This window comes from Heteronotia binoei, chromosome 7 (genome assembly GCF_032191835.1).
Source record: "Heteronotia binoei isolate CCM8104 ecotype False Entrance Well chromosome 7, APGP_CSIRO_Hbin_v1, whole genome shotgun sequence".
Taxonomy (NCBI): Eukaryota; Metazoa; Chordata; class Lepidosauria; order Squamata; family Gekkonidae; genus Heteronotia; species Heteronotia binoei.
In genome coordinates, this window is record NC_083229.1 from 58,381,750 (window position 1) to 58,434,510 (window position 52,761).

Genomic DNA, 52,761 nt, shown 5'->3' on the forward strand with positions numbered 1-52,761 from the left:
GTCTTGGCAGTTAGTTATGCAGTTATTGACACATTATGTCTTAAGATGTTTCTTCTTTGGGAACATATTAGAAAGCATCTGAGTGGGCTGAATGGTTAAATGTTTTAAGTGTTAAGCTAGTTCAAGAAAGCTGTTTCCAGCTAGCTGAGTCAGAGAAGCTACAGGCAGGCTGTTGCTTAACTCTGCATGATGTTGAGCACCAAAAAGTGTGTGGTCTCTCTACTTAGAACACATTTTTAGGGTACATCAAGAGCTAATGCACTAAGGTAGCTTCGAAACTTATGTTTCCAGTGTTGTGAATATCTGTTTAGGGACATTGTGCCTATCCCAAGTATGAGCTACATCCTGTCCCTATCCCTCGAGTTCTCAGTTGCTTACAGCTTCCTATTTCAGAAGGGCTTAGCCAAGCTAGTCCTGAAGGAGGAATGTTGGAGATCTACAATTTTTCTTCCCCTACCACTTCTCAGGTATCACCTCACTCATATACCCAAACCTAAGCATACATTAGCATCCCTTTGAAAAACTCTGTACTCAGGAACTGCATTAACAAACCTTATGTGATAAGATAAGATAAATTATATGATGGTGTTCTCAAGTAGTTTGCAGAATAAAGTACACCTTTACCATCGATTGACACCATTGATCTTGAAGCTTTTTGAGTTTATGTTAATGTTATAACACATTCTGGTAGCTGGAGTTCTGTATTTTAATCAGTTTTAAACTTGATTGTGCTATTTAGGTTTGGGTTTTCTTAAGCCTTGGAAGCAAGTCTTTTATTTTTTTCCCTTTTTAAAAATTAAGAATATAAAAATTGCAATTATCATTGGGCTTGCAACAAAAACATTAAAAACCTAAAAGTAAAATTTTCATATTCTGAAGTACCAACAATACAACTACAAAAAATACTAGGTTAACAACAGCACAATATAAGAAATAAAACATCTAAAATATATTCTTAAATAAAGCAGGAAGTCAACATAACGTTATCAGATGCAAATTCTAAAACTGGGAACCAGGCCAATTAAAAATCTGATGAAGGAGGACCAAAATCACCCTGTACCACTTAAGATGACAATTTATCCATCAAGCAGAAATCAAACACTTTGTCAAACCAACTGGCGATTGTGGCTGGATCTGAACATTTCCTAAACTTAGCTATTACCATTCTTCTTGTAGCACATAGTTTTACTATTTACTATTAATTCCTTTGATTCAAAAGGAATTGTTTTCAATTCTTTGTTCCATAAATTGAGCAGCAAAAAAAAATTATTCTCAGTGGAATTGTATAACCAGTAATTTGTTTTTGTACTTGTACCCTAAACTGTTAGATAACCCTACACTTACACCAGCAGTGTTTGTATGTACCTACGGTTCCACAATTCTGCCAACAATTCTTTTTTGAAAGTGAGGGAGAATTAAGGACAGAAGCTAAAAAAAGGAGTCAGTTCGCATGTGAGACAATTGGCAGGGTTATTTGGGAAATGTGTGATGTGTTATATTAACAAGACTGTAAGCCTATTATGGCTGAGGCTAGCCAGGACTTGGAAGCTGAGTAAGGTCAGTCCTGGCTAGTATTTGGATGGGAGACCTCCAAGGAATACCAGAGTCATGATGCAGAGGCAGGCGATGGCAAAATCACCTTTGAACGGCTCTTGCCTTGAAAACCCCATGGGGTTGCCATAAGTCAGCTGTGCAAAAAAAAAGAGCTCACTGTGCACCACTAGAAGGGGTATTTCAATTTGTGTGTTTATAAAACTTTTGAACAAGATACTCAAAATAAATACAAGATGGTAGAAGTGTTTTTTTCATTCTATCTGCTAGACTACTTTTGAGAGGAAGGGAAGATGATTGTAAGCTGCTCTGAGTGAAGGGTTGGGAATAAATCTCTTGTGTGAAAGTTTATGTTGCAGCATGATGACTTTAATTCTTTCTAGGATACTTTAGCTAAAGTAGTTGAGGAGAGCAAGATACTGATAATGGGTGCAATTTGTAATGTATTGTGCTACTGCATGGTTACTTCTCTACAGTGGCTGGAAACAAGCCTTTTTGTTCTGTTTTAATTGTCTTATAATATAGTTCTTAACTGCTGGCAGGCTCTGGCAGGAACCTTTGACATTTATAAATTTTAGAATATGACCTTATAAAGATGGGGAAAAACCCTCTTGGAACTTTCAAAGTTACTTCAATATCTTTGTAAGTATTGCATTATTAATAGTGCTTCACAACTTTAGGTCACAATTGAAACAGTTCACTATGTCTCTTTGACTGGTGGGCAGCCCCCGTCCCCTCCCCCAGGTTATACAACGTGGGCCATACCATGAATGTGTGGTAGAAGGGGAGATGAAATCCTTAAGCCTGCTGTAGTCCTCTATCATATCCCATGTGATTTTGTAATTCATTATCCTAGTGTTTTTAAAACAGACCACAGATGTTCCTGTGAATTAACTGGGGCTATTTATCTCTCCTTGCCAAAAATCCTCCCCCAGCTACTAGATCCCCTTTGACTTCAGAGGTTCCTATAAATTAAACTTTGTATCCTGTGCCAGTTCCTCCTTTAAATCAAAGCCTCGACAGCTGCATTCTCTTAATCTGACAGGGTGAAAAAAACTCCCAGACTACATAACACGCAGCTCCACCCTGCGATTGCTTCAGGGAACATTGTCCTCTGACCTTTCTAAAAGAGCTGGTATTTACTATGGGGCTTTTATATTTTCATCTTCAGAAGTTACTTTTAAGGTATATCCCGAATAGTTAACATTCCTAGTACAGAGCATGAAATATTGACACTTTAGAAATGTGATCTTGGTTTGTCCTCTAGAGGCAGAGGAGGGTGGTTCTTTGCTGTTGTCCTGGGCTCTGGCCCCTGCTGCTTGAGGTGAGTCATCCAGATCATCCTGCTATTTCCTGAAACTTGGGTTGGAGCCACAGCTCACAGCTGGATAATCGTACAGAGCTGACCTCAGAAGTAACCCAGTTCCTTAGGGGTCAGTGACTGGTGGGGGGGGGCGGACAGGACTAATAAGGAATTTGATTAAATTTGAGTAGCAGTTCAGGCTGTAAGCAACTAAGCTTTGGATCCAGTGATCTGTCCATCCAATGATTGCGAATCCTATTTATTTACTTATAATCTTCCTTTTTCCCAGGTAGGGATCTGAAGCTGCTTGTATTGTTCTTTTGTCCATTTTCTCCTCACAATAACCCAGTGAGGGAGGTTGGGCCGAGAGGGTGTGACTGACTCAAGGTCACTCAGCAGCTTCCATGGCAGAATGGAGCTTTGAACCTTGATGATCCAGATCCCTACTGGCTCCTCTCCACTTTTGTCCTTTCTCAGCACTCCCTTCTGACCCTAAGAAAGCTGGGATTCACTATCACAAAAGCAGTGTGGAGTACTAGCCAGGAGGCATTGGTGGGTTGCAGTGAGGAAGGGGGAAGAGGGTGAAACTGGTCTCTTTCACCAGCACAGCATGCTGAAGGACAATTTTATTCCCTTTCCCCTTTTCACTACAACTCTCTGACTAACAGGGTTATTATTCCACATGGTTTCTGTGCCTCTGGGTTTCAACATTCCTGGGATCAGAAAGGGAAAACAGAAGTTCCACTGGTGTCAATGCCTTCTATTGACAGATTGCTGGTCCTGTTTATTTCTTGAAGCAAGATATTTTGTAAATGCAGTGACAGCAGAGAAGCCAGGGCACTGTACATTAACTTTCTCAGTATGGCAATCTCCAATTTCAAGTATGTACCTGCTGTTAACTTCAGTGGAAAAAAAGTCATGAAGTTTTAGAAAGCCAGCAAGTGGTATTTAGGGGGGTGCTATACAGAGTGTACCATATATATTTTAAAATTATATATCCTGCCCTCCCACTATGAGAACCCAAAGCAACTTGGAACATTACTCTGTCCATCCCATTTTCTAACAACAACCCTGGTAGGTATTTGTTTGTTTATTTTAACACATTTGTATCTTGCTCTCCCCTGACTGGCTCAGGGCAGCTAACAACAATTAAAACAACATAGTTCTAAAATAAAATTGCAATAAAATAATTAAAAAACACTTCATACAATTTTGTACAATTTAAAAACCATTCCATTCAGTTTCATTCCCTTGAATCAAGATGGCGTGGTTAGTTCTTATTGAGAAATACATATAATGATGTTGTTAGGTGTTGTTTAGTGCTCTACATTTATATTGGATGAGTTCAAATTCTGTCTTGCAGTTCTGTCTTGCAGGCCCTGCAGAATTGTGGCAAGTCCCGCAGGGCCCTGATGTTTTCGGGGAGGGCATTCCACAGGGTGGGGGTTGCCACTGAAAAGGCTCTAGCTCTAGTGGTGGTCAGCCAAGCTTCTTTTGGCCCAGGGATCATGAGAAGATTTTGTGAACTTGACCAGAGCGCTCTGAGGCTCATATGGGGAAAGGTGGTCCTGGAGGTAAAGAAGTCCCAGGCCATATAGGGCTCTAGAGGTCATAACCAGCACCTTGAAGCAAACCCGGAATGCCACAGGCAACCAGTGAAATTATTTCAGCACAGGTTGAATGTGCTCCCGTAACAACCTGGCTGCTGCATTTTGCACCAGTTGCAGCTTCCAAATTTATGTCAAGGGCAGCCCCACATAGAGGGCATTACAGTATATTCTCGAGGTGACTGTCGCATGGATCACTGTTGCTAAGTCACCATGTTCTAGGTATGGGACCAGGTAAGTTAGGCTGAGAAAATGTGACTGGCCTAAAGTCACTCAGTGATCTTCCATGGCAGAATGTGGATTCATACCTGGGTCTCCCAAGGATCTCAGCCCGACACTGTCTGCTACACCACACCAACTCCGTGTATGGTTATTTACTTGGTGTATTTAATGCATGGAGCTTTTTGACTTTCAGGGAGCAAGTTTGAGGTTAAGATTGCTGGCATGTAGAAGCTGAGATGAGACCTGCAGGAATCTGCTGGATTTGCTCTGCTCCCATGCTTGCAGAGATTGAAGGATGGGGAGGTAGGAGTGTGTCACAGGGGAGAATATCTTTTGAAAATATTATGGTTGGTCATGGAGCAGGGTGGTGATCTTTGGACTTTGGTCTGACCGCATCCCCAAATCCATCATGGTGACTTACTGCCAAAATGATGGTGAGTTCTTGTGGTGGACTTGGGGATGCCATCATGTCTACTTTGAGTGTAACTGGAAACCTAAAGCAAAATGTACATGTTGTTGCACTGATAGGAAATGGTGATGAGACTGCTTTGCCTGGGGAGGAGCTAGCCATAGTATTTTGAGTATTCTAGTTACCAGCATCTGAGTAACATGTCACTGAACTTGGTTTCTTCTCTGCACATAGGTATTTAAGGCCTGTGATGCAGCCCAAGGACTCTCACCCTTTGCCTCCTAGCTTGAGTATCACAGACAAAGCTGGGCTGAGGATCAGCTGATGAACACAGAAGACCCCTTTAAGAACAGGAAGCTTTCCCCCTCTTCTTGTTTGTTGTCATGTTTTGTTTTTTCTCTGCATTGTTAGCTACTTTGAACCCCTGTTAAATAATTTTTAGAAGGGTTTTCAGCATCAACCAGTTGTTGGTTTAGTTCTGTTAATTTACTTGTTTGAAGCAACTGATTAATGCTCTCTTGAACTTTCTCTGACCATCTAACTCAGGGGTGGCCAACGGTAGCTCTCCAGATGTTTTTTTGCCTACAACTCCCATCAGCCCCAGCCATTGGCCATGCTGGCTGGGGCTGATGGGAATTGTAGGCAAAAAAACATCTGGAGAGCTACTGTTGGCCACACTAGATCTAACTCTTGGAGGGGCAGGCATATCAACAGGAACCAGAGATGAATGGCTAACAGCCTCCAATTTTAGTAATGTAATCAATGGGAAATGGTCACTGTCCAAGCTCTCACCCACTAAAAAATCCACAATAAATTTTCTTAGATTGGGGGAAACAATAATATAGTCAACAACACTACTGCCTACTCAGGAACTAAATGTGTACTCCCCCAGCAAGTCATGTGGTATAGACCCATTTAGAATAGACCTATTAGAAGGGATACAAAAGTGTGCCAGGAATACTCCCGCTGCATTAACATGGGGGTCTTTGGAGTTCCTTGGAAAAATCAGGAATTCAGGGTGGGAATCATGTAGGTCAAGACCCAGGGATTTACATAACACGTATTTATCTTTGCCTATTCTAGCATTAAAATCACCCATAATTATAAATTCAGCAGAGGGGTATTCCTGCTCAAGGTTCTCAATATACATGCTGAAACTGTTCTATTGTGCTAAAAGGTCCCCTCTATTTAGTCAAGGGGGTAGATATACATTAACCACTATTAACATTAGGGCCGACAGTTTAAGCAGAAGCGCCTGGGCCAGTGAAGAGCAGGGGGTCAGAGAAATAGTTTCTGCTTTAATCTGATAAGAGATTAAGCAGCATAGGCCTGCTCTACAGCGGCCCATTTGCTTAAGCTTAACTGCTGGCATGGAATAGGACTTATAACCTTCAAACTGTATTTCACTCTGAGCCCAAGTTTCCTGGCATAATATAATTTTGAAATGTTTGAGGAAAGTTCGAAAGTCTGTCCTAGTCACCTTTTTTTCCAGCCTGCAATATTCTAGGATAAGATCTTTAGGATTGGTTCTTGGTGACCTTTGGATAGTCAATTGGACTTTGAAATCTTATTGCGAACTCTCCCGTGATCAAGGAACACTGCCATTTTTTGTGGAGTTTCTGGATGTCGTTATTGGGAGAGGAGCCTCTGAGGGTGGATGTAATAAATCATCAGAGTCGGAAATGATTTGGAGCTCTGTTGAAGATGGTGGGGTATGATCAGTATCATGGGAGGATGGATAGGTTCCAAAGACACGACATGGGAAATTAACTTGTCCATCTTCTTCGTGGTCTCTGTGCATCACACCAATGGGAGAGGTGCCGGCGCCGACCCTGATGGGTAAACTTCAAAAGCTGCGGATTTCCGCGCCTCCGTCCCAGCGCGCATGCGCAGCCCCCCCCCTGCGCATGCTCGCCAGGACGGGAGCGGACATCCCGCCAGTTCTCTTCTGACCGCCGCGTTGATCGGTTGATCTTTTTGCTACGGTCGGTGAACTTCGTTGGACTTTGTCCTAAATTGTTAGAAATAGTTAGTGTTAGCTGTTAGTGTTTGTTAGTTTAGTTAGATAGAGTTAGGCTTGTTTGTCCAGAGCGTGGGGTGAGTTTTTCCGCCCTTCGGGGCACCCCCTCTTGCGCTCTCAGGCCTTCCACCCGTTTTTCCTACTCCTCGTATGGAAAAGCGGTGGGGTTTCTTCCGTTGCCGCTCGAAGTGCGGAAGCAAAATCGCGCCGCCGGACAGCCATTCTCTGTGCCTGCTGTGCTTGGGAGAGCAGCACAAGCCGGACTCTTGCATTCATTGCGCCAAGTTCTCGAAGCAAACGCGGAAGAACAGGGCGGCGCGGCTGGCGGCAGCACTCATGGAGAAAGCACTATCACCACGTGCGCTCTCCATCGATCAAGGGCAACCTTCGGCTGAACTGTCGACACCGAAATCGGTCGATGCCGAAAAAGGTCCCTCCGACGCCGATCGCCCTCGCAAGCGCTCGGGCTTGGCAGCTGCATCGGAGTCCTCGGTGCCGGCAAAGAAGCACAAGGAGGACAAGGGGTCACATGCTGAAAAGTCGAAAAAGCATAAGAAGACCGACAAGCCTAAGCACAAGCCTGCTTCGCAATCTTCGCCTGCATCGCTTTCCAAGTCTTCGACGCCGGTCATCCCACTGCTGAAGCTCTTTGCCTCACCCGTTCGTCGGTCGAGCCCGCCACCGCTTACCTTGATGTCGACTCAGCTGGTCATCTCCGACATTGATTCAACACAGCGCGTCGATGCCAACAGAAGCCCATCGGGCCGGCTCACGCCGAGGCAAGGGACCCCTCGTTCCCGTAGCCCTCCCCGGGATCGACATCAGGACTTGCACCAGGATCGGTCTTCGAGCAGCCGCTCTCCTCGCTACCAGAAGAAAGATCCATCTCCTCATCGGCCAGTGTCGCAGATTCCTTGGGATCAGCGGCAATGGCAGTACCTCTATGGTGCTTACTCGATACAACCCCCGTTCCCTTGGTTGCCACCACGGCAGATGGACTGGGATCAGGCTTCAGAGTCTTCCTATCAATCCCGGATGTCCTGTAGAACCTCTCGACATGCGCCTTCCGCCACGGTGTCGAAACAGCCCGAGGTCAAGCATCTGGATCGGCATCGAGAGCCGGAGCGGCATGCCTCCCCGGAGAAGCCAAAGACGACACCGATGGTTCGGACGTACTGCCTCGGCGTCAGCCATCTGAGCAGTCGGAATCGCCTGAAGCATCTCCCAGGTCATTGCGGGAGTCGTCACCAGAAGAACAAGGGGCCTCCTCTACAGGTGAACCTTCTCCACCAGAAAAGACCACGGAGGATCATCCCATCTCTCCCTCCGAAGACCTTAAGTCCTATGGGGACTTGATTAGAAGGATGCTGCAGGCGCTGTCCTTACCAACAGTTCAGCCTCAGCCCGTGGTCATGGACAGTGTTTTTGATATTGTCCAAAGGGACACCTCGACGGCAGTTGCTCTGCCCATCACCAATGTGATGCTTCATATGGCAAAATCGTCCTGGGACAAGCCTGCGTCCACGCCGGTATCTTCGCGCCGGCTGGACCACATGTATCGCCTGCAAGAAAATACAGCGGAGTTCCTGTATATGCACCCTACGCCCAACTCAGTTGTGGTATCATCTTCGTCCAAAGCAAAGAAGACGCATTCAACTCCCCCTGATAAGGAGGGGCGGAAGTTGGACGCTATGGGGCGGCGATTATACTCCGCTGGGTCGCTTGGGGTGAAAATTGCGAACTATTCGGCATGTATGGGCAGGTATCAATATACCCTGTGGGATCAGATCTCGCCAGTCCTGAACACTCTGCTGGAACAGAGTAGATCGATCCTGAAGAAGTTGCAGAAGGAGGGGATGGCCCTTGCAAAGCAGCAGCTGAATTCCGCAAAGCATTCAGGTGATGCTTGTGCCAAAACTCTCACGACGGCCATCTCCCTTCGTAGGCATTCATGGCTACGCTCCACCGCCCTGCAACCAGATACACAGGTGTATATTGAAGATCTCCCGTTCAATGGCACGGGCCTCTTTAGCGCCACCATGGACTCGGTCCTCCAGGAGATGGACAAGAGTATAAAGACATCCAGGAACCTGGGAGTCTCCACCTCTCGTCCTCAGGCGAAGTGGCAGTGGCCGCAACAGTGGCAGAAGAAGCCTTATGCCAAGTCTCCTGAGAGGCAGTGGCGTCCTAAGTCAGCGACCACCTTTTCACAGCCTCAGTACCAGCCAAAACAAAAGTACTCGCTGTCCTCTGCGCAGGCTCCAAGGCAGAAGGATGCAAAGCAGCACAAACAGGGCCTTTGACTCCCCACTCCCTGCTCGTCCCCATGGGGACACGGACTCTATCCGCCTGTCTCGCTTTCTTCCAGCCTGGTCCGGTATCACCTCAGACCAGTGGGTCGTATCTGTAATCCAATGGGGGTACGAGATAGAATTTTTCCAGCATCCCCCTACCCCGACTTTCGCCTACACTGCACCCTCCCCATCTCTTCTGGAAGAGGTTCAGTCCTTTCTCCTCAAGTAGGCCATCGAGGAGGTCCTGAAGGATCAAGGTGGCCGTAGGTTCTACTCCCACTATTTTGCTGTCCCGAAGAAGGACGGGGGCCTACGCCCGATCATGGACCTTTGGGGTCTCAACGAATTCATCTGTTACAACAAGTTTCGGATGACCTCCCTGCCCTGCATCCTCCCGCTGCTGGATCATGGGGAATGGATGGCTACTTTAGACCTGAAAGACGCTTACTTTCATGTTTCCATTCACCCCCGGCACCGCAAGTTCCTGCGCTTTATGATCGGCAATGCCCACTTCCAGTACAGGGCCCTGCCCTTTGGTCTGTCGACGACCCCGAGAGTGTTTACAAAAACGATGGTCGTCATTGCCGCCCACCTAAGGCTCCAAGGGATCTCCCTATTCCCGTACATAGACGACTGGCTGATAGTGGCGGGGTCAAGGAAGGCTCTGCTTCAGCACATAGACGTCACTCTCGCTCTGTTGTCAGACCTGGGGCTCCAGGTCAACTGGAAAAAGTCGTACCTCCAACCATCGCAGAGGGTGCCGTTCATCGGCGCGGTGCTGGACACTGTAGCTTGCAAGGCGTTTCTCCCAGTGGATCGAGTGGAGGCCATTGTTCAGGCAGTCCGCTCCCTACAACGCAATCCATCGGTTCCTGCACGCCGGATTCAGCGCCTGCTGGGGCTCATGGCAGCCACCGCTTCGGTCGTGCCGAATGCGAGGCTTCGCATGCGGCCACTCCAGCTGTGGTTCCTCCAGGAGTTCCGGTGCAACTTCGACTCCCCAAATCGGTACCTGACTGTTCCTCCAGAAGTGTTAGCGGATCTCAATTGGTGGGGGCAGGACAGCAACTTGACGGGAGGGGCGCCCTTCCACAGACCACAGCCGTCCGTGACAATCACAACAGATGCGTCCCTTTGGGGATGGGGCGTGCATGCGCTGGGCCTGTGCATCGGAGATCGGTGGCCGGCCCATCAATCTCTTCAGCACATCAATTACCTGGAACTGTTGGCCATTTTCCACGCCGTTCAGTCGTTCCAGACGCTCATCAGGGGACGGGCGGTGGCAGTCCTTACCGACAATACAACCGCCATGGCCTACATAAATCGTCAAGGGGGCACAGTGTCCCGCAGACTCTGCCGGTTGGCAATGATGATTTGGGAGGCGTGCATAGCCCTAGGGATATCGCTGCTTGCAACCCACCTTCCAGGTGTTCAGAACTCCCGGGCGGACTTTCTCAGCAGGGAGGGAGCATCGCTCCACGAATGGGAACTCAACTGGAAGTTCCTAGAGCCCGTGTTTCGTCTGTGGGGAGCGCCCACACTGGACGTCTTTGCAACTCGGGACAACAGAAAATGCGAGTTGTTCTGCACCAGGGGCGGTGTGGATCCGATGTCCCTCGGGGACGGGCTCCTGGTCCCTTGGGTGCACCACAAGGTGTATCTCTTCCCCCCTTTGCCGCTGATCACCAGGGTGGTGCAGAAGCTCCTCCGGGAGAAGCCGGTGGGCGTCTTGGTGACGCCGTGGTGGCCGAGGCAGCAATGGTTCCCGTTAGTCCTCTGTCTTGCCCGTGGGATGTTCCACCACTTCCCGCAGGTTCTGGACCTGCTGCTGTTGCATCAGGGGCGGTTGGTGCACCACGATGTGCCCCACCTGAAGTTAACAGCCTGGTGTCTGGACGCTAGCAGTTATCGGAAAGAGCTCGGTTCGTGATTTTGAGCAGCCGGAAGCCTTCGACTCGACGTTCGTACGCCTACAAGTGGTCGAAGTTCGTTCAGTCATCTACGAGCAGGGGGCTGGAGCCGCGGGCGGCGGGCCTCTCTGTAGTCTTTGACTTCTTGCTGTCCCTGCTGGACCGCGACTTGGCGGCTTCCTCGGTGAGGATGTACCTGGCGGCCATCTCGAGTGAGCATGTGCAGATCGACGGGCATTCGGTCTTCGCCCACCCGGAGACTAAGAGGTTCCTCAAGGGAATCGCCCGTTTGTACCCGTCGGTGCGGGTGCCCACGCCATCCTGGGACTTACCTTTGGTGCTCAAGGCCCTGATGGGCAAACCGTTTGAACGTATGGCTACCTGTTCGCACCAGCTGCTGGCGTGGAAGACAGCGTTCCTGGTTGCAGTGACGTCAGCGAGGCGAGTGGGCGAGCTGATGGCGTTGAGGTGTGACAAGCCTTATCTTTGTTTCTCCCCGGAAGGGGTGGTGCTCCTACCCAAGGTGGTCTCTGCATTTCACCTGAATGCAGAGATCGACTTACCCATGTTCTTCCCGAACCCGTCGTTGGAGGTCGAGTGGCAGCAGCACGCCCTCGACATGAAACGGGCATTGGCGTTCTACTTACACCGTACGAACCCCTTCCGACAAGATTCCCGGCTCTTTGTCTCTTACGTGGCTCCTTCTTTGGGTCAGAGGATCTCTTCCCAGAGACTGTCTAAATGGATTACTGGCACTATTAGACTGTGCTATCTTCTCCGTAAGACGCCGCTTCCCAGACCAGTGCGGGCCCACTCTACACGAGCGGTGGCAACCTCGGCGTTCATGAAAGGTGTTCCGCTGCAGGACATTTGCAAGGCTGCCACCTGGGCATCGGCACATACCTTCGTGTTGCACTATGCGCTGGATATGAGGCGGCGCCAGGACTTGGCGGTGGGCCGTGCTGTACTGCAGACTGTCTCTTGTTGATGGACCGTTGCGCTCTCCTCCAGGTATGTCCTTTGCTTGCTAGTCTCCCATTGGTATGATGCACAGAGACCACGAAGAAGATAAACAGGTTTCCTACCTGTAACTGATGATCTTCGAGTGGTCATCTGTGCAGTCAGACTACCCGCCCTCCTTCCCCTCCGCTGCTGGTCCATCGGGTGTGGGCTAACGCAGCGGTCAGAAGGAACTGGCGGGATGTCCGCTCTCATCCTGGCGAGCATGCGCAGTGGGGGGGGGGTCTGCGCATGCGCGCTAGGACGGAGGCGCGGAAATCCGCAGCTTTTGAAGTTTACCGATCAGGTTCGGCGCCGGCGCCTCTCCCATTGGTGTGACTGCACAGATGACCACTCGAAGATCATCAGTTACAGGTAGGAAACCTGTTTTTCTGTACGAGGAACCAGCAAAATCAGAGTTGAGCTGGGCTCAGTAGTTAATGCACAGTTGTCATTCATTCCAATCTGAGAACTGTCCTGCAGGACTGAATCACAATTCTGATGCGAGCTTGCTTGCATTACCAACTCCTTAAGCAGCCGTCCACCTGACTCCTGATTAGAAAGCGCTACAGTGGTGATAGAGCAGTCTGCCTCCATGCTCTCATACAGTGTAGCATCTGCAAAATTGGAACGTCTATTGTGCTCTGATCTGCACTTGAGCAGCTGGGTTTTCAATAGCTCTAATCTATCTATGACCCATTGCTGTTCCCTCTCAGGGAGTTCCACAAATGCACCTTGGATTCCCTCTTCCATTGGAGCCACATCTGATAGCAGATCTGATAAATAAGGCTCAGATTTATTGTTTGCAGAGACTTGGCGAACAGCAGAGCCTTTCTGATTGACTGCACTCGTTGCAGCCCTTGTGTGCTTCTTAGGGCTGGTGACTTTCTTCATATTTCACTTCTGGGCAGAGAGGGGCCAGAGTAGTGTTCATATAAACACAGGTTGGGAAAAAAAATCCCTTTGGACATCAAGTGCCCTTTATTTGGACATCAAGTGCCCTTCTGAGGCCCTCCAAATTTATAGCAATACAACCTCTGCCATAATTAATTTTTATAAACAACAATCGTCTGCTAAACCCAGTTCCCCTGTTTGGAGGTCAGACCCATGGTATAATAAGGAATGCCAAAAACTGAAACACCAGCTGTGCACGGTATATCGCACTTATCGTAACAGCCTTGCTGCCAATAACCCTTTGAGCTACTTTGAACTGAAAAATAAGCTCAGAGATACAGTGGTCCATAAGAAAAGACAATTATGCATTAAGAACTGGGATTTACTTATTAGTGCCTCTACTGCCTCTAACAGTCAGCTTTTCTGGTCATTAGTTACTGGCGCTTTTGACATGAAGAGTCATTGTTTTAGACATTCCATCCCACCTGAGGTCTGGATAGACCACTTCCAGCACTTTTTTAAAAAAATTTTTAACTTTTATTTACTCCAAAACATATTAATTACATAAAGAGAAAAGAAACTAATAGAGGTAGATTGTGGTATACAGCAAAACATACATCATCAATCATCTTAGATTACCTGTAACAATATCATTAAACAGTTAATATTTTCATATATTCTTCCATACAAATCATACTTTTTCAAGCCAATTATAAAATTTTTCCCATTTCTTTATGGCATCACGTTTCGATATTCCTCTTATCATATTTGACAAAATATCCATTTCTGCGACATTTAATATTTTTTGGATTAATTCATCCTGTTGTGGGACACCTTTCTGTCTCCATACTTTTGCAAAGAGAATTCTAGCCGCTGTCAGGATATAAACTGTAATGTACGTGGGATTTCATTTCGGACACACGAAAGTAGCATTATCTCTGGTTTAAATTGTATATTCACATTTAATATCTCTGTTAATAATCTGTGCACATCAACCCAATATTTTTTAGTTAATTCACAAAACCACCATAAGTGAAAAAATGAACCTATCAGTAACCCGCACTTCCAACATTTTGGGGAGAGAGATGGATTAATTTTACTTAATTGAACCGGTGTAATGTACCACCTATGGAAAAGTTTAAAAAAATTTTCTCTGAAATTGACCGGTTTAATAATCTTATAATTATTTTTCCAGAGAATAGCCCATTGCTCTAAAGTAATGTTTTTCTTTAAATTTTTTGCCCATTTTATCATAACTTCTTTGACCGTTTCATCCTCCAACTTCATTTGTAACAAATAATTATATACCTTTTTAATTACTTTATGTGGTCCAGACATTAATATTCTATCGAAATCAAAATTGTGCTTAGTAAAACCTAACAGTTTGTCCCTATTATATTTTGTAGTTATCTGTACCATTACCCACCAATCTACATTAAATCCCAACGCTTTCAACTCCTCTTTCTTTTTCAGTTTATCGTTATCGTCCAGTAAATCTGTATATCTAATCACACTTGATGTCTTCCACAGCTGGGGTTGGACAGAGGCTTCTTCAGGCGAAATCCATCTGGGGTTTTTTTCCCCATATATTTTACCTTTAATCTTAATCCATCCTTCATAAAGACATTTCCGGATCAGATGGTTTCTAAAATAATTTTGAGGTTTTTCTAAATACCAAAGATTGGCGTGCCAACCAGCCTGTAAATCTGATCCTTCCAGCGCTAAAATGCGCTTATCCTCTAGAGTTACCCAATCTTTTAGCCATAAAATCGTACAAGCTAGGTGGTAGATTTCTAAATCGGGAAGCGCTAAACCTCCATTTTGTTTTACGTCTGTTAAAATCTTCCACCTAACTCTAGGTTTCTTTCCCTGCCAAATAAATGATCTTATCTGACGGTTAATTTTAACAAAAAAAGGTTTTCTAACAGCAAAATTTACCATTTGTAATAGGAACAAAACCTTTGGGAGAATACTCATTTTAATTAAAGCTGCCCTCCCCATGAAGGATAATCCTAAATTACTTCATTTTTTTAACAGTGATTCCGTCTCTTTAAGAAGCGGGATATAGTTATTTTCATATATAGTACTACACCTATTAGTTATTGTTATACCTAAATATTTTATTTTTTTTCCAATTTAAAATCCGTCCTTTTTTCAATATCTTGGATTTCCTGCGAGGTCATATTTTTCGTCAGAATTTTTGATTTTTGTTTATTCACCTTTAGTCCGGCTACCTCACCATATTCGCCTAACTCCTTTAGAACCTCTTCTACTGATTCTAGAGGGTCTTGAACAATTAAGACCATATCATCCGCATAGGCCAATATTTTGTATTCTTCTCCTTTGTCTTTACTCCTCTTATTTTCACATTTTTCCGTATCGCATCATTTAAAACTTCCAACAATAAGATAAATAACAGAGGGGATAACGGGCAGCCTTGTCTCGTACCTTTCTCCAGTATTATCTCTTCCGTTAAGTCATTGTTGACAATTATCTTGGCTGACTGTTTTTCATAAATAGCTTGGATGTTCTTTATAAAATCCTTCCCGAAATCCATTTTCTTAAGGATTTCAAACAAAAAGTTCCAATCTAGGTTGTCAAATGCATTTTCCGCATCGATAAAAAAAAAAGCAGCTTGCTTATCCCGATTGATTTCATAGTATTCCATAACATTTAGAAGTATGCGAATATTTGATCTCATATATCTTTTCGATAGAAAGCCTGTTTGGTCTGGGTGAATTAAGGTATTTAATATCCTTTTTAATCTGTTTGCCAAAATTGAGGAATATAATTTGTAGTCCACATTCAGTAAAGATATTGGGCGGTAAGATTTAATGTCATCCGGTTCCCCACCCATTTGTGGGATGAGAGTAACGTTGCTATGTCTCCAGGATTCAGGTAAATTTGCAGAATGCCAAACCTCTTCAATTAAGCTTTTAAAATGATTTATAAGAGTATCTTTAAAAGTGATATAATACTCCGCGGGTATACCGTCTGGACCAGCCGCCTTGTTTCTCTTTAAATTGGTCCACGCTTTTTCTATCTCAAACATAGCAATCGGATCGTTTAACATCTTTTTCTTTTCTTCCGATAATTTTGTCAGTAATTTATTAGTTAAATATTCCTCTTGCTTTCCCTTAATTATCTCCCCCTTTCTATATAAATTTGTGTAAAAATCTCTTATAATTATCTTTAGATCTTCAAGTCGCGATTTGTGTTTTCCCTCTTTATCTTTTAAAACCTTTATTATCTTTTTTTCCTTTTCTTTCCTAATTTTATAGGCTAACCATTTACCTGGTTTATTTGCTTTCTCGAAATGCTGTTGCCTAGAATACATTATTTTCCTGTCCATTTCCTCTAGCACAACTAAGTGGAGCTTATGTTGCAAGTTTCTGATTTCATCTTTAATTTTCTTTTGTGAAGGATCAACCTTTAATTGGTTTTCTTTCTGTGTAATTAACTCCGTCAATTCTGCCAAAGCTTTGGTATCTTCTCGTCTCTTGTTTGCTGTAAAATTAATAACTAAACCTCTAAAATAAGCCTTACTTGTTTCCCACACTGTCGTGTATGACATCTCTTCCTGTATATTTGCTTGGGAAAAAAAAGTCAGCTCTTCTTTTATATATTCAACAAACTTCTTGTTTTTAGTCAAGCCAGAATACATTCTCCAACCTGTTTTCCTTCTACTACACCCCATCTCAAGAAGGATAGGACAGTGATCCGCTATGGTCGATGGTAGAATTTCTACCTCCTGCACTAATTTCATCAGACCTATTGATATCCACATCTCTCTCTCAGCACTTATTTTTTGACCCTCTGTCTATTGTATCAGATCAGCAAGAACAAATCCCTCCCAATCTACCTGAATGGCCCCTTGTTAGTCCTAATGAGATCAATCATCTAATCAATCAGTTGAAGGCAGGGAAGGCTCCAGGCCCAGACGGTCTCCCACCAGAGCTATTTACAAACAATCCTGACTGGTGGGCTTCTCCTCTGGTGACTCTCTTCACAGTCATCGATAAAACAGGGACCATGCCTGAATCATGGACAAAATCCATAGTGGTCCCAATTTACAAGAAGGGTGACCCGCAAGCACCAGAGAACTACCGCCCAATTAGTTTGCTTGAAAGAGCAGGCAAATTATATGCAAGACACCTCTTGGGAAAACTTACTTCATGGATGCAAGAGCAAAATCTCCCAAGTAGAGAACAGATTGGATTTTGCTTTGGCAAGTCTACACTGGACCACTGCATAACACTTAACCATCTGATAGAGAAATACAGTGGTACAGGGGGGAGAAGGCTGTTTGTGGCCTTCCTTGATTTAAAAGGGGCATTTGACTCTATTCCCAGGGACCTTCTCTGGAATAAACTGGACATCATGGGTCTGGATAAACGCCTACTTTTTCTTATCCATAAAATGTATTCCCTTAATAGCGGTATAACGGCCTAGGTGCGTTAACCCAAAAGATCACTTCTAATCAGGGAGTCAAACAGGGCTGTGTTCTAGCCCCTTATCTGTTCAATTTATTCTTGAATGATCTGGCCCCCTCCCTAAATGCTATTGATGGTCACTCCCCTAGACTTGGGCCTCATGTTATCCCTTTATTGCTTTATGCAGATGATGCAGTTGTACTGTCATGCTTGCAGAAGGGCCTCAAGCGCTTGCTACTCGCCTTTACTTCCTACTGCGAGACAAATTTCCTGTCTATAAACTATGCAAAATCCAAAATTATAGTATTCTCAGAGTCCTGGAAACCACAAAGCTGGTGCCTCAATGGAAATAATATTGAACAGGTGAAATCTTTTAAATACTTGGGAGTCTTTTTCTAGTACAATCATAACTGGATAGTTCAACGTAAGCAAGCAGTCATTTCAGCAAAGTGCAGCTCGTCTGCAGTGGTTAGCTTCTTTTACAAGAAGGGTAACCAATTTGTCCCAGCCGCCATTTATGTTTTTAATGCCAAAACAGTATCTCAGTTATTATATGGAATCCCCATTTGGATTTGTGCCATCAATTTCCAACTTGAGCAAATTCAGGCAGTGTTCCTATGCCGTATTTTTGGGGGTCCCCAGCTGTGTTAGCTATGCTGCAATGTGCCTAGACACGAACCCATTTGATCGAGACCTGCTACTAACCATAAAGTTTTGACTATGCCTACACTTTAGGCCAGATCCTGCTAGTTATATTCATATGATGCTAGCAGACTCCTTTGTTTCCAATTGGTACAGTCAGATCCAGAAGAAAATACATTCCATAGGTGTCTCCTTGGACAACCTCTGTATGCAAAATGAAATGCAGGCATCCAGAATTCTGAAACAGAGGATTTTAGATATTGAGAAACAGTCCCTTTGTTCCTCTGAACATAAAACGTGTTGCCCTTTAGCATTTGGTATTTTTCCAAATTATGGGCTGCCTGCTGCCTACCTTTCCCAGTTTACATCACCCCAGTTACACCGCTCTTTTATGTTAGGAAGACTTAATGTTTTACCTTCAGCGGTACTGTCTGGGAGGTTTGCCAACATCTCTCACCAGGAAAGATTCTGCCCCATGTAATGGAAGGCACCTCAAAACAGTCACCCATGTCTTACTTCACTGTGATTTCTATGGGGAAGTGCGGGACTGTGTAATCAAACCTATCCTGTCTAACCTTTATGAACTACTTGAGGCAAAGTTGGTTTTCTTTCTGTTATCTGACCGATGTTCCCATACCACTAGTCTAGTTGCAAAGTACCTTTTGGCTGCCATAACAATCAGGGAGCAAAAGACTAGCTTCCCTTCTTGATGCTTGATTGGTTTTTATAACTGAAACTTTGTGCAACTTTGCCATGCTGTACTTTTTACTTCTAAAGATATTTGGATTTAAAAAATATTTTTTAGAAATTACATCAATGGAAAGTTGCCCCCTAAGTCCAAAACAATCATGATTGGTTTCAAAAGAGAAAAAAGTTGAACAAAAATGAAGGGACTAATCAGAGGGAAACAGAAAGAGACTCGAGAGGCAAAGGCTTTGAAGTACTTAAAATTTCAGCAATCTCTTAGGAAGACTGTATTTATTTTCTATCATGCCCTCTCCGCTGAAGGCGGCTCAGGGCATGTTACAACAATAAAGGCTATACAGTAAACCATATCTAAAAACTCTAAAATACATCAGTTAAAATGATATGTTGAAAACACTGATATGGCATTCTAAAATCATGTTATCCTGGGTCTGCTTCAGATTTTAATAAATATGGTCCAATCCATGGGTTCCCAAATTGCCAGTGCCAGTTTTTTTGCAATTTAAGCCAGCAGGTAGAGCAGACAGTTTGAGCAGGAGAGGCCGTTCATATTGGCTATCCAGTGCTTCAACTAAAAGCTACAGCTATTAAGCACTAGTATCCCTCCATCAGATTTGTTCTTGAAGCATCAGATCCACATGAATGTCTCTTTTCTCATAGGGGAATTAATCTTTTCTTGTTTGTCTGGCAGTTAATTTACTCATTAGTATGCTGAAGCATGCATGATTGTTAAGCATCAATCGTTTTCTGTGCTGTGTCTGCTGCCTTCCTACCACTCCCCTCCTGGTTTGGCAAGTTAGAAAGAAGAGGTGGCAGGAGAGGCATGTCAAACACTGTATGGATCAAAGTGAAACCAGTTAGAATGAGGTCTCAGCTCAGGAGGTCTTCAGTTCCAGTCCCAGTCTTTGAACTGCCACCTTTTTAGTCAGTCTCACCCAAATCTCCTCCTTACCTGAGACCCTGTCTCACATGACTTTTGTACATGTAGGCCCCAAATTTTCCATCATCACCTTTTGGGTGTTACAAGCAACCTCTCTCTCTTTTGGATTGGATCCAGAAGTCAGATACCAAGAATCTGGTTCCTGAATTTTCTTGTCCTTTATTATTGTGTCCAATAAGTAGTGGAATGAGATTCTGTGAATGCCATCTGTCAGGAACAAAAAACTGGATACGGGACTAGTTGGGCCAGTGGGTTACAACGGAGTGAAAGGATTGTTTAAGCCAGACATGGAGACAGCAGAGAAATTCAGTTCTTTGCATCCTCCCATGAAAGCTTCCTGGGTGGCTTTGGACCAGTCATGCACTTTCAGCCTAACCTATCTCACAGGGTTGTGAGGATAAAAGGCAGGAGAGGAGGATAATATATAACTTTGGGTCCCATTGGACAGAAAGGCAGGGTATAAATAAAATAAATCTGTAGGGTAGATATCTCCCATTGAAGCCACTGCTTTCATCAAGTGTATAAGAAGAACAAGGTTAAATAGAGGTGTTGGAAACTGCAAGCATAGGGTGAATGAACAAATTACAACTCTGCATGTCTGGATGGCATGTATTCATGCAAGTAAGAGCTTCTGTTAAGCATTGTCCATAGTGCAGGATAGTGATCACAATTTTCCTTTTGTAACCAAAACTCTTGGTATAATGTCTTAAATTTTGGCATCAGCTCAGTGTCATTTTGTAGCTGTATTTCTTCCTCCACTACCCCACTTCCTTAGTATTTTAAAATGCATTTATCACCCAGCTTGAAACTTCCATGAAAAGAAGTTCCTTAAATCACTCAGATGTATCATCATGAAGGATATCCAAATGGTCACAAAAAATTTGCAGACCATAATCTTGCATCCCAACTTTCTCTTCTAGCTCAGACAGGCTTGGAAATTGCTATAGCTCATAATAGCCTATATTATATTTGAATAGAATAACTTTGAAACAGAGACAACAGAGTTGGCCTTAAGAAGTTTGACCTTATTTCCTTGCAATGGCAAATTCATTTCATTGAACTTTGCAAATAGTTCTGATAAAAAAGCAATGTCATGTCTGATCTGAGTTTATCACTGAGCAAAAAAATCATGTCAAAAAGTCATAGAAATGTGTCAGTTGACTTTTAAATAGCAAACATTCAAAACCTTTATTCTCAACACAGAGCTCCCAGAACAGTCAGTCATTGAGAGCATAGTTTAGAAGAAGAAGAAGAAGATATTGGATTTATATCCCGCCCTCCACTCCGAAGAGTCTCAGAGCGGCTCACAATCTCCTTTACCTTCCTCCCCCACAACAGACACCCTGTGAGGTGGGTGGGGCTGGAGAGGGCTCTCACAGCAGCTGCCCTTTCAAGGACAACCTCTGCCAGAGCTATGGCGGACCCAAGGCCATGCTAGCAGGTGCAAGTGGAGGAGTGGGGAATCAAACCTGGTTCTCCCAGATAAGAGTCCGCACACTTAACCACTACACCAAACTGGCTCTTATAATTTTAGTCATCGTGTGTAGGTTTTTTTTGCAACCAGGTGTTGGCAATGAATTGCCCAGACTAGCCTGATATTGTCTTATCTTGGAAGCTAAGAAGGGTCAGCCCTGGTTAGTATTTGGTTGGGAGACCACAAAGGAATACCAATACTATGCAGAAGCAGGTGATGACAAATGACCTCTGAATGTCTCTTGCCTTGAAAACCCTACAGGGTCTCCATAAGCCTACTGAGAATTGAAAGCAAAAAGAAAGAAAGAAAAAGACATTTGGTACTAGGGTGGGCACAAAACGGGAAAGCCCAGTTTGGTTCAGGAACCTGTTCATGTGGGAGGCAGCTCCCTCCAGGGTCCTAGAGGCTCCAGAATCACAGGGTATCTCTGACTCTCTTCTAGCTGCCCACTAGATTTGGTGAAGATTAGACTTTCGGGGTGGGGTGGGGTGGTCAAAGTTACTGAATCAAACAAAGCACTTGAATATGATATGAAACACATTCAACATACAAGTATGAGGTAGATGCTATTTCATGGGGCAGGTTTTGCACCATGAGGAGGATTCTGGTCAGTGTTCCCTTTAAGCTCCACAGTATTGTGAGCAAAAATTCTACCTCCTGAGTGAAAAAAGGCTCGCAGAATTAAAGTGAGTTGAGTCTACATTTGACTATCGTGTAAATTAGTTTTTTAGAAGATTATTTCCACAGCCTTGTAAAAATCTCAGAATGAATTCTTTTAAACTATATTGTAAGAATAATTTAGAAATTATAAAGCCAAATTTCATTACAGGAAATGTCCTTTATGGGGGTAGACTAGGCCTCCAGAAAGCAGATCTACCTCCCCCTTTTCACTATATTGGTAGGCTTGGTCTCTGGAGAACAGGTCTACCTGCTCCAGTCCATTATATTGGTAGACTTGGCCTTGGACTATCACCTTGCATTGAGCCTTAGAAAACATACCAGCACTTGGGATGTTGGGGGGAACTCTTGAAGTCTACTTTAAAAAAATGAAATATGACAACCAGCATTACAGGTTTAGTATAACAGAGGTGGAACAAGCACTCTCAGAATCCTGCCCTAATCTAAAAACCAGGAAGTTGCTAAATATTATCAGTCTGTCCAAACTACTTATTCAAATATTTTGTATCCCACTTTCCCCCGTGACTTAAGGCAGCTTACAAACCATACTGAAAAGCATAATAAAAAGGTAAAGGTAGTCCCCGGTGTAAGCACCAGTTGTTTCCGTCTCGGGTGACATTGCTTTCACGTTTTCATGGCAGACTTTTTATGGGGTGGTTTGCCATTGCCTTCCCCAGTCATTTATACTTTACCCCCAGTAAGCTGGGTACTCATTTTACCAACCCCGGAAGGATAGAAGGCTGAGTCAACCTTGAGCCAGCTACCTGAACCCAGCTTCCACCAGGATCAAACTCAGGTCATGAGCAGAGCTTGGACTGCAGTACTGCAGCTTACCACTCTGCACTACGGGGCACTCCTAAAAAGCATAATAGGGGTGTACAAAAAACAATTTTTCCCCCAGGCTTCATTATAGCCTATGGCGCCCATGTAGTCAATGGACCCCATAGGCTATAATGGAGAATTGATCCAGGGGTATTGGGGGGGGGGCTATTTTTTGAAGTAGAGGCATTGAATTTATAGCATAGCTGATGGTGCCTCTCCTCAAAAACCTCAAGTTTCAAAAAGATTAGACCAGGGGGTTCAGTTGAAGGAAGATGCCTTCTAAAGGGATGAGCTAAAAATCCCTGTGCTGCCAGCTACAATTTTATGTGCCAGTACACCGTAGCACAGCTTAGAGGGAACTTTGGGTTCTAATGGTTTATCAGGGCAAGGTTGACGTTATGTGGGTTGACTGTGGGCAAAGCCCAACCTCACCTGGCAGAGAGCCATCCTCCCACCCAATGCCAGAGGTGTGACTGAGAGGAAAAGAAAGGGGGGAAAGTGGGAGGATTAATGGAAGCCATGTTCTTAGTTCACCCGGTCCAGAACAGGGTAGCTCAGCAGAATGAGATTATCCTTTAGCAGGGATCCTTTTCTAGCAGGAGCTCCTCTGCATATTAGGCCACGCCCCCTGATGCAGCCAATTCTCCAAGAGCTTAGAGGGCTCTTAGTACAGGGCCTACTGTAAGCTCCAGGATGATTGACTACATCAGGGGGTGTAGCCTAATATGCAGAGGAGCTCCTGCTAGAAAAGGAGCCCTGTTCTTTAGAAAGAACTCATCTATCCTATTCAGGTGGGATCAGTGAGGGCTGAGGATGTCTCCCAGGTAGGATAACACCCACGCACTCTGCATGCTGGTTGGAGGGCAGGAAAGGAATGCAGTTGCTATGTTAGCAAGGTCTGATCATATGACAGTCTTGCATGCCCAGTACTCAAGAGGATCAGAAATGGCAGGCTTGGGGCCTTCACAAAGTATTCCCTGACCATCGCCTCCATGAAATCCTCCTCCATCACAAGCCTGGACCCCTAGCACTGTTCCTGATCTACCACTTCACAACTAGAAGTGGGGATTGTGGCTTGCCTGTCTCTCATGCTGGATGGCCATGGAGATGCCATCTGCCTTGCATCCCTGTGCTCTAACACACAATCATGGCATGGGTGGACTTCCACCAGGTGCCCATATCCTGGACAAGCTGGTATTCAGGCTCCTCCCCCTGCATGTCTTGCAGCTGATGTGCAGCCTTGATCTTGTGCAAAATGTGGCCAGGCATTGGCAGTACTCCAGAAGGGCCCTAATTGCAAGGGTGGTGGCATCCCATCTACCCTTGACAATGCTCCCCAGCCCCCAGGCATCCCCCACCACTAGATGCCTGTGTGTCATGCAAATGATGTTCCTGAGGTGAGGACCTCTTGCTGCTGCCTGCATGTTTGCCCGACCATCCATGTCCAGGTAGCCACAGATGATGTGTCTGCTGCCCAACCACTTCCTCAGGCTGTAGCGTTGTGGTGATGTTCACTGGTGTATGGTCTGCATCTATCCAATACTAAACCACTGTAGAAACTTTTGATCTTGAAAGGGGACATTTATGGTGAACCCAAAAGGAAAACACAACCCAAAGCAGTAACTTAACTGTTTTTAATTTTGTATAGGGTGATACAGGACCAAAGACTAATGTCTTTGTATGATAACCACTGACTTTAAAGCACCTCAGTGCATTTTGAAAAGTCAGGTTAAAAGCGGTCCTTAAAATTAACTATATAAAAGCTATCATTCTTAAAATATTTAAACATTAGTCTCTGATCACACTTCAGTTAAGTTTTCTGTTAATACTCTTGTATCAAAGTCTGTATTACAACTGGTGTTCAAGTAATAAATACTCAGAAAAATGCTTTCAATTAGGAGACCCTATGCTGTGCTGTGTATAGGAAAACTAATTATAGAAACATGAATTTTTATCCATCCTCTTTCAGAGGGAAGTTTTTAAATTAATATTCAAAAGCCAGTAGCTGGGCCTATTTGCTCTCTTGCTTGCTCTCTGGGACAAATGCTATGGAACTGTTGCAAAGATAGCAGCAAGTGGGTCTGTGGCTTGGTATTACCCAAGCAGCCCACATGGATACTTCAGATGACAAGCAACTGGTGCAAAACTAGTGTTATTTTGATTCTTGAAGTTCATCAAGTAACTCAGCAAAAGGTTGATTCTTGAGGTTCGTCAGGTTACTGCCAAGCCAGACTATCTACTCTAATTTCTGACACTTGCTAGTGTAGACAGTCTTCTGTATCAGCACTGCTCAGTGTTTAGGCCCAATTAAAAAAAGGTAGTTCAGCTTTTGGCTAATATAGTTCCATGAAATATGTTGCTACTGTATCGTGTGTTTAATGAAAAAGCATGCTTTGGATAAGCTCTTTGGATAAGCAAGTTAACTGTTGTATTGCCAACTGACAAATAAGGTAAAAACTAAATTTCCTTTACAGTGTAAGGCCAGAGGCATAGTGACTTCAGTGAAGCCTTTGGTCTTGAATTACAGGGGCTGTGAATACAGCACAAGATTGAATTCTAACAAGAATAATGTTCAAAATGAGATGTTCAAACTATGGAGTAGTACATAAAACTCCTACTATATTGTTCCAGCTATTACACTGGAGCTAAAATAACTTAAAAAGCTATTTAATTCATCATTCTCTTCACACAAGATGTTTAAAAGTTCTCAATCATGCAAATAAAATATTCATATAGATAAGTTTAGTGCTAATGACCTATTACATGGGCAAAAAAGCTCTTTCTCTCTGTATATATAGATATAGAAGTCAGAGGCACATTTCAATCCAGGTCCAAGAAGCTAAATGTTGAATAACCCAGCCATGGAGTTGAAAGAAAGTCTCCTTCCAGAGAAACCTTTGTGCGCTAACATTTAATGGTTTTCAACCAGAGTCTTCATTTTTCCTGTGGCCTTCAGAATGTGCGGTCCAAACTGTTAGAAGAATGAGAAAAAAAATGATCAGAAATGGCTTCACATACCCAGACCTTGTACTTTATAAACTCACACTCTTTCTTGATGTTGTTTGCTCCCCATTGCCTTTCCAGGTTAATTTTATCAAAACATAATCCACAATGGAAGGATTATGCAGAACGGACATTTTGAAAAATACTTGGGTCATGATCCCAAAGGTGGTTCGGCATATATGAGGAACACCATTCACTATCTGCAAGCTGACTTCTTTTGCTATTTTATTGACAGGCATTTAGCTATGAGCATGATTATGAGAGGAAACAAGTTGGGGCTTATGAGGAATCCTGGAGGAGGCAGATGAACTACTTCAAATTCTTCCCTCCAACAGCATAAGGTTGCATTATAACAGATGAGTAGCTCTCTGGTCCTTGGCAGTCTAGCACTGTAGTGCAATTGTCCCATAGTGCTGGCTGTTGTAGTTTGAGGCTATGCAAGTAAGAAGCTGCTCATATAGCCCAGAATGGCACTGTGCAGGTAGGAGTGTATTCGACAAATTCATGGATTAGATGGTCCCCAGGTCTGATCTACCAAAGCACTTTTCAGGTTATTTCTTCCTGCTCCCTACAGTACCAACTGGAAGACGGAAAAATGCAAGTTCTATGCTTTTCAGTCTACTAAACACTGTTCAGGGGCTTGAGCAGCTCCCCTCCCCCCATTGGCATTTAACTGTCTTTAGCATTCTATTCTTACTATAGACAATGAATGTTCTCAATCTGAGACCAGTTTGGGACCCTCAGTAAGCATTTTAAATTACAACAGAATATTTTTCTGCATTATCTGGAAAGCACTCAGAGTATGCAGAACTCCTTACCTTTTACTTGGTCTGTAGTTGGTACATTTTTCTCTATAGCTGCTTTCAGGAGAGTACAAAGAAAGGACGCAGACCAAAATTTAAAAGAGCAATAAAGAAAAGGAAACTAAATTTGTTTCCTTTTTAAAAAGTTTTTAAAAAGATTCTGACATACAAGTAACACATCATAAAATGACAATGTTACAGCACATGGACACTTGTGGAGTTCTCCACATCTAAAACTGCTGGGGGGCAGACATATGCTTTACAGTGTAACCAGAACAGCTTTCACCTCTTAAAGGATGCACTAGACAAGTACCAACACAGGTTTCAGTAGGCCAACAGAAGGTGTGGGACTAAAATGTATTGACCAATTTGAAAGCACGTGCCAGAACTTTGGCTGCCAGTCGCTAGTGAATCATTAGCTAGACACAGCACTTACCGGTTTGCTTTCTGATACTGGGATTTGTTTTTCAGTGTCACTTTGGCTGTTGCTTCGATATCGATAAGCAAATTTCTTTTTAAGAGCTTCAGCTATCAGTGCTGCAGGATCTGCTGGGTCAATGGTTCTTTTTTTTGTATTTTCATCTGGTCTTCAAAAAGAGTAAAAACAGAAGAACTGTAAACATATTTCAATGCCAGCAATAGGTGGATCTCCTTATTAATGTTTATATCCTATTCTGTTTCCCATCTGCAGGTCCAAAGGACTGGAAGAAGCAGCTGCAAGTGGCACAACCTATTTCCAATGTGGGTCCTTTTGTCTAGTACAGCATTAGCTTGAAAGAAATAGCACTTCTCTCCAAACATACATCTCCTGGTCTAAAGAACAACTCTTCCTCCAATTATAGCAGTACGGTTTTAAAGGGGTGGGAAAGACCGCTTACTGCAAAATGGGTGTGGTGCTTTTCTTAGTGTGAAAGTATGCACCAGCTGCCAAGCAGCAGCTCCTTGATTCCACTGGGGTGCTGTTCCACGTGATCATGAGGGTGAATAGCTGTGATCACCACTACTTTCTCACAATAATGCAACTGCCACATTTTGTTATTGTTCCCCACACCCTCCTACTCAGAAAAGAAAAAATTTCCTAGGCATTCACCTTTTAACTGACCGCAGCTTTACATTGTTCATATCTTTCAGGATTTCAAGCATGTTTGGTATTTCAGGCTTTTTTTGATTGTTATCTACTGAAGTTTGGCCAGAATTTACTTTTTTCCCTTTGCGCTCCTTAATAAGCTCAATAGCTGAGATGTTCCGTTGTAGTGGTGGCGGCGGCAGTGGGGGTGGCGGAGGTGGTGGTAGTGCTGCTGGCACTCTTGCTGGGAGGGGAGCTGACGCAACAGAACTTACTCCAGCTGTAACAACATTGTGCATTTCAATACACTAGAAATATCTTGCTTCAGCAAATATCAATTACCATTTCAAAAGCAACCCTCCCCCCCAGCACAGTAACATGATTTTGGAACAGCTTGGACAATTAAGACAGCATCTTGCTAGACGCTTGTCAAGTCTCCCTCCTCTAGAGTTTCTACTCCATACAAGAAAGGTATGCTTCCTAGTACTTGGCCTCATACAAGCATACTGACACACCATGTGGGTTATAACCATTCCACTGATGACCTCTATGAATCCTATTATGTTTGGATTTAAAGCACTGTAGGCAAAGCACTTCAGCTGCTCAGACATACCTCCTGGAAACTACTGTATGAGCTGCAACAGAGTGCTCTGCACATAAAGAAGGCACATTCCTCTCAAGTGTGTGCCTCTAAAGTTCAAGGCCACTGAGGAACAAAGACAACTTTGGAAGGACACCCCACTAGCCCTTGAAATCCCAGTCTCTCATTTCAAGGCCTGATGGTACTGAACAAGTCAATAGCTTTGGATTGTCTTAAAATCATTATAGTAAGAGGAGAGAATGTGAGAACACTTTTGTTAGTCACACAAGGTTCTTCACTCATCCTATATATTTCCAAATTGGACAGACTGTATGAAGTTGCTTTGGACTCTACAGTTGCAAACATTTTGTTGATAGTTGGAGCAGTCATAGAAGGCTGGCAGATTTAATGCCAAACATTAAGCTGGGAAATAGCTCAAGGTTTCCTTTCCTTGTTGCCCTTCCAACACACTTTACAAACTGCTGTGGAAACAAAAATTATTAACTCAAGATAAATGAGACAAGGATGCTAAATACATGGATGTCTGCTTCTCCGGTGGTCCTGGTAGTGGGTCAGTCCTTATTACCTGGGAATGTAGCTCCTCCTATTCCAGGATAAGGCCAGCTTAAACTTGAGCCTGGAGGGGAGGGGCTTATCCCCTGGTTTCCCAGTCTTGCCTTTGACGCAGGATGTGTTGGCTTGAAGATCCTGATAAGAAATTGAGGGGACCAGGGAACCAGACAGGCACCCAAGCCTCTCTGGTATCCCATTCTTCACTGCAGCAGCTGGCTGCATGGCTCCTTTGACACTGAAATCACAGGCTGGTCCCTCAGTGGTCTTGGAGCTTCACTGACTCCTGCTTTTGCCACCAGCATCCCTCTTGGCTGGTTCCTTCATGATCCCACACTTGTGGAGACTCAGAAGTGAGCAGCAGAGTCAGCAGCAGTCTCTGGAGCTGCATTGCCCAGGCACACTAGCCCAGAAGGCTGAGACCTCATCAATCCCGGTGTAGATGATTTATTCAGAGCTCCAAGCTGGATGCACCCTGCAAATAAAGTAGGGTTGTGCCCTGGGTACAGATCCAGCATTTTTCCTTTTCTTCTGCCTGGGCCCCAGTGTTACTCACTTGTAAAGGGAACTTCAGCAAATGGCTAAGAAAAAGTTATCCCTCCTTTCTGGTGAGGTTGGGAGCCAGAGGTTTGTTTTTCCCCTGGGTAATGAGGCCCCATTGTTCACCTCAGGCTGCAGGCCTTCAGGGAGAAAAAAGGAGGGAGAGGTGGCCATTTTTGGAGCTGCCTTATACTGAATCAGCCCCTGGGTCATAGAGGGAATAATGTTTCAGGCTGAGGAACTGCTTTCACTTTCAGTTGCAGCCCAGAGACTCAACATGGAGGACTCAGCATTCTAACTGCCAAATTCCTCTTCATCCAATAATGATACTCAGTTTGAGAGTCAAAGCATGGATATTTCAGGGGAAGGTGCCAAAGCCGATAATCCTCATGGCTGTAGGCTGAATCAGGAAGGATTCTTGAGACCTTTGGAAAAAGTGCTCCAAGACAGAGTCCAACTCTAAACCCAAGAAATGGGGCAGAGATGAGGGTGTGGGTAAATTCTTTAACCCATTAAAAAACAGAGAATTGAACAAAACAAACTACAGCCCCCCCCCCCCCCCCGGCAGGGATTGCAGTCCTCTGTTTAGTTACCAACAAGGGGGTTCTGAGTCCTCAGCCTTCTCTTCTGTTAAAGAAGTTGAATTATGAGGAAGAGGCAGAGATTTTACCTACTGTCCTAGTAGCCAGGCTGTTTCCCCAAGAGCTTTATATTAGACTCTCATTGAAGTCTTGGCAACCCTGGACCTTTCTTATGGGATAATACATGAAGCTGAATTTCCCAAGGGCTCTGATAAAATCGCTGCCAAAGTCAGGGAATAAATTCACCTTGGGTACCTCTATCAGCTTGGGGTTTACTCAGTGATGAAGCCGGATGGGAACAGCCAGTGCAACCTGAGGCTAAATCTTTTTGCTAAGTTTTATTCTCTCATATCAGGAGCTTCTAAGGAATTCAGACTTCCAGCAGTGGATGATCCTATCAGTTGTTTTGCATCCTTCTCAGTGCTCCCCATGGGCATAGATGGCATGCCAAAGGAAAGAACAGGGCCTTCAGAGGGTCCCTAAGAGACTTTCAGAAATCCCTGTAGTGACATGTTTTCCCGTCACTAGAGCAGGTTCTGACCTGACCAATGTGAACAGCACCAAATACTGGGATGCTGTCCCAGCAACAAGAACAAAAATTGCACCAGTCTCTGTCAATGGCGCTAACAATTGTTTTTTTGTGATCTTTTTCTGACAGATGTGATCCCAGACCAGACTACAACAAACCCTTTAAAGGGAAGTGGCAGAACAAATCCAGAGAGAATAGGTCATTTTCCTTCTCTGGCAAATAGGGTCAAGATTCTAGGGGAACTAAGAAAAAAATTCAGTGTGACTATGCCATGAACCTGCATGGCATCAGAATTGGCAGGTCATTTACAGAGGTTTGCACTGAAGTGGCACAGGTCTGTCACCAGCTTAGGAACCTGGTGGCATGGATTGGTAAGCTGCACACTGCAGTGTAGGCTCTGCTCATGACCTGCGCTCGATCCTGGCGGAAGCTGGGTTCAGGTGGCTTGCTCAGGGTTTATTCAGCCTTCTGTGTCCTCGAGATTGGTACACTGCGTACCCAGCTTGCTGGGGATAAAGTGTACTTGCCATCATTTTCCTGGAAGTTCCCAAGGACTGATCCTCCAAACAAATACAATCCTCTCCAGCTGGCCTTTCTATATCAGCTGAACGTAGGAGCTGTAGAACCTGTGTCTTTTCAGTAACAATCACAGTGTTCTTCATAGTCCACAAAAGGACAGGAATTGTAGGGTCATCCTGGCTTTAACACGGATTAACAATGTGTAGGCACCAGGAAATTCAGAATGGAGACCCTGAAGGACATCGTGGCTGCTTTCCAGCAAGGGGACTTTATGGCCTTCACAGATCAATCTGAGGCATATTTCAACATTCCTATAGCTCCAGGCCATTGCAAATTTCTGATTGGCATTGTTTGGGATGGAGTGTTCTTTTCACAGTAAAGATATCAAAAATTAACAGGTTGCCACAGGTAATGGGGATAAATTCCATAGAGCTGATACTTCTGGCCCATCTCCTAGGCATGAGGGTCCCTGTATGTCATCCTTCAATGGACCAAACTTTTCGTGCTTACCCTCCTCAGCAGTTCCTCCTCCCCTTCTAGGTCCCTAGACCTAGATCTCACACAAAAAGGTGCTGAGACCTCACTTTCTAGTAAAATTCAGATTGGATCTCTGGTGGCAGATGGTCTCAGGGGCAATCCCTGAGGGTCCACAGAGGTTGGTGGTGATGACAGATGCGAGTCCATTGAGATGGGCAGCACATTTCTAAGGTCAGATGACCTGGTTTCCCCCAAAGTGGGGTAAAGCATAAACCTCTTAACTGAGTACCATCAGGTTGGCACTGATGCAGTTGAAGAACATTCAGAAGGGACATCATGTTTTGGTCCAGATGGACAACACTACAGCCAAAACTTATGTCCACAAGTATTGGAGGGCGGCACTTGTGTCCAGACTTTACACACAGGCAACTGATCTGTTGGGCAGAGCACCATCTTCAGTCCCCAAAAGCTATTCATGCAGTGGTCAGAGCAACTTGGTAGTTGTCTGGGTAAGTTGAAAAATGATAGAGCAAACATAATGGCTGCTCAACTGAAAAGTCTACAGGAGTGTCAGAAATTCAGGACACCAAGAGTGGACCTCTTGGTTATAGAGGACAATCTTCATCTGAAACTATTCATGTCCAGATTACAAAACTGAAAGGCAGTAGCACAGACCTGCTGAACAAAGACTGGTCAAGCAGTCTTCTGTATGCCTTTCCACTACTTCAGATTATCTAGAAACTGTTCTAGTAGTTTATAGAACAAGGAGCAGAGATCATAGTAATTGCTTCCTTCTTGCTCAGAAGGGTCCAGTTCAGACCCTCTGTAGTAGACTCTTGGAGACTCCTGATGTAGGAGGACCTGCTAGTGCAGGGGGCAGTGTATCATACCCACCTGCAGATATTCAACCTCACTAACTAGATGTTGAGAGGCAACAACTAGATAGCATTGGTACCACTCAAGTGGTCACAGTGTGTTAGTCCCCCACAGAGTCTCTGCCAATAGTCTATAAAGTAACACTTGGAGGGTTTTTTCAGTCTCGGATGTAGATAAAGGTTAGATCCACTAGCAGCACAATGAGTTACATGGTGGCCTTTTAATAGACTGCACTAGAAAAAAGCCTCAGTTCCACTACCCTGATAAGACAGGTGGTGGCTATTTTAATCATCAAGGGGACAAAAAGAGAAAGTCCTTGGTCTTACAACCTACAGGCCCCACGAAGGCAGTACATAGGCCCCACTAAGAAACTGAATGGGGTAGTCTAGGTTCTGTGTAAGAAGCCCTGTGAACCAATGGCTACCGTAGTCTGAAGGAGCTGACATATAAAGTGAAATTTCTACTGGGGGTTGCATCAGCTAGGAGGTTTTTGGAGCTGAGAGTCTTGTCCATAGACAAGAAATTATGCATTTTTCATGTTGATAAGGTTGCATTCAGTGTTCCCTCTTAACTCAGTTGATGTGAGCTGGCTCACGGTTTCTGGCCTCTGGCTCACACATGCTCATCTTGGCTTGGGGAGTGTGGCCCCGGAGTGGACTGGTTTGTACGGTGGCTTGCAGCTTTGGTGTTGGTGGCTCGCAGGGTGGAGATTTTTGCTCACAGGACTCTATAGCTTAGAGAGAGTACTGGTGGTGTGACGCCCGGCACTGGTGGTCATTCCCTTTTCACAGATCAGAACATGCAATTTTACGTTCTTTCTGTTATAACCCATTACTTGACAGAATGAAAGAGTGGCACTGTTTGAATGCTCTTGGGTCCTAAGTCCTGCCCAGACAGGACTAATCCACTCAGATCCACTGAGGCTTTGCTCCTCTCCTTTAGGGAGAGTATATTTAGGGAAGCAGTTCACAGGTTCAATCTTATATTGGTGGTTGAGGATGGCCTATAAAGTTGGAGATTTAGATCCTCCCCAAAGTTTTACAGCTCACCCTTTGAGGGGAGTGGCCACCCTGGTGGCCTGTAGTGCCTTTCCTTCACTGGAAGTTATTTGTAAGGCAGCCAAATGGAAGTTAATTCATTCCTTTACCAGGCATTACAAGATAGATAAGTTGGCCTCATCAGAGGTTGCTTTCAGTAGCATGCTGTCTGCCTGGGGAAGCTACTAAACCCGCCCTGGGATGCACCACTTTGTTATGTCCCAGTAGTAAGGAATGACCCACTACCAGGACCACCGGAGAACGGAAGCTTTGTTTCACCGTGAAGCTTCTTTCTTGATGGTCCTGGAGTGGGTCAGTCCTACCCACCCTCTGATGTGGGGCAGCTTCCAGGTATGGGCGATTTTCTTAAGATCTATCTAGGTTCAGACAGATCATTATGCTGTGTTTTTTGCCCCTGCAAGTTTTTTCTTCCTGACAGCAGGGTTCTCTGTTTTTCTGGGATCCTTTTAGAGCTCCCCTAATGTTGGTCTTTGACTACAGAGGGGTAGTCTGATGTTGGAAAACCTTTTGAAGGGGGAAATATGTTTTTTTCCTTCCCTGTCTTAAATAGTGAAGCTGGGAGGTGAGGCTTCGATATGACTGGGAAACCAGGGGATAAGCTCCTCCCTTCCAGGATCAAGTTTGAGCCGGCCCTATCCTGGAAGAGAAGGAGCTACATTCTCCGGTAGTAAGGACTGACCCACTCCAGGACCACCAAGAAAGAAGCTTCACGGTAAGTGAAACAAAGCTTCCATTCATCTTCAGGACAAGCTGTCAATTCAGGTTTGTAACAGGCTTCCAGATGTCTTGGAGTCATTAATCAGACCTCAGGTTGAAACTGCAGTAAAAAACAACAACTAAACATTGTGAACATGTAAATTGTCAGAATTGTGAAACTTTCATAAAGTTCTATTCAGATATCAGAACAGTCACCTGATAAGGTCCCTTTCAACAAATGCACGTAATAAAATCAACAGAAGCCAGATAACATGGTTATATTTCAAGATCACCTTGTGTTTGAGGTTTCTGCAACTGTTTAAACTGCAGTACCTGTGCAGATGAATGGAACTGCAAGACAGGTCAAGATCTCTTTTTCAGCCTCCAGGACAGCTAAGAAGTAGCTGAGAGCATGTTAGTATGATGTAGTGGGCTCAAGTGTTAGACTAGGACCTGAGAGGTCTCCAAGGTAAAATTCCTACATGAGCCAACAACCTGACTAGATGATTTTGGGCCAGTCATTCTCAGCCATATCTATCTCACCGGGTTATTGAAGGGATAAAATAGAGGAGATCTGTGTATGCCACCTTGAGCTCCTTGAAGGAAAGGCAGAATAAAAAAAATTGGATAGATTAGTTAAATGTGCAACTCATTCTCCTGAGGTCAGCACTGCTAATTCTATGACTATTCACAATTATGTCTCTTGGGTTTTCACAACCAGGAGTCATCTTGAAAGAACAGGCTGAAACAACTACTGTTATAATAAAAAAAGAACAAATACCTGCTGTAAAATTCTGCTGTTCTTGCAAGCTTACAATTTTGGCTATTTGTGCTCTTAAACTGGCAAGTTCATTTTCTAATGCACTGATCTTCTGCATGGCTTCATCATTTGTGGTTGTTGCAATGTTGGCGTCTATGTTCTCTTGTGACAGCTTTGGTAAAGGTACTGGAACACTTTGGACTCTTCCTGGGCAGCCTTCATCTCTAAAAGATTGTTGGGATTTTGGCCAGACTTCTGATCTGCAATTAAGAAGCAATGTTGACCAACACAGCTTAAGGCAGGGGTATCAAACTCATTTGTTATGAGAGCCGAATCTGACATAAATGAGACCTTGTCAAGCTGGGCCATATGTGTACCTATTTAAGATTAGGTAGCAGAGATATAAACTTTATAAAGGACAAAAACAATTAAAGATTTTTTTTAAAACATACTTAAAACATTAGCACTCATTTGTCTTAAAAGTGCTTTTTTTGTATTTCTCCCATGAGATCCAGGGAACTGGGCAAAGGAAGCTCTGGCTCCTTCCTTCCCCAGGGGAGCAAGAGGGGGAGGAGCCTCAGCCAATGGTGGTTTTGCTCTATAGCTCCTGTGCAACTGAGCAAACCTTGCAAATCAAGCTGTGATGCAGAAGGAAGCAAGAGAGAGGGAGAAGGAAGCAGACAAGAGACAGTTGCTCGGGGACCTGATAGGAGCCCTCCAGGGGCCTGATTCGGCCCCCTGGCTGCATGTTTGATCCCTCTTGCTTAAGGAAACAACGTTAAGAGTTAGTTTACTCTTCGCCAAAGAAATAATCTGTGAAGAATAACTACCCTATTTTAGAACTCAGGATTTCAGCACTCAGTTGCTGATTTTAGAACTCAGGATTAAGCAAGGAAAGAGTGGTAAATTCCAGTAAATTTTATTCTCTTAAGTGAGGAATGTGCGTTTGTTTTGCACTTTTGTACTCCTCCAAGCTTTTGGGATGCATACAGCACAAGCTAAATGAAGAAATTATTTTTCTGAAGATGCTGAGGGCACTGGATGGACCCTACTGTCCACAAGTGGGAGGAACTAACAGGAAAGGATCTAGCTTCGTTTCCAGGAGCTCTCTATTTTATTCTACTGAGAGCATAGTGATCCTCCAGAAGAAAATGCCATATGGCATGCAGGTGTGTGTATGTGAAAAAAAATTGCCACAGCTGTAATGCAACAGCTGCAGAATGCAAATTCTGCAGCTGTAATGCAACAAACTTATCTCATCTGCCTTGCTATGCTGGTGCAATAGCCCAACTCGGGAGGAGGGGTTTTTGCTCTATTTACTCATCCTTAATGGTTCCCGCATGGGAATGGGGACACATCAAACTACCAGCATGTCCCCTTATTCCCAGCAGCACAAAAGAAGCCTGCTCCAACCTAGAGGTAATCCTTTGGGCTTCAGTCTGGTTACAGAGTCATGGGTCACAAACCATAATTTAAACATTGTGAACAACTGTCCTTGCCATAGTTCATCACCTGTCCTTAAGAGTGCTGAAATTGTCAACTGGAATTGTCAACTGAGTGCTGAAATTGTCAACCTCATTACTGTTTCTTTTCCTTACTATCATGAATAATACTTTCCAGATATATGTGATCAGGTTATCTAGCTTGTTTCAACACATTGCTTTGTTAGTCAGGATCTGACTTAAATAATCATGGAAGAAGAACATTAAAAACATACCTGAGCCTTGTAGTGACTTCACCTTCATCTTCAGCAATCCATCCTACATCTGCAAGGGAGACTACTCCATTTTCTCTGAACTTTTTAGAATTACTGCCTTCTACAGGCTGGGAAATAAGCTAGAAGGTATACAATATTATGTATTAGTTGCTTGGATTCATACCTACACTTAGGTTATTTAAAACATTTCTACTTCACCTTTCCACCCAGCTCAAGGTCCCCAAGGCATAGAACATATAAAACATCAATAGAATGTTTAAAATTTATATACAGGGCTTTTTTTGCTGCAGGAACTCCTTTGCGTAGCCAGTCCCTCTTATTACAGGGCCTACTGTAAACTTCTGGAGTATTGGCTATATCAGGGGTGTGTGGGCTAATATGCAAAGGAGTTCCTGCTACAAAAAAAGATGTGTGTGTGTATTTAAAACCAATAGGGAGAAGTGCTAGTAAGTTAGTGAAGGAGAGCCAAACAAAACAAAAACGCCTTCACTCACTGGTGGAAAACTAAGCGAAACAGATCAATTTTCCTGGGAAGGAAATTCCATGAATTTGGTGACATGAATCTTAAAGCCTCGTGGATTGCCACCTATCTAGCTTTAGACAGCGGGGGCACCTGGAGCACGACCTCTGAAGATGACTAGAAAGGTCAGGTAAGTTCACATGGGAGTGGGTATGCTGGCCCCAAGCCATATAGGGCTTTAAAGGTCAATACCAAAATCTGGTATTGGGTCTGGAAGCAAACTGGGAGCCAGTGTAGATGCTCATATGGTCTTACTCCACTAAGACAAGACACACACATCCCATTGTTATGAAACAGACAAGAGTGACAAGTTCGTATCAGCATGATATCTAGTCTGAATTAGGCCTCAAAGGATAGTTTGTGTGAATATAAGATAGAGCTAGTACAGTTTACAAACAAAAGTAGAAAGGTCTCTATTTACCCTTCTTGGCACTCTTGGTATCTTACCCTTCTTGGTATTTTTGGCACTCTACATAAACTTCCCATTGGTCTTCACAATAGGCCAGGGGTGGCCAATGGTAGCTCTCCAGATGTTTTTTGCCTACAACTCCCATCAGCCGCAGCCATTGGCCATGCTGGCTGGGGCTGATGGGAGTTGTTGGCAAAAAACATCTGGAGAGCTACCGTTGGCCACCCCTGCAATAGGCCAATAAAGAAGAGTCACTTTGGTTAATAACACTATTTACTACCAATATTTATTTTAGTATTTCGGAAGAATAGAAATTTTTCAGGTAACAGAAGTTTAAGATTAAAGATTTGAGACAATGAGGAGGAAAACCATGTCCAGTCTTTTCACATAACAATAATGTTTACAACAAAGCAATGTACGAAGTCTCTGGCCCTTACTGAAAACCAGGTAACACACACAGATTAGTAGTATTTTGTGAGAAACAGGAATAAAGAAGTGCATTCGAGAACAGAAGGTGCAAACCCTACATTTAGAAATGCCAGGTGTAAGTAGATACTAGTTTCCAGACCTGCCTATACAGCAAGGAAAGCACTATAACAAATGCTTTAAGGGTAGAATGCTTTGCATGTTGTGCATGGAGCCAGCTGCAAACAAATGAAATGTTATCTAGAATTAAAAACGGATTCAAAAACACAGGTCTTCTGTTGACATTCAAGTGAAGATTTGCATCCCACACTGTATGTGACTTTAGTAATCTCAAGAGTGGGGAAGGGCCACTGTGTCTAGCCACTGCTGATTTACTCCAATGTGATTTTGAAGAAAGGAATAAGTCATAATACAGCTTTTTATCATATGGCTAAGGCTGAATTCAGACATACACCAAACCATGGTGAGCTCTAATCATATTTCCGAAATGTTTTAATGTCTGCTCAAGTGCCCAGTCTCTTGGCAAGGTGTCTCCAGTTGCAGAGAAATTGCTACAACTAATATTTGTCAATTCAGACATCATGCCAAATCATAGCTGAACTTCCTTTATGGTAGAACAAAGTCTGAGTTCAGTGGCACCTTGGACTAACAAAATTTTACTCAGGGTATAAACTTTCTGAAGAAGTATGCTTGCATACAAAAGCTTATACTTTGGAATAAAATTTTAAAGGTGCCACTGGACTCAAACTTTGTTCTGCTGCTTCAGTCCAACATGGCTACCCACCTGAATCTTCTTTTACTGAAGATTGGCATGATGACTTAATTGACCCAAATGTAAAAAGAACCCTGTGAAAAACAATGTGATTTACCTTTGAAATGGCATTAAAAAGAAAGTCAAGTTCATTTCTGTTCTCTCCAAAGAGTATGTGCTGTGTTATATCTACACAAGCCATTTAGCTACCCCCTTTAACCTGATGGGCAGCTGAAAAAATGGCTTGACTTATTACTTGCCACAGTGCTTGGTCCAAACAAAACTATCTCCTCTACAGGCATTGGAATCATAGCCATCTACACCGGAACCTATCTGATTTTTATGTAGTGCTTAAGTTCCACAAATCAAACTATGGTTGCAATCATATGCATATCTGCTTAAGAGTAACTTCCATTGAACTATATGAAGTCTTACTACCATGTAAACATACTAAGGACTGGGCTTTTGGAGGATTCTCCTTCCCATCATGGTGGCCAAGTACAGACAGAAACTAACATTCTTTCCCCCACATCTTTAGCTTACTATATAAGTCAACAAGAATGTGGAGTTAGTTTTATTTATCATTCTTAATAGCAGTTAGATCTAATTATAAGCATGCACTAACAGTTTGAACAAGATTAAAAGAAAAGAAACAAATCTGACTTACAGTAGATTCAGTGCACGATCCTGTGATATAAGAGATAAAGCTAGCAAGAAAGAAAGGGAAAGAAAGTGCTATAGAAAGATTTCAGTGCAGCAACAATCGAACTCATACACGTCTGAGTCTGACAAAAAAATTAAAGTTTGAAGATGTGCTACAGTATTGTACATCAAATCACTGCCCAGTTCAACACTATCACTGAAGAGTTTAGGGCAGGAGGAATGGAGAAGCTTCTCTCTGGGAACTACATTGCCCATTTAAGACAGTAAAAAGATCAACACAAGAATACACAGGCCCTTTCCACCTTTAATGGAAATAGCTGCAAAGCCCCCACCAATGACCATGCACTCACATATTAGGACTCAACAGCTAGACATTATTTCTGCTCACTGCCAACCATTTCCCCTCTTAAGAATCTTTTGTGCAGAAGGAATGGTTCTCTCTGTGGAACTGGTCTCTGAATAGGCTGGGACGAGGCTCTCATGCTGCTGCTGCTTGCTCAAAAGCAAATGCTGGAGAGAGAACTACACCCTACTCTTTCGCCACCAAAGAATGTTCTTGACTCCCCTGAGCTGCTCCAAAGTGACAAAAGGCTTCTGTTTATTCCAATACTCAGTAAGAGACCAAGGTCCTTGTTACTGAAAGCTGGATGTGTGTATGTGCTGTGGAGCACCCCTGACTCGAGAGGGCCAGGGACATCTATTCTTACAAAGTGGATTTGTGAAGACCTGCTAATAAGGAAATCCAATGTGATAATAATAATAATAATAATAATAATAATAATAATAATAATAATAATAATAAATTTTATTTATATCCCGCCCTCCCCGCCTAGGCAGGCTCAGGGTGGCTAACAACAGTTCAATAAAATTATACAATGGAAGAGATGGGAACACGTCTTTCTCATTTTCTGTACTTCTCACTTGTCCAGGCAGAAATATCCATGCCTCTTAGACACAAGCCTTTGAAACAGGAATATAGGAGAACTAGCAGATAGAGGGAAGATGCCCACCTTAGAAAAAGGGGAGAACACCATACAACCAAAGTAACAACTACTCACATCATGTTCAAATTGTTCTCTATAAATCAAGTTTAGAATTATGGCTTTATTCTTGAAGGCATTTTTTCCTGCAAAAATTGTTACATCCCACAAGATTTTAGTAAAGTGCTACTGTCATATAAACACAACAGAAAAGTAGGATTCATGACTAATACAGTCTTCCCAGAAAGATTTCCTCCCTCGCACTTTCAAATTTGAAGAGTTTCATTGTATATACCATCAAACATCCACTTCAGAGCGGCACACTTTGCATTACGATGAAGTTCTATTTAAAATCTGAGAGACTGCTGTCAGAAATGAAGTTCAAGAACAAGTATATTCAAAAGCTAAATGGGTGGGGGAGGAGGGCTAGTGACATCCAAGGTTTTCCTCTCTACTTTTAAAGTGTCTCCATTTGGATCTACCTTGGATTTTCACTTAAATTGTAAATAAAAGCAAATGTTATTATAGATTCTACATCTCTTTCTATTTGTCCATATAGGAAGTAAAAATGTACAGCTCTAGCTTAATATTTACATAGAATATAAAAACTGTATATTTTGCCATTTTGAAATCTCTCCTTTGTGCACACAGTATTTGTGCTACTTATGTGGGTTTTTTTGGGCTAATACCCACTCTCTCAAGCCAATACCAGTTCCCTTTTCTAAAGCTTTCTAGCAGTAATATGAGTAGGAATACAGGTATGCAGCGTAAGAACTATGGAACTATTTAACATTAAAAAAAGAAGAAAACTTCTAATTGCCCCTCAGTCATTTGTCAAAGCCTAGAAACTGTCACAAAAGTCATTTGGGACACAGATGAAGGAGCCCTGTGTAAAAAACAATTTCCCAAATTCAGAGCTAGTTTTTTTGTGTTTAAAGAGGCAGTCAGCCACAGCAACATTCCTCTTAGAAGTTAGCATAAAAATTTCTGATCTTTGTTTAGATAGAAAGAGAAGCACAAACATTGTCCAAAGTACACAGATAGTCAAGTGATATTTAGCTTTCTATCTAGATGTATTTTAGTTGGGTTTCAGGTACATGTTAGAAACAGAAGTTGCTTTGTTTGCCCTGATACATGCCTTTTCACCAGGAACATGACAGGGAGGCATTCAGTTTCATCAGCAATGGTGTATCAAAGTATAGTTTGACTAGATAGTGGGGACAATCTGCTCCAGCGTTTTTGTTCATTTCTCATATTGCCATCGAGTACGGGATGTGCATTCAGATCTAGCTGAGTTGAAAACATATTTGAAAAATACTGTATCAGTATTCTCTGGGTATATTACAGCACCCCAAAGATATCCAGGATTTTTCAAGCAAACTGAAAAAAAAAATTCTCGAACCCCGCCCCCCCAGCTATAGTCAGGATACATTTGATAAACAGCAGAGAGGCGGGAGCACATTGCTACTGCCTCTCAGCTATTTGTTGAGCTTTCTACTGCAGTCCCTGAGGATCAGCTGAGCTGGTGGAAAGCAGAGGGCTCCCTACTGGGTCAGCTTTGGACTGGCTTCTTCTGAAGCCTTGTTTAAATGAGGCTGCAGGGGTAGCCAGCTCAACTATGCCCACAGAGACTCTCTGTGGGGACAACTGTTTATCAGGCTGTCTTCTGCAGTATCTTTACACATCCAGTGTATAAAGAGAATGCAGCAGAAAGCCTGAAAAACAGCAGCTGTGCAGAATTAATCTGCTGTGCTCCCAACAGCTGGGTTGCTTTTTTTGTACCTCTGCTACTACTCTCTCCATTTTTCCCTGGGTCTATTGGACCTGAAAAAATTCAGGATTTCGTTTAAAAAAACCCAGATCCAAATACAATACTGTTATTGCTACTTGGGGGATATTTTGGAAATCCTGAAATTTTGGGGGGTCCAATACACCAGAACCAAAAAATACCAGTAAAAAAAATTGTATACCCTTACTAGTGATCAGGAACAGCTCTTCACTGTCAATCATATTTGGTTGAAATTACTCCATATCTTTTTCTGTTTGATTTACATTTTAAAATTTTGCTTTTGTTGCTTTAGTGATTTTGTTTAGTTATTACATTTGATTTTAAGATAGATACTTATGGAATTTTAAAAATTATTTGTTATTTTATGGTGTTGTGAACCATCTCTTGCACATTGTGCGGAGAGAAGGCGTATCTATAACTGTCTCAAATAAACAAGTCTCTTAAAAACAATGAATCTAGGAACCTTATCAAAGTATAGAACAATTTTAAGAAACTACAAATTTAAAAGCAACTTGCAAGAAAGTTATAGGGGATGCAAATGTGTCTATTTGGTTAGCAGGCAGCTCACAAGCAGTGATGAAAGCAAGAAAGCAATTCTGGCAGATAAGATTTTAGTAGTGCAAGATATTTAGTATAGGCATCAACATCATGGATGCTAAATGTATATACTCAATTGACTCATTGCATTTTGGCCCAGATAAAAATAAAATATTGAGCAAGAGAAATTTTACCTGAAACTGAACTCTTGGGCACTGTATCACAGAGAGGTTGGTGCCAATTTTCCTTACAATACTTCTAGAGGGACCATAAGGTTTATTTGACCACAGCAACTGGAGAAAAAAAGAAAAGATTTTTTATAATGGTATGGCACAATCTGTTCAATATTATTGGCTAGTTTGCTGAAGTTTTATAGTGCAGCTATATTAAGTCTTTGTACAATGAGAATCCTGTCCTGTTTTGACAAGGAGGAACACATTAGAACTCATAGTGCAGACAAAAAATCAAAGCTTAACATGCTGTGTGACACACTACTTCCTCCCAATCAGAACCACACTATCAGCCTCGATACTGAAACCATTTGCCAGGCCTACATTCTACACATTTTTATGGCATTGAAGTCCTGAACATTTCAACCCTATTTACTTCATTAGGATTAAGGTTCAGCTCCAGACAGTTTTTTCAGTGAATTTCACTGCTACATATCCAACCACTCATGGCTTTTGTACACATGGATCCCATGATTCACATAATGGCTTTTTTTTGTGATCAAGGTTACTCTTCTCTTTTCACTAGTATAAAAGCTGGTTGGATCCCACTCAGTGTTTTCCAACTATGCCTTATCCTGTACAAGTTAACAATACTTACAACTGCTGCAACAAAACCTCACTGTAAAATACTTACAGATTCCATATTCAGCCCAACTTGTTCACACATCATTCTAATCAGGCATTTAATCCAATAGATCATCTGGAATAATGCAGAACCTTTACAAACTTGTAACACAACCGTCTCAGTGTGCCAGGATGCAGGCGTGCCATAGTATCTCTAAGAGAGAAAGTGAAAATAATGCATGTGAACATTAAAAAATCTAAAACAAGGAATTGCCTTTAAGCACATGTATTGAACAACACCTATGACTTCAGAACCTTCATTGCAAACACACAACCAGTAGTTACTGATTGTAAACTTATCTTCAGTTCATTTTAAAAACCCCCCTGAATTGGCATTTAACTTCACAGCAGTGTTACTTTTGCAAAGCAGAAAGTTAAAAAAAAAAAGTGCAAGCATACAAAATAGGAATGCAACCTAAAAATCTATTATGTACGTACACTCTTCAAAAGCTGGGATTCACATAGTGTTTTGCAATTTTGCTTTCACTAGATCAGTATTCCACACAATTATAAACTGTCAAGAATCAGTGATAAAAGATGCAAGATGATGAAGCACTGCTATTTCTAAAGCAGACATCTCCAAAAGATTGCTAATTAGCTACTGGTAGCTTGCTGGCTGCTGCAGAATAGCCCATGAATCTCCTAAGAGGCCCAGGAAAACACAAAGAGTTCTACTCTAAACTTTTTCTAAGTGTTTTCTTTTGTAGCAGATAGATTCATTTTTAGCACTCTTCCTAGTCCATGTTCTGTTTCCAGAAAAGAAAAAAAAGTTGGTAACATGTTGGTAATGGGGGGGTGGGAATGGTTCAGGATATTTTTCATTATTCATAAGTAGCTCCCATTAAAGAGGTCTGGCAAAATGTTTCAAAGAATACTTGATTTAAAGGTCCCCATATTCCATTAAGTAAGCAGTATACAATAAAATCTTTTTTAAAAAAAAAGCAGTATAAGCACAAAGATCTTTTATACTAATCAAGCATCTCACATATTTTAGGCACTGCGCAAATAATGAAACAATTCAAGAAAACAGTAGTTTGTTCTGCAAGATAAAATGTTTGAAATTTTATCTAGTAAAAATGGATATATCAGAACTGAAATACAAAATATTTACTACTGACAATTTAGCCTCCCTCTCATGATACAATGTATCATAAGGTGAACTAGACTAATTTGTTCACTTGAACAACATTATGATTCTTTTGGAAGCCAGTCAAAATTCTTAACTGCATAATTGAAAAATTAAACAGAATGACAAAAAACAGTGCAGAAAAAAAATGACTAATTAAGGGACTGGAAGACACTTTGAAGAACTACTTTAATTAGCGTTGTGTCGGTGCTTCAAGTTCAACTGTGTACAGGTGATGTCACTTCCACCGCCTTTAGAACTTCCCCTTTCCGGCATTTCTGAGATGCCGGTGGGACTATTAAATTTTGTCAGTTCAGGAAGAATAGTTCATGATGAGCTTTTCTAGGCTGCCATTTTTAAAAACCAAGATGGTTTTTGGATAAATGTTTCCACGAGAGATGCTGGCTCAAAAGGTATACTATTTGAAGCCCCAATTTACTTTCCTAAAAAAAGTAGCTTTAGCAGATAATGTACTAAAGAGAGATAACAACTTAGCATTCATGTGTGCATGACCACATACTCAGTAGAAGCTCAATCACTCAGGAATTTCAAAACTAGATGCTGGATGCAGTATTTTTCTTCTTTTTAGAAGAGTTATTTATCTAGTCCAGGACAATCATCTTCTCAGAATCGAAAGTATTTCCCTACTCATAAAAGTTAAACATGGACCTGGGTTTTCGTTCACACTCTGGCTCATCTGAGCCAAGTTCTCTTTACAAGTCATTTATAGCAACTTTTTTCGCAGGGTTTGTGTCAAATAGGAATAGTAACTGAAATGGATTCTATACATTAGAACAGTGACTCCCAGTCTTTTTGGCACCAGGGACCAGTTTTGTGGAAGACAATTTTTCCATGGACCAGTAGGGGGAGTACTGGGGTTTTTGTCACCCCAGGTTGCCCTCCTGTCCCCACCCCTGCACTCCCATGGGGGATCTTTAAATGGAGGGTAGGTGAAGGTCACTGCCGCATTGTCCCCTCCGCCCGCCTGGGCAGATGAAAGAGGTGGTGCTTTGAAGTGAGGCCACGCTGCCTCTTTTGTCTGCCCAGGTCCCAGGCGGGTAAAAGGGGTGATGCCTAGCACGGTTCATATGGTGCAAATGTGCCACTAAATTCAAATTTTGTTCTGTGACCTTTCAAGTTTAACATTAAAAACAAATCTAGCTAGAGAACAAAGAGTCTAATGGTGCCATAAAGACCTAGATTTTATTCAGAGTGTGAGAACCTGTTTGATGTAGTGGTTAAGTGTGCAGACTCTTATCTAGGAGAACTGGGTTTCATTCCCCACTCCTCCACATGCAACTGCTGGAGTGGCTTTGGGTTAGCCATAACTCTCGCAGAGCTGTTCTGCTCAAGAGCAGTTCTTAGGATAGCTCTCTCAGCCCCTACCTACCTCACAGGGTGTCTGTTGTGGGGAGGAGAAGGGAAAAGACATTGTAAACCACTCTAAGACTCCTTCGGGTAGTGAAGGGCAGGATATAAATCCAATCTCTTCTTCTTCAAGGTGCCATTAGACTCTAACTTTGCTCACAGCTAACCACCTGGACCAAAGCTAGCTACAGTTAAGCCCTAGGCAGATGTAGGTGTTCAGGCTTTTTTGGTTTGGTTGTGATAGACTGCACTTTTTAAAAGGTTAGAAGTGCTGTACAAATCGCTGAAGGACTGTGAAGGGTTAATTTGTCACAGAAGCGGAGTCTTGAGTGACAGGCTGCTCAGAGAAATCTGATTGGTTAGCATCAGCTGAGCAGATGAGAGCTGCATACTGAGGGGAGATTTAGTCAGATTTCTTCCTTAGCTAAGAAGAGTTAGAGAACTAGGGGAAAGCTGGCAAGAAGTTTGGAAAGTTAGGTGAAGACTCCTATTTGGGCCAAAGAAAGGGGATAGATCAATTAAGAGGGGAATTTCCCTACCCAATCAAACAGGTAGTTCTGAAGAGTGCAGAGATCTCTTGTCTGGTGTGGTTAGAAACTGCCTTTGGAGATCATAAGAGTCAGTTAAAACTCAAGACAAGTACTGGTGTTTCAAAAGAAGGGATTTGGGTACTGGAAAAAGTGTACCAGCCTTCTGGAAACTAAAAGAGTAAGAGAATACACAAAGAAGGTGTACTGAAGTGTTTGGGGAAAGCACTGGAACAAAAGCCAATCAATATCAAGATTTAAGTCTGGAATACAGGATTATAACAGGGCATCCTACATTGGTTTGAGGTGACTGTGGAGACCAGTGGGGTGGGATGACTGGCCTGGGGATTCCAGTACTCCTGGGGAGGGGAAGATATGACGGTGGGAACAGACATAAATGTAATGAAAGGCAGCAGAGACGTGTGGGTGCTCGGCCCTCTTCCAGTCTGTGTCCCATCCCAATGGTGGTGGGGTGGGACCAGGTTGAATTACTCGCCTTCGTCACTGGTGTTATGCAATGCCAGGTCCATAAATAATGACCTCAATCCTTCGGGATTTCCTGAGTGAACAAGATATGGACCTGGCATGCGTGACTGGGTACATGATGGGGAGACGGTAGCCCTCTCCCAAGTAGTCCCCCCAGGATACTCAGTCTTTCACCAGTCACGGACTAGTGGGCGGGGGGTTGGGGGAGGAGTGGCACTATTCATACAAGGCAGACCAAATCATAGGGAATTGGAGATTGGCTGTAAAGCCTTTGCAACATTTTTCACAGAAAGTCTCGTTGCTCCGTCGCAACCTCCCTGCCACAACTGAAACAGTAAGTGAGCTTGAGGCTCCTTGCCTGTTTTCTGGATCAGCTCTAGAGAGCTTTACAACAGTCAGCTTGGAGGAAGTTGACAGAATCCTCGTAATTGTACGCCCAACAACATGTGATTTGTACTCTTGCCCATCCTGGCTGATTAAAGCATGCCGGATGGAGCTTCAATATCCTGTGCGGGATATTGTAAATAGGTCCCTTTCGGATGGGCTTTTTCCAGAGCCTCTCAAAGAGGTGATAGTCCATCCCTCTTGAAAAAATCAACACTAGATCCGGCCAAATTGGCACACTACCGGCCGGTCTCGAATTTACCCTTTTTGGGTAAAATTATCGAGAGGGCAGTAGCGCTGCAGTTGCAGAGCTTTCTGGAGGATGCTTTCGTTCTAGACCCACACCAGTCTGGCTTTTGCCCGGGCCATGGGACGAAGACAGTGCTGGTCGCCTTAGTGGATGATCTCCAGTGACAACTGGATCGAGGCAGGTCAGCAGTACTGTTGTTGTTGGACCAGTTGGCGGCATTCGACATAGTTGACCACTGGTTGCTGGTTCAGCACCTCGCCGACGTGGGGATCCAGAGATTGGCCTTGCAATGGCTTTCCTCTTTCCTCTGTGGTAGGGGACAAAGGGTGGCAATCGGGGGACAATTGTCCCAGAGACATCTGCTTAATTGTGGGGTGCCTCAGGGGGCGGTGCTCTCCCCGATGCTGTTTAATATCTATATGTGCTCCCTTTCCCAGATTGTCCTGAGATTTGGACTGGGTTGCCATCAGTACACTGATGACACCCAGCTCTATCTGCTGATGGATGGCTGGCCTGCCTTTGCCCCAGAAAATCTGGCCCTGGCGCTACAAGTCATGGCGGGGTGGCTCAGGTTGAGTCGTCTGAAACTGAATCCGACGAAGACAGAAGTCCTTTGTCTGAGCCGCGGTGGCCTGGGAAGGGAATTCCCTCTACCAGCCTTTGATGGGGCACCACTGATATCGGCGCCCGCAGTCAAGAGCTTGGGGGTGCTACTGGAGCCCACATTGGCTATGGAGGCCCAGATAGAAGCCACTGTGAGATCCGCCTTTTTTCACCTTAGGCGGGTACGACAGTTGGTCCCTTTCCTAGAGCACAGCGACTTAGCAACAGTGATTCATGCAATGGTCACCTTGACACTAGACTACTTTAATGCCCTCTACATGGGGCTGCCCATGTCCCAAATCCAGAAGCTGCAGCTGGTGCAGAATGCAGCAGCCAGGCTGCTATTGGGTCTCCCTATTCGGGACCATATACAGCCGGGGCTGTGGAGACTGCACTGGCTGCCAATAGCATTCCGGATTCGATACAAGGTGCTGGTCATTACCTTTAAAGCCCTATATGGCCGAGGACTTGCCTACCTTAGGGACGGTGGAACCAATTCCCAGATGATGTTAGAGCTTTGCGGAACCTTGCCCAGTTCTGCAAGGCCTGCAAAACAACATTATTTCGAATGGCCTTCAACCAACGTACATAGATGCCCAACACCACTGAATGTATGGCATGAATTTTAGCACCAAAACTGTTGTTTTTAATATTGTATTAATAATTTCAAATTGTAAACTGCTTTAACTTCTTAATTGATTTATTATTGTAATTGTTTTATTGTTGATATTACAATGTTGTTAGCCGCCCTGAGCCTGCTTCGGCGGGGAGGGCGGGATATAAATATGAAAAATAAATAAATAAATAATAAATAAAATAAGTCACTGTGAAAAGCTTAAGAAACTCTCATTAGCCAGAAACATAAGAACTAAAATCTGTGCATGTAATGATTTTACCTCAGTTATCTATATTGAGTTATCTCATAGATCTTACTCCTGATTTCACCTGATCTTTCCGCTCTACGTTGAATAAAATATTTTGTTATTTTTTAATTTCAAAACACCTTAAGTGCAGTTTAAATTGTTTAAGTTAAAGGGTGATGTCAATCCTTCCGTCAGGTTACTGGTCAGAGCCAACAGTCAAAGTTTCATACTGTGACAAGATGGGACAATCAGTGTTTTTCAGCAAAGAAGAAAATACCAGGGCAGCTCAGTCAGTAAAGGGAGGGGAGGGAAGTAGACAGGCCTCCATAAGGTGTTTTTGAATTCACAGGCAATCTAAAATGGCAATACTAATTCCAAATGGTGAAGAAATCACCAGGCTAAGACTTTGTCCCTACCCATTGTTTGTTTACAGCCTCCACTAACCTACAGTAGGCTGGTTCCAAAGTGCTATCAGGGTGATAAATACACAACTTTGTCTATTAGGACTCAACATGAGATGTAGACAGAGGAGTGGACGGAACAAAAAACAGACTGTCATAAATTAGATCTCTCAAAGGACAGCCATACTTAAACCCAAGGGAAGAAGTCGCTCAAGAGCACACAACAGAAAATATTGACCTTTTACATTACAGCCGCTAAACAGCAAATTGAGAAGTGGCTCATTTGGAAATCAGGCCTTTCAACTATATTGTCTTTATTCCTTGGTGTCTTGCTGGCTTATTATGAGGTTATTTGGTATTTTCATTGCAGTTATGATGCCATTATCTTGAGCCACGCTAAGCCCTTTGGGGAAACACCTACATTTCAAAACACATATTTTACAAATACTTTAAATATAAATATATCAGATAAACAGCAAGCCCCGTTTTTTCTGAAAGTCTTTACTGAGAGAGGCTTATAGTTTCCCTTAGCAAAAGAATCAAGCATATTGTTCATACACATTAAAATTTAGGCTCCTGACGGTGCAGAATGACCCTTCTATATCCACCATGACGAGGGGGGGGGGGGGATCTGACGTTTAAAAGATTTGGTAATTCTCCCCAGAAATCTACTTTAGGCAGACAATGCAGACCATTCCGAGTTACGACTTGGACAACAGTCCAAAACGAAAATATAGTATCTTCAGTGCCAGATGTTCGGTTCCGCACTCTTTTTATTACATATTCTAAAGCCATGTTGAAGGCCAAGCCCACATGCTCCCGAGAAATAATGGCGCTAAACAGGCGGAAGGAAGGGAAATCGGTCTTGAGAAACCGCCAAGGCACTCGCTGGCTCGCTCCTGCTCCAGAGAAATTCAACCACTGGGTCACGCAGGGCCCTCAACCGCCGCACCAGAGCTCTTGTCCCTGAGGCGAGGAAGCCAACGGCTTCTTCCTCTCCCCGCCCCGGCTACAGGCACGCCTCAGACTCCTTAGGGAGGCTTCGCCATAGGACGTGATAGGAGGCCTGTGATAGAAAAAGAGAAAGCCTTGCCGCTTAGACTCACCCCCTCGCCCTGCCGGCACCGCTCTTTCATCAATGGCCGCAACACCAGCCGAGTCTTAGCCGTTCACCTCGTTTCCTCGCTCACCGTCCCTTCACCGTTCCACTGCCTGGACAGCCAATCGCTACACTGCTCCGGGTACAACTTTGGCCAATCCGCGCCTAACTTCCGGGAGGCGGGGATTAGCCTTTCACTACGGAAAGACGACGGAAACTAAGCCGACCATAGAGTTATGAAATAAACCGGTTAGGTGGGATAGGATCTCTCTCTTTCCCTGTAAGCCGGAGAGAGCGAGCGAGCAAATTTGAAGGATACAGAGGAAGATGAAGTGCTGTTCTAGGGCGCCTTCTGTCACAGCGGTTCCTTGAATTGCATTTATCTACTTGGTTTTTTCTGCATCCGTCTCTATTCACTGCAGCAATACTAGGCGAAATTTTATCGTAACAATCTGTTTAGGACCTAGAACGAAGTTGGAGTTCAGTAGCACCTTTAAGATCAACCAAGTTTTATTGAGAATGTAAGGTTTTGTGTGATAAAAGCACACAAAAGCTCTAGAGAAATTAAACTACTGACTATTCTCAATAAAACCACTGTCTGTCGTCTATCTATCTTACCACTTCATTCTCACATGAACGAATGAAGCCACCTTCTATTGAATCAGATCATCAATCCATCAAGGTCAGTCCTGTTCATGTATTCAGACTGGCAGCAGGATCTCAATCAGAGCTCTTTTGCATCACCCGTTGTCTGATCCCTTTAATTGGAAATGTTGGGATTGAATCTGGGACCTTCTGAATGCCAGGCAGATGATCTACCACTGAGCCATGGCTCCTACTCCTACATGTGTGAACCAATTAGTTAATCATGAGATACATTCTAGCTGTATCTGAAGAAGTGAGCAGTGATTCACAGAAGCTCATATCCTACCACAAATGTTGTTAGCCTTTAAGGTGGTACTGGACTCTTACTCCTTTCTATTACTACAGACAGACTTACATGGCTACCCACCTTGATCAGTGCTCTTTTATGAGAGCAGAAAGATGGGGAATTTTATAAAATAAATAGAGCACAAAGTGTGCAGAACTTCCCAGGCTCACCATTTAAAATGATAGTAGTGTTGAGAAAGATATTCTCTCACCTGAAAGAATCACTGACTGCCAGAATAGATAGCAATGGGCCACATTAACAAATGTTCTAACTCAGTATAAGTGAACGCACAGGAATCATCCTGATGGACTAGGATTGATGTAGTTTCAGTCCCCCTCCACCCATAAAGCTCTGTGAGGTTTGTTGTGAGGATAAAATAAAGGAGGCACTGCAATCTCCCATGAGGAAAGGCAACATTTAAAAAGTGAGAAACGGAATGTTACCTGTCCTTCAAACCTTTGGGAATGACAGGCAATTTGTGTTACTCCACACGAGTAGCCCTGTTAGTCTATAGCAGCAAAATAAAACAGAAGTCCAGTTCACTCCTAAAGTCTAGCTAAATGAACTCTGGCTTAGTGAATTCCATCTGATTAAGTTAGCAAGAGCTCAGATGCATGCAAAAATTTTTTTTAAATCTTTAAGGTGCCACTTGCCTCCTGTTGAGAGGCCAGGTTTGCATAGTTGTCATACAAGTACACATTATTCTATTATGAGACTGTGACAGTTCTAATAACATACTGCTAAACACAAGTAAACCAATCAGATTCCAGTGATTGCAGCAGCTATGAGAATCTCTGCTACAATAATTGGCTGAATGGATGTGCCTGAGTATACTCAGCACTGCCAGCTTCCAGGTTGCAGTTGGAGATCTCCCACTATTCTAACTGGTCTCAAAGCAACAGAGATTGGTTCACCAGGAGAAAGCTGATGCTTTGGAAGGTGGACTCTGTCATTATACCCCAATGAAGTCTCTCTTCTCTCCAAACCTCACCTTCCTTAGGCCCCACCCCCCAAATTTCCAGGTATTTCCCAACCCAGAACTGGCAATCCTAGTGCATGAAGTGCTTTACAACTCTACCACTCTGATGATTCTTATAGAATAACGTTTGAGTTCAG

At 43.4% G+C, this 52,761-nt stretch overlaps 1 protein-coding gene across 1 annotated transcript; it reads right to left on the reverse strand.

The window, feature by feature from the left end:
* Nucleotides 1–24,522: 24,522 nt before the first annotated feature.
* Nucleotides 24,523–50,875, reverse strand: MTFR1 (mitochondrial fission regulator 1). The gene is made up of 8 exons (XM_060243686.1): nt 50,722–50,875; nt 43,618–43,761; nt 42,948–43,046; nt 36,679–36,797; nt 34,983–35,221; nt 27,800–28,055; nt 27,146–27,296; nt 24,523–25,874 (listed from the first exon to the last, which is right to left on the reverse strand). The coding sequence occupies exons 1-8, from the start codon at nt 50,749–50,751 to the stop codon at nt 25,815–25,817; spliced, it is 1,098 nt and encodes a 365-aa protein (XP_060099669.1). The 5' UTR covers nt 50,752–50,875; the 3' UTR covers nt 24,523–25,814.
* Between the last annotated feature and the right edge of the window lie 1,886 nt (nt 50,876–52,761).

What these genes read in the sequence shown, in the direction of transcription:
- MTFR1 (XM_060243686.1), bottom strand. Translation starts at nt 50,751, where the DNA reads ATGAAAGAGCGGTGCCGGCAGGGCGAGGGG. An exon ending in GCCCAAGAGTTCAGTTTCAG is followed by an intron (nt 36,798 to 42,947) that starts GTAAAATTTCTC and finishes TATACCTTCTAG; the next exon opens with CTTATTTCCCAGCCTGTAGA. An exon ending in AAGCTGCGGTCAGTTAAAAG is followed by an intron (nt 27,297 to 27,799) that starts GTGAATGCCTAG and finishes CTCTTTTTGAAG; the next exon opens with ACCAGATGAAAATACAAAAA.